This window comes from Scomber scombrus, chromosome 1, assembly GCF_963691925.1.
Source record: "Scomber scombrus chromosome 1, fScoSco1.1, whole genome shotgun sequence".
In the NCBI taxonomy this organism is placed as follows: domain Eukaryota; kingdom Metazoa; phylum Chordata; class Actinopteri; order Scombriformes; family Scombridae; genus Scomber; species Scomber scombrus.
This window is the reverse complement of record NC_084970.1, coordinates 10661733-10731369: the sequence shown is the minus strand read 5'-3', so window position 1 is coordinate 10731369 and position 69637 is coordinate 10661733. Positions and strand designations below refer to the sequence as shown.

At 41.6% G+C, this 69637-nt stretch overlaps 2 protein-coding genes across 2 annotated transcripts in view; one reads left to right on the top strand and one right to left on the bottom strand.

Moving 5' to 3' along the window:
- Positions 1–11342: 11342 nt before the first annotated feature.
- Positions 11343–14745, top strand: irx3a (iroquois homeobox 3a). Its single transcript, XM_062415725.1, has 2 exons — positions 11343–11801; positions 12431–14745. Exons 1-2 carry the CDS (start codon positions 11583–11585, stop codon positions 13490–13492), a joined length of 1281 nt encoding a protein of 426 aa, XP_062271709.1. The 5' UTR covers positions 11343–11582; the 3' UTR covers positions 13493–14745.
- A 44074-nt stretch (positions 14746–58819) lies between these two features.
- Positions 58820–69637, bottom strand: part of fto (FTO alpha-ketoglutarate dependent dioxygenase) — a 120053-nt gene continuing 109235 nt past the window's right edge. Inside the window, exon 9 of the mRNA XM_062420271.1 lies at positions 58820–58964. Within this exon, the coding sequence (XP_062276255.1) occupies positions 58820–58964 (145 nt within the window). The remainder of the gene's footprint in view (positions 58965–69637) is intronic.

Here is a 69637-nt window from a genome sequence, read left to right as displayed (position 1 = left end):
GTTATGAAGCAGGAATTGAGGAGCAGGGAGAGGGTAATCATTATTGGTTGTGACAGCGGTGACCTGACAGCTGGGTCCAGTCTTGCTCCAGTGCTTGTTGTACAACAGACAGGCTCAGACACACACACACACACACACACACACACACACACACTCGCATGCACACACATACACACGTCTGTAAGCACATGTCCGTGTGGTTGTGCATGCATGTGCTTTCACACATATAAAACCCAAACAGGACTAAAAGACTTGTTTGTTTGGAGTTGTTTGTCCTATGTGTTTGACATACCCCAAAGGATACATTGTTCAGTATACATTAAAATATGAAAGTGTTGGACTGTGTGAATAACATACTGACAATGTAGCCTTTCATAGAGTCTTAAGGCTGATTTATGCTTCTATGTTGCGTCGACGTCAAGCCAACGACATACCTACTCAGAGCTCTCTGCGTCGCCGTGAACCCCTAAGCCGTCCCCTGACGTGCACCCCCCCAGAAATGTAACTACGCTTCGAGGCAACGCAGACCGCAAGGGCTGTGATTGGTTTGCTTGGTAGCAAAAAATATACAGAGTAATAGAACACAGAAAATAAAGTGTGAAATTGTCTGTGTCATACCTGGGAAGGGCCTAGAGACACCAATAACCATTCAGGAAAGGAGCACATGCCCCTACCGATCTGGCGGTGAATTGCACCGCGACAAAACACAACACGATGGAGAGACGCAGAACTTCGAAAGGTGCACGACGCCGTCGGGGCACCGGTGTAGTAACGGCGTGGAGGTTACGTAGATGCATAAATCAGCCTTTAGAGCCAGTGGTGGCTAAAAATGAAGTTTGTCCCTAAGGTGGTGCTAAAAGAAAGGTTGTGGAATTATTAACATCAAAGGAGTTAATCCCCTAAGGAGCAAGAATGCACTTTTAAATTTAAAAAAATGTAAAGCCCACCTCCCTATTAAAATAAATAATATCTGTGACATCATGTGACTTTTTACCCTCACATTTTCTCCAACGGTAAAGAAAGGTTTAATTCTCAGGACAGCATGACTGTGTCCATTAGTTTTTGATAAAGTACAAATCTGGGCCTGGTAATGCTGTCATAGGACAACCAAAACATTTGGATTCATCTTCTTTGACTTAATTACTTTTTTTTTCTTCCACAATTACATCTTGGTGAACATCATGACCAAATGGTGACATGCATGATTCATCCTCTGGGAACCATGAATGGTCATTTTAATGTTCATTCCATGGCAGTTGAGTAGATGCTGGGATATTTTTCCCTAAACCAGCAGGTAAAGGGGCAAAAAATTCAGCAATCCACAAATATCTGCACACACAAAAAGAGAAACCATAGAAAAAACCCCACTATAGACTGAAAAAACACTTGGAGTTTCCTAACTAAAAACAATTACAGTTGGATGCAAATGAAAAGGAAGCAGAAGTGTTACTGAGGCTTTGTTTCCATATTTTTGATTGAACAGGTACAAGTTTGCTAACTCACCTTTGTTTATAGTGGTAACATGTATGCATTGTACATAGTCAGAGCAGTGGTTTGTAAGCATCATTAGTCATTAAAGCCAGTTTAACAATTAGTTAGTTTTGAGCACAATAAGCTAATAATAACATAATGTGTTTCAAGTGCCAAGACAACACCCATATGTGGGTGCATACACACACACACACACACACACACACACACACACACACACACACACACACACACACACACACACACACACACACACACACACACACACACACACACACACACACACACACAACACACAGACATATAAATGTACACACAGGTATTCATGGTGTCACTAACTGCTTGGCACTATCATTATTAATAAGTGCAGTGTTTAGGTGGGTAAATCCTTATCAAAGCCGCCCTGCTGAGGTTGAAGTGTTTGCTTGTAAAGTCTCTTCTGACCTCAGTCCATTGGCATGCTGGGCCACTCAATAGGGCTGATTATAAAAGCAAAGTCCACACCCACCGACTTCCACAACATACCATCGCACAGGATCTCCTCTGATAGCTTCATATGCCACTCATGAAACTGGAGTGCTAGATGAAAGTGAAATCCAAGTTGACAGTGATGTGAAAAGTGAAAAGGTGCAAGATATTCTCCCATGATGCCAGTATGAATGTTGCACATTTGTCACACAGTAGTAGTAGTTTCCAGGAAATATTTTTGCATTTTTTCCATCTGCCCCGACAGCTTTCTCTTTGCAATAATTACATAACTTCACCACAGAGACTTGCTGTTTTTGCTTGATGCAAAACAAAATATGTCACAACCTTACACATCTCCCAAGGTGATAAAATCCCATTTAAATCCTAAAAAGAACAAAGAGAAAAAAATCTGACACCTTTGGTTAATAATTAATAAGGAAATGCTCATAACAAAACGAAGACAGATGAGTTGATGATTTTCATTGGGGTAAAATCATTATAGAAATTGATAGACTCAAACCAAACTAAAATATGACACAACCACTTACTCCTGTTGGAGGCTTGCTGACATTTCTAACTTAAGTATGAGCAAGCAGTGTCAGATTTACTGCCAGGGTCATAATTTTGAATCTCAAAATAAACTAGTTACCAGACGAACCAACTCATTGATAGCAATTTTAACAGAACAAAGTGACTGGTTGGAAATGACTTAATATGGTACTATACAAGTCATTTGACCACACTGATAACTTTTAATAATGAAAAATGAATACATGGAACCACATTAAAAACTGCCGTAGATAATTAATGTGCTACAAACGAATGGCCAAAACACTTCATGCAACTCCAGTAATGCAATACTCTTTGAACCCTGAACGCTTTAATCTTTTATCATGGTTTGCTTATGTGAATGGTGGCATCACTCCAATGTCAGCATCGTTGATACTGGCTAGTCAACTTTTCCAGGCTTGTAATGCAACCAAATAATCACTTCAATGTCTTCAACGACTATCCATCTTTGATTATCCATGGTGACTGCAGCATCATGGAAGGGGTCAGTTTCATAGCGGCTGAAGTCCAGAGTTTGAATCCTTTGCTGGCTACATCACCGTGCCACCTACAATCTACCCTACACCCCCTGCAAAGTCCAGGCCACCACACAGATGAGGAGGCTCTGCTCTACCGTGTTAGTACAGCTGCCTCTTCTCCATGCTCAACCCAGCAGCAGCAACAGCTGGAAAGACTGAGGCTTTGTCTGGCTCAGTAGGCCAAAAGTGCTGGGAAACTGATATTTGTCTGGCCGCAGTGTCGAGCTTTGGGGCCACAGAAGGGCACGACTGGCTACCACTGGATCATGACACTCCATAATAGACAAACCATGTTATGATTCCATGAGGGAAACAGATAATCTGTTGCGCTTGGACTTTTGTTGGATGGTCGTGGTAAATAGTTGGTGTTGCCTTGAGGATGTTCTACTATGTGAATGGAAGGATGATGGTTTGGCTCCATAAACTGTAAGTGCAAATCTGTGTAGGGAGAGCAGAAGAGTAAAACTGGATGGATTCAGTCAGGAAATGTGTAACTGTACAGTTTATAGAGTAGACATGTTTTGTGTAACATACACTAAAATATAAAGTAAAAGGTAAAATAATCTAGAAAAAAACTTAAGTTAAGAGTTCATAGGGTCCATTTTAGAGTGAAACTAATACATTTTTTTATGCTGATCACTTAACATTGTCTGACAAATAAATACAACTTATCTTAATAAGTAATATCTTCATTTTTATTCCTTCATATAGAGGAAACAGAACATTTATACATGTCATCAACTAACTAAATTATGCATACAATAATGGCACAAGTCCACATAATATCAATTGGCAAGTTATTTCTTTCAAATATGTGCCGCTCTGTAGACAAACAGCTCTGCCAAATCATAGATCAGGACCTTTTATGTCATATGGAGTCATTTTTAAATCTTAAATAAACTAGTATTCGCTGACTAATGATGTATCTGTCCTTCTCAATTATTTTGAAACAGGACATTACAAGAAACAGTGTAAGCCTGGACAGGACATAGAGTATGTGTGTGCATTGATGTGATTATAAAATATTCAGATAAGTTCAACTGTTGTGTTGCAAGCTGAACTCAAAAATGGTTAAATACAAGAAAAATGAACATAAATTATATGAAATGTTATAAGTGATCTATAATATGAGTCACATAGCCATCATTTTCATCATCAGTGTTATTAACATCCTCAAAACATCCTCTTCATCACTGTATACACAATATAATTGTAGACATTGGAATAGGGAACTGTCTTTGGTCACCAGCTTGTAGTCTTTTACTCCCCCTCCCTCTCTTTCTCCCTCCCTCTTCTTCTTCTCTCTCCTGCTGTCACCTCTCACAGAGCCTGGCAGAATCAAGCCAGCTTGCATTTTAATTTGGCCCTGAAGTTACTTATTTCATTATCGATCATCCGTAATGCTGAATCAATGTTCATCTTGTTACGTGGGCCATACCCGTGTAATACAGTGATAGTGGGGCCCAGAGTTACTCATTCCCTTTACAAAGTGACTTTACCGTAAAATCAATGTCTTGTGTTACTGATACAGGGGAAACTGCAGCTGATGGAGTGAGAGTGAGTGGGAAGAGAGGAAACAAAAAAAAAACCTCACCTTCAATGCAGCATTGTTAAAAGCATCACAAAGCTTTGCAAATGTGTACAGTGTTAGCAGTTGAAGCTGCTGTCAGGGTTGAATTTAATGTGTCGGTTTATGGATCAATTCATGAATGTGTGGTGTTCACACTGTGTTGCGTGGACTTTCATCATTGATTGATGACATCATTTACTGAATATCATTAATATTTTGCATGTTCTTCACAGGCTTGGATTAGTTCATACTGATTATATCACTCAACCCAGCACAAGTGCATTATGTACTTAGTAAATGTTACATAAGTAAAGTAGGAAAACTAAATATAATTTAGTTTTGATAATCCAGATTCATGGAAAAACTGGAGACATGTTTGTTACCTAAACAATGACAGTGAAATCTAAAGTCACTCTATGTCACAAATAAAACATGTGAATCCTTCAGGCCAGTATTCTTAATTTCTATGTCAATATGAAAGCGGTATAGAAGTGAAATTATCCTCAGAAGGCCATTAGACACTATGCTATTATGACTTATCTACTCAATTTCAGTTTATAACAAAACCAGAGTACAGTATCAGATTTATTCTTTGTGTCTCAGTTTTTACCACCAGTGTCTTACTGCTAAATGAACTGGTATCCAAATATATTTTGGAGCAATATGAGATATTACTGTTAAAGATTAAACTATATATAATATCCTACAAGCACATTAAAATTATATTATATGTCAGGAAATTGAAGAGTATATTGCTATAACCTCAGTATTGAGTAAACCAGGAAGACAGAAACAATTACATTTGATGTAGACACTAATTAAAAGAATATATAGACAGCTGATAATCAGGGTTGTTCATAGAATAGTCAGTATGCCTAAGCAGATACAGTGTTTGAGTTAGTATGTCTCTGTACACTGCACATTGTAGAAAGTTAAAAGCTGTTGGCTGCTGGGCTAAAGCGTCTGTTTGAGGCCTGCGTCTAAAATGGATCTCACACTCAGCCTGTGCTTAGCCTACATGTCTGACTGTTTAAATTTAGTAGCCGCCTGCAACCTGAAGTTAACAAGTTAATGTAAAACATTTGCAAGGTAATGCATTAATTCATGCTTTGATCCGCTGTCATAACCCAGTTTAATAAGTTGCAGTCCATTGACTATTAATTTGTTTCCAAATGGTGTGAGCAGGAGGAACGGTTCTAAAATGCTTTACTTTGCTACTAATGCAAATCAAAGTTAGGCTATCTATTTAATATGCATGATTGGTTGGTGTAATGTAATTAAAATCATACTATTTAAATTATCCTAACAGCAAAAAAATTCAACTTTAAATGTATTTTCAAAGTACACTTGCTCCTGCTGCTAAGAACAATTAATTTTAGAAACTAATTCATTTATTGGATTAAGCTTCACTGTTCTTTAAACACTGCAAGATTTATTGGCCCTTTATTTCACTCTAATGGGACACAAGTTTGAAAGCATATTTGGAGATTGAATATGTTGCAGTTAGTTTTTTAGGTTACTTGCAGATTTAGGTTTGAACCCACTGAGGAACATTTCTGATTGACAACAACAGCTATGTATATCCCCAATAGCTGAGAATAATTGCTTTGTAATAAGATAGGGTAATGTTGAGAGTCATTTTTACGAATTACACTGACATGTTTTCATTATATTTTGTCATTTAGTTTCATCACTCTGACAAATGTCTAATATATTGTAGCTTCTATATTTGGCTTCATCTGACCAGCAGCTTTTTCTTGATTGAAAATAAGAATGTTATATTGAAATGGCTCTAAATCACAGCCACTGCACTCAGGTATAATACTTACAACAGCTTCTGCTCCATGTAAAATTCATGTTCATCTAACTGCAAGATGCCACATTTTGACCAGGATCTCCCATTAAGAAATGCTTAATAAAAACTTGAAAACTGAAAACTGGTTTATCTGGCAAGTCAAGAAATCTCAAATGTCTCTCTCACACACCCACCCACCCACCCACACACACACACACACACACACACACACACACACACACACACACACACTCCTCCAACCACCACAAGCTTTCAATGGTCATTAATTGAGTTTTCTTTTCAAATCCTCATTCGTCACAGTAATTAACCGATGTTGATCAATCAGCAAGGGCTCCCTTAAAATTGATTCCATGTGTGATAAGAGATGTGTTAGTTGTTTGTTTTTTTCTTCTTCTGTCTCTGGGACGTTATGGGAAAGATCCAAATGTGTAATTTGAAGAGCCTCTGTTTGAAGCCTTTGATCTCGCCTGTTTTGCAGAGCCTCGGTTCATCATTTGCGACGTGTCGCTGGTGCCCTGTGTATTGCATAAGGAACTACTGTTGAGCGATAGGCCGTGTATGTTTGCTTATGAGAATGTGAAATTGTGTCATCTGCATAATTACCGTCAAAGAGCTCTGTACAAAACAGCCCTCAAGTCACTCGTGTATGATTGCCCTCTTTTTACAGCACCTACAAATTAAATTGGCTCCAGTGCGCTCCCAGCATTCTTCTGCAAGAATTAAGAAAACAAATTTAAAGTAGATGTAAGAAATAATAATACAAAAAATGATAATTACAATAATACTAATAATAAAATGTGGTTCTTTTGGTGTTTGCAATGTCAAAATATTGAATTGTTGGCCTGTTCCGTGTGTGTGTGTGTGTGTGTGTGTGTGTGTGTGTGTGTGTGTGTGTGTGTGTGTGTGTGTGTGTGTGTGTGTGTGTGTGTGTGTGTGTGTGTGTGTCAACGGAAGTCAAGCAGAGGTTAGTTTACTGTTTACTGAGATTCTCTTTAGGAAAGAGGGGAGCGGCGTCTCTTAATGCTTTTATGGCTACGCCAGTTTCCCGGGTCGGTGTGAAAGTGTTAAGTTAGTGCGTGGTGCGTTTGATTGGAGGCAATAAATCAGACACAGTCCCTGGCGTGGGTGGAGTTGGTAGGGGGGACGTCCAAACAACGCGGTGCCGGGGATAAGACACGTGTCCATCCGGACTCGGGGCGCTGCTTAGCGGACAGCAGCAGCCAGGCACAACGCTGGACGCTCAGATTTATACCCTCACATCCAACGTTCATTGAGGCCTAGCCAGGCTCGCTCTCTCTCTCTCTCTCTCTCTCTCTCTCTCTCTCTCTCTCTCTCTCTCTCTCTCTCTCTCTCTCTCACACACACACACACACACACACACACACACACACACACACACACACACACACACACACACACACACACACACACACACACACACACACACACACACAAACTATTTCTCTTTACTCTTTCTCTCTCTCAATTCAATTTAATCCAATTCAAATGTACTGTATTGGCATAGGAAACATTGCCAAAGCCAGTGTGAAATAAAAACAACAACAAAAACGGTGATTTTGGTGTTAGTATATATATAACTTAAAATAAAGTAGAAAAATGTGGACTACTTCAAAAGTATAAATACAAATAAATGAAAACTATATAAAACCTGCAACATTTTGTTTTTTAATTAATGTTTTTACAAATAGTGTGTATATATGCATCAGCACGGTGCAATTAGTCATTGCAGGACTACACAGGTGATTGACAGTCTACATGGTGGTTGTATTCCATTGGACGCCCTTTTCCGCTCACAACAGGTCACAATTCTTGCTGCTGTGTTTGCACATTGCTGTATTTCACCCTGAAGACATTGACGTTTTTTTGTTATTAGCCATGTTTTGAGTCTTTTTGGGTGGTTGTAATCTGTGGGTAGTATATGTCTCTGATGTCTTACAGCTGGCAGGTGGTTAAAAAGTGCCGCTCGGTTTCCATCTCTTGCTGTGTGCAGTGGGTGCACACAGTGTTTCTTTTCTGAGGAGCCAGGTCTGCCTGTGGCGGCCTCTCTCTGCAGCGAGGCTGTACTCCCTGAGTCTGTACATGGTCAAGGATTTCCTTAGTTTTGGATTGCTCACAGTGGTCAGGTGATCTGCCACTGAGTATCCTCTGTTTAGGGCCAAACAGCATTCCAGTTTATTCTGTTTTATTGTTGATTCTTTCCAGTGTGTTGAATCGGTTTTTTTCCTTATCATTTGGTTTAATATGATGGGGTTTCTGTGTGGGGGCTCTGCGTGTGTTTGTGAACAGAGTCCCAGAACCAGCTGGCTGAGGGGGCTTCCCTCTAGGGTCTCTGTAGGTGACTGCTTTGTTATGGAGCGTGTCAGAGTCATTTTCTTTAGGTGATTATAAAATCTGAATACTTTCTTTTAATTGTTTAAAATGAGTGGCTATCATCCGAATTCTGATCTTCGTGTATTATTTGGAGTTCGGATTTGAAGAATTCTGCTTGCAGAGTCTAAACTTGGTGTTTAGTAAAATCTAAGCTGGCGAGTGGACCCCAGATCGCACCACCATAAAGGGGAATAGGTTCAATAACGGAGTCAAATATTTGAAGCCAAGTTGATGTTCAGTGCTCTCTCTCTCTCTCTCTCTCTCTCTCTCTCTCTCTCTCTCTCTTCTCTCTGACGTCCTTTTTCTTCTTTCTTCTTCTCTTTATTCTTTACACTTACTAGGCGGCTGTGTAGCCTATCTAAATGTCAAATACCATCCACTTATCTTTAACCACTCTTTACTTCACTGTCTGGACCGACTCAGTTTGCATGTGTGTGTGTGTGTGTGTGTGTGTGTGTGTGTGTGTGTGTGTGTGTGTGTGTGTGTGTGTGTGTGTGTGTGTGCGTTTGTGCATGTGTGTGTGTGTGTGTGCTCGCACGCGTGCGTAGGTGCTTGCGTGTGTGTGTGTGTGTGTGTGTGTGTATGTGCGCGCGCGCGCGCGCGTTCACGCATGTGTGTGTCAAGTGTGAGCGTGCTATTGACTGCTATGTAGTGATTACCATTCCGGTCGGATGGCACCAGCAAGCCGCTGTAATTAATAACCCCATAATCCGGGTTGGGGTGGATGTCGGCGAAGAACACACACAGATTCAGGACAGAGGTTTACAGAAATAAGGCGTATCCTTATGGTAGCTCTATATAAGAAATTATAGCTGCTATTATCCCTCCCAGACAATGATAACTATCTGCTTCAAAAGAAGATTAAAGGTTTATACAAGTTCAGAGTTCTTGGAAACCCGGATCGCATTATCAAAACTAAACTGAGATTGATGAGATTTCATCTCGCTGTCAGTATTGCATTGAGACTTACCCACATTCAAATAAAGTGCATGAAATAATAATTCAACCTCTGGTGTTGTTTTGCAAACGATTAACAAAACAGATGCTGGTACAAAGTCGGGTTGAAATGCGATTATGGTTGTCCTGTACACACTTTTCTATATTGATTCATGGAATTTCAATTCTGACTCCCTTGTTTTGTTTTAATCCGGTATTATTTACAAGAAACATCAGGTTGCATCAAAATTATCAAATGGATTTCCTGAAGGTGCGGTCTTTCCGGATTTGTTGTTTTAGTGGATTAAGATATTTTACTTAAAAACAGTAACCTAAATTATTCGTTGACTTACTTCGAACAATATGTTTATCCATGAATAATAATAATAATAATAATAATAATAATAATAATAATAATAATAATTATTATTATTATTATTATTATTATTATTATTATTATTATTATTATTATTATGGTTGTTTTGTTTATTCTATTTAATTTAAATGTATTTATTTGTTGTCTTTGCTTATTGGAATCCGTGTATTGTTTATTCTGTTTCACCAGAATAAACATCTCTCTCACTATAATGTTTATTACTTATCATTGCTGGTACTTTACACTTAGTCTTCATTAACAGTGTAATCCGTCTATCGTCAGCTCTCTCTTTGATGTCAAGTGGCTACATGGAGACCCGTTTGATGTCTTAAATTAAAGAATGAATTAAAAGCGATTCGCCTGCCACCAAGAGCCCATAACACCTCAGACCCGGTGTAAGAAAACACAGCTTGCACACAGTGATGTAGCGATAAATAGGTGTGTATAACCTGTGATAGAGGGTCATTACAAAACATGACCACCGGCAGTAGTTACAAACACATTACTTAGTATTTATTTTCAACATTTCTGCTTGTCATTTACAAGTGTGTGATATTGACTGTTAAGATTTTGGGGGGATTTAAATGTATATTAGTTTTTAAAAGTGTGTGTAAACTCTACTCCCTTCATAGAAAAGAAGATAAAACTGGCTTACACTCAGTTTTACTTTACAATTTGACTTTCTTTAACCAACAGTCTACCTTCTTTAAAGGTGGGTCTCCAAGTTTGGTTCGTCAACTTTCTGTCCGTATTTGTGTTTTTTTTTTTTTAAAAAGCGTCAGACAAAGAAAGTGAATCAGTCACTGACACCGCATATTTACAGTTGTTCAAATGGACAAAAAAAAGTGAATTAACACAAAAAAATTGTGGTAGGACAGACGAGAACAAGTAACGAATGAAATAGATTGGCGAGCCATAAAATGAGATTTGAAACCCCATTCAAATAAGAGCTCGCGAAGTCAGTGCACACTTATCCGAGAGAGAGAGAGAGAGAGAGAGAGAGAGAGAGAGAGAGAGAGAGAGAGAGAGAGAGAGAGAGAGAGAGAGAGAGAGAGAGAGAGGAGGGAGGGAGGGAGGGAGAAAGAGAGAGAGCGCTGTTTGGTGTGTGGCGTGTATGAGAGGGGTGAGATTTGAGAAATAGGAGGGGCTTCTAAACGACTAGAAATGTCAATCTGAGCAAGGGAGTCCCAATAATCTAAAGCAATCTGTAAGGACCTGACCTTAGTCCATCCAGATCAATAGGGAAGTGAGGGTGGAAAGAAGAAGAAGAAGAGGAAGAAATAAGGGGCGCAACCGGATCGTTTACACTGGCTGTTCCCGAGGAAATATAGACTTCCCTTGCTTGCACCTTTTGTTGCTCACATGCTCACACTGTAAAAGTGGATATCGAGGCAATTCCCTTGATTTGTGTGATTGCAGCAGACTTTTTCCCCCTTTCCTGCCACCATGTCTTTCCCTCAGCTGGGATATCAGTACATCCGACCGATATACCCGCAGGAGCGCCAGGGGATCGCCAGCAATGCCCGGGCCGGGACAGAGCTCAGTCCGTCAGGCGCACTCTCCAACGTCCTCTCCACTATGTATGGATCTCCTTTCGCCGCAGCAGCGCAAGGCTATGGAGCGTTTCTCCCGTACTCAAACGATATATCAATATTCAATCAATTGGTGAGTAACTCCGCGCTCTTTTAAATCTCTCATAAGTCAGTCTACATATTAACACCTGAAAAGAAAAGATGGAACTACGCAGGGCCTCGAAGAGAGGGTTATTGTCACTTTTTAAGTCTAAACTTTAGGAGCGCCGTGGTGAACTTTGTTGTTGAATTGTTTTGTGAAAATGTTGTTGAACGTGGTTAAAAATGAACACCTTAACAAACTGGGCTTTAGGTTTAAGGTTGACTAAAATAAATTAGAAAGTGATGGCAAAAGAGTGAATAAAATGTTGCAAAGTACTGTGGGTTTACTGGTTTAGGTGGGCTATAAGTTTCTAAAAGTAAAGTGTTGTCTTTCGAAGTATTTGATTTATTGACATTTTAAAAATATATTTCAAAATTTCGTTCAGTTTTGAGACCAGTGGGACATAATTAAGGATTAAATTGTGACAAAAATACATTAACCGTTTTGTTTGTTTACACTTCAAAGATATCCTCATTATTGTTTAATTACTGTAAATTCTAAAACCTTACTGTGGGAGCATGGTAATATTCCTCTTAAAGAAGAATTTCAGAACAAGTACTTGTTTATGGTATTCATTTTTTAAAGAATCCCTCTGACTCGTTGATTCTTTGTCTTTGCAGGGTGCTCAGTATGAACTGAAAGACAGTCCCGGCGTCCAGCACCCAGGGTTTGCCCACCATCACCCTGCTTTTTATCCATATGGCCAATATCAGTTTGGTGACCCGTCCAGACCCAAAAACGCCACGAGGGAGAGCACCAGCACCCTGAAGGCCTGGCTCAGTGAACACCGCAAGAACCCCTACCCAACCAAGGGCGAGAAGATCATGCTGGCCATCATCACCAAAATGACTCTCACCCAGGTGTCCACCTGGTTCGCCAACGCCAGGAGGAGGCTAAAGAAGGAGAACAAGATGACCTGGACCCCCCGGAACCGCACCGACGAAGAGGGAAATGTTTACCCCAGCGATCACGAAGGGGAGGAGGGGGACAAGAGGGAGGACGAGGAGGAGATCGACTTGGAGAACATCGACACGGAAAATATCGAGAACAAGGACGACTTGGACGACCAGGACGACCTGCATTCAGATATTAAACTAGACGGGAGGAGTGACTCTGAGATTTCTGACGGCTATGAGGATTTACAAGGGCCCGACCAGAGGTTTCTAAAGGCTGTGGGGAAAGAGGGCAAAGACGTGGAGAGAGGAGGAGAGCACTTCCACAGCCACCACCTCCACCATCACCACTCGTCTTTGGAAATCAAAACGTCCCAGCCAAACGGAGAACAGCTCAAACTGAACCCGGTGTCCGTTAACTCACCGCCCTCAGAAAACAACCCAGCCCCAGCCCAAAAGCCAAAGATTTGGTCTTTGGCAGAGACAGCCACGGCCCCTGACAATCCGCGCAAATCGCCACAAATGAACGGCAGCAACTCTGCAGGGCCGGTCGCCCAGACCATAATCGCCCCTCACAGACTCATCTCTTCTTGTCCCGTTGGGAAAATCCAGAACTGGACGAACCGAGCCTTCTCGGCGCACCAGCTGGCTTTACTGAACTCCAATCATTATCTGGGACTGGCAAACCAGGCCACTGCCACCAGCCTGGCCCTCTACAGCAGCAGGCAAACGGAGGACAAGAGTCATAGTTCAGAGACTCCAGTCACAGGTACATGTCCCCGACACTGAGACGCGCATGTATAAATAACTACAAAAACAAAGACACTAGTCCATTGCCCGTCATTCATTTCTATTATTTTAGACCTCCTTTTGCCTTCTTTGCCTGTTGATGGATTTCTTTCTCTATAGGCCACACAGATGAACAGTGTTACAATGTTACAGCTTACAGAATATAGTGTGTGTGTGTGTGTGTGTGTGTGTGTGTGTGTGTGTGTGTGTGTGTGTGTGTGTGTGTGTGTGTGTGTGCTTTGAAAAATGTCCGAGAGGTTTATTGAAGCAAATGCAGATGAGAAAGCATTTAACAAAAACACAAATGTTGAATTGGATGAAAACTGTTCTTGATTTGTATGCCCCCCTTTAAAAAAAATGGTATTGTTACATCCATGTGATATTAAGGCCTTTTTGCTTGTATTTAATTGTTTACATTACAGCCCATTAAACCAACCAACTTTCAACACTAAATTCACTGATGCCCAGCATGGGCTCTGATAATAGGCAGTTTAATGAATGCATTTTTAATTTTCATTGCCACTATTTCAGAGAGATCTTAGTGCCTTGGATGCAGAGAAAAAGTTGTTACAAACAGCTTCCCACCCAGTTCAAACATAGTGAGGATGTCACTTAATGACATTTGGGGATTTTCTATTAGATGTCATATCACATTTTCTATTTTAAACGCCATATTTACCCAAATTAGCTTTTATTCGAAGATTTTTTTCCCTGTGTGTGCGCTTGTGTTATTTCGTCAAGGCCTATGTTACACTTACTTGTTTGGTCATGCAAATGAGCTCAATGCAAATTCACGACAGGCTCGTTTTTGAAAGGCAATTGTCACTTTTATATCACTTTGTATTTTAGCTCTTCATGAGGCTATTATTAGTGGTTTTTTAGATCACTTTTTTTCATTCTGTTTTATCCCTGTGTATTTCAGACCTCAGAACCAACTAGAAGCAGCAGTGGTTCTTTCGGCTTTTTCCTCCCCATAACCCTTCACTCATCCTCTTTTTTTCTTTTAATTTGAATATGGAATGTAAAATAAGAATAATACATCTCTGTATACTTACATTGTAAGCATGTCCTGTGTAAAACTGCTAATGTAATAATGTATGAACCTGTAGTCTGTGAGTTTTTTTTTGTTTTGTTTTTTTTGTAAGTTCTGTGAGGATTTGATGTTCAAATGTTTTGTATATAAAGTTAAGAATATGTACATACTTGTGAACCAAATTGTACAAGAAAGTCTATATTTTGGCTAATAAATGAATTGCTGCAACTTTAAAAAAATATATATATTGTTGGTTTTTGGCCGAGGTATTTTGACAGCTGCTTTTGATGCTGGTTGTTATTGTGCATTGCAGCTGGAATTGCATTGCTTTGGTTTTGCATGTGTGATAGTGGACAGCCTGAGGCACAGACTTCATCCTCCGTGATAAGTAAATATTCGAGAGGGATTTATCATACTTTTATATTGGAGGGACTTAAGGCTAATTAGCCAGTATTGCGGCATACATTTGGATATTAATGTTGTGGGATTATCCTCATAGAGGCGTAGTGGTCGCATTAAAATGAATAATTCTTTCATTAATTTTCCTCTGAAATGGTACGGTCTATAAAGAGACTTTAGGTAATGAATGGCTGTTTGAGGATCGTTGCTGCTTGGTCACAGTGTTTCAGTTGATCCTAAAGATGGATTTTAGCTTTGCAGTGCGACTCCCACATCTCATCATGCTCAATTTGTAATGCTTTTGCTCTTCACATATATCATACATTTTCCTCCAACTAATGCTGCTCTTATAATTGTAATATATCGTCGCTGTAAAACTAATAATAACATCATTTATTTTGTTTGTCCGTGATGTGATCATTTGCATGTGTGAACCCTTAGCAGAGGAAGTTTATGTAAACTTAGTGTTGGAGCTCCCTCTACAGTCACTTGCAGTCGGCCATATTCTACTGCAAGCACACACATACACACACACTCACACACACATAGACACACACTCTTCAGAAGCAGCTTTGTTTTTTTTGTTTTTTTGGCTCACTCCTAATTTATCCATCAGATGTGATAAAAAAATCGACAGAAACATTTACTGTCACGATGTCTTTTTTTATTTCTTTTTATTTCTTTTAGAAACGTGTTTTCAAGCCTTAGTGTTGTGATTTCATTATTTTAAAACGCAGTGCATGTGTCCAAAGGAATCAATAGATCTGTTTTAATACTTTAAAAAAAATCATCCATGGATTTAAAAATGTTGAAGAAAAACAGACACATGCTATTCAGTTTAGGCCACAAGAAACTAAACTTTTAGTATGAAATGATTTAAAACGTACCAAAAATGTACCCAAAGGAACAATAAATAAACTGATTTAATATAGCATGCAAAAATATATCAAAAATGTTCAGGCCTATTGTCAACAGTCGCCAGTAGTAATTCTAAAACATGATGGCAGCCATGCTGGACTTTCAGATCACAGGACTTCTAAATCATCCATGAAAACGCACTCAGTCGTTTATCTCTAGTTATCTCTTTGAAATCAGGCATGCTGAAATAAAAGAAAGAAAATGGAAAATAGAAAAGGGAAGAAAGAAAAAAATCAATAAAGCAAAAAAAAAAAAAAAAAAAAAAAAATGCCGTCAATATTGAAATTATTCATATTTCTTCGAGATTATAAAACATCTCCAGCCTTTAAAAGACTCATAGGAGACATGGAAGTCTTAGTAATGCAAATTCTTATTTTTCTTTTTATCTAGCTCATTTGAAAGCAGTCAAAATATATTAACGATTAAGACGTTCAGAAACTTCATTTTAGGAGGCAAAATTAGATTTCCTTATTTATCGTCCTTCAAACGAAAACCAATCAACAGAATACGGTTTTCGTTGACACTGAAACGTTTTACTCATCTTCTCTTGATTTCATATTTTTATTTAAGTTGATTATTTAGATTTTGGTGGACTTGGATTCATTATGATGGTATTTTTATATTTTAAAATACACGCACGCACACAATCTGGCACACATTCCTCGACTAGAATCAGATGGTCAAAGAGAACAATCTCTCCTTTTTTTCTTCTTCTTTTTTTTGTTTTGTTTTAAATGTCTGCGATTCACAGCAGCAAAGCAGATGAAAAACGCTGATTCGTTGGAGCCGTATCCTCTCTGTGTTTAGGATATGCTTTAAACAAACCCCAACTCAGCCAAGGGAAAGACTCCGGAGCCTTTTGGAGCTCCTCTCACCATGTTGCCTTCCTGTCTAATCAATTATCTTCCTTGAGAGCCCCATCTAACCACGCGATGCATATTCATAAGTGGCATCAGCCAGCTGATTGATGTAATAGTCCCCCCCACCCCCTGCCTCCCCCACTCCCCCTTTGTTTTTTTTGTAGGCTCTTGTCCACTTCCTTTGGTTGAAGGAAGTTGCTTTGAATTACAAGCATTACACTAACGTTTATGATTCATAATTATACAGCATAAAAGAAAATGAGGGATGTTACATATGGCAACAAACAAAATAATCAAAACAGAAAAAATCAAAAGCTTTTAAAATGATTTTTTAAATGCATTTTATTTAAAAAAAAAAAATTATACCACTTACCATGATATATTATTATATGTATTATACATTAACATTTACCTTAAAATTAAGCATTTTATTAAAAAAAAAAAAAAAAAAAAAAAGGTGGACTATAAACTGAACTTCATCATAAATACTGATGCTTATTTCTTCAGTTGTACTGTCAGTATTTCTTCGGGATGTTTGCTCCTGAGGGGCCAAGAACAAGCCTCCTCTTGATCACAAGGATTCAATTGAAATGCTACTGAAGGGACAGTGATTGTGTCAGGAGCTCAGGGCCTCTCTTCTGATCAGTGCATGAAATTAGGGATTAAAATGCCTCGGCAGAAACAAAGTAATCATGTCTGCTTATGTCGCCATACGTGTCCAACCTGCTCCTGGTTACAGAGAGCAAATGGAATGCATTAGCTAACATTTTGCTCTGAGCTACACAGGGACCATTTCCAGTGGGGCATGGTGTGTCACTCATTTTCTCGCACGTTAAGTGGATGTTCTCCTGGCTAATGAGCAATAATCAACATTGACTCCTCTTCTTATTTCTGAGGTCCATGTTGTGTTAAATGCTCAGAGTCTGGGGGCACACTGTAGCACTTTAGTACCTAAAAAGCACAGAAAACCCACCTGACCAGGAGACTCTGAGAAAAGTAAAGGAGTTAAGGTAGAATTTAAAATACTTTGAGAGTATACAAAAAAACCTACTAGGTTATAAAGTAATATGACATCATAGATTTTTCAGATTTAAATTTACCACATTATAAAGAAATAGATTCTCAGTTATACTCACTGTCGTGTAATAATTTACAAATGAACCAGTAGTTCAGCAGTATTAAGAGTGTGGGGAATACAGATGATTTTGACACAGTGCTAATAAATTGTATTTCATCATCTAATAACATTGCATATGTTGTCCTGAGCGCTGTTGACTGCTGCTCCCTTTTGCCTTCAATACTCAGAAGACAGAACAGTTACAGGGGTGAAAAAAGTAATGTGGGGTTAAACAGCCATTTAGGAAGGGAAAAATCTGAGGAAGATGGAATCATTAAAAGGAAATCTAATCTTTCGAAACGTTCATTGATCTGGGAGAAGGTGGTCAGCGGTTCCAGGCAGCTGAAAGGGTTGGGCCAATGGAGCCATCAGAGGGCCTTGTGTGAATGGGGAGAAACCGTGGAGTAAATAAACACTATAGCAGCCCATTGGAGGGGGCCAGAGGTGCCCTGTGAAAGAGGAGGCTGCTCCAAATAAAGAGGGTCAGTCTTGTGTTTTCACCTCATCCACCCCTTCTGTCATTGTAGCCCCACCACCAGTGCCACCTCCTCCTGCCCCCAGCCTGGACCGCTCTGCCACACCCCCTCCTGCCACTGAGACAGACAAATGTCAACTCCTTTGTGGACCTAGTCAGGCTTAGAAGCGGCCCACTGTCTTTGTGCGGTGGACTAATCCTTTTATGAGCCACTGTCAACCGCGCCCCCACCCAGTGCCTGCACCGGCCAAAAGAGTTGCTGCCCTTTTGCAAGCATTCGGCCTGCGTGTTAGTTGACCGCAAGAGGAGTGGGGATCTGCTCTCGAGAACACATGTCCCACACACACCACATACCTCCATACACAGGCTTACAGGCCGCAGCACTCCGCGGCAGCTTGTTACAGCGGTCGTACTCGAGAGCCGAAAAAAGAGAAGGTGGCTAGCTCAATTTTACCCCTGCCAAAGATATGCGACTTCTGTGTCTCCTGCATGTTTCATGGCACATTCATTATTGAGAATGTAAGTGAAAGTGCAGCAGCAACATGTTAAAGAATAGCCAGGGAGCAGGGAGAGAGGGGTTGTTGTGTTTCCCCGGGCTGAGCAAAGGACAAAAGGCCCAGTAGGAATGACATTCTCTGGGGCCGAAGCGGGAGAGAGGGAGGGCACTGATTTCATGCCTTTTGTTGATGTAGGTTAGAGAGAGGAATTCTTTCACTGAATCCGAAAGGCAACAAGTGGGGAAGGGGGCGACAGGCCGACAGGCCAGAGGGAGAGGCGTTGGGGCTTTTGCCGTTCACCCAGCTGAAAGATTGTGCTTTTCTCAGCCCCCCTTCAGATCCTTCAGACAGGCCCGAGTTACAGGGCAATTATGGAAATGCTGCTTTGAAGCCGAGCATGGCCCTTTTTCAGTTCTTCCTCAGGACAAAGCAAAGGCAATAAGGGCTTTTTATGCACCCTCCTCTATAAAACATGTTTCAGCCCCAGCATGTGTATGTTCCTAACTTTTCCTCTCTAACTCACACTATATTGTAGTGAGTGTTGACACTTGTGAATATTCTTTTAAAAAAGAGTGTAAAAGAAAATTATAGGAACTTTGTTTTTGTTTTTTATGGGAATATTACATATAGGACAATTTAACACGTTTCTGAGGCAGAACGGCATTCTCTCATCTCTTTACTGTGTCAATCTCCCTATAAAGCGTTTACTGAGGAGATGAGCAGAGGGGTGGGTTTATAAAAAACGCCTGGCCTCATAGCTGCTTCAACAGCTGCACGATTTAACCAGCCTGATGTCCCCTCTCCGCACCCTCCCAGTTCACACGTCACTAACAGTGGCCCAGCAAACCATCAGCCCTGCGCTTTCTCAGCTTTGTACATTAGTCAGCGGTGTAGCACAGAATTTCGCCACCTCATGTGAACTAATAAGACACATTTTCTCCGGCTTTTGAGAGGATCGCAAGAGAGTGATGTCTCTACATCACCCGACACAGCAGAGGCCTTGTACAACAGTGCCTTTACACTCCGAGCATATCTGACAAATGCCAATACTCTAGCTTTCACTCATCACTGTTAATGAGAGGACATATTTTGGACGTTTCCAATATTTGTACAGACTTCATACATTATGAAGGCTCTTTTATTCACAGTACCAGGCGGAGGGGACAAGGGCAGGGTCGGGTGGGGGTGCAGTCATGACTCTTTAGGATTGGCTGACTCGTGAAGGGAACTTAATAAATTCTTCCTCCTTGGAACACTGTCAAACAAGTCCTTTCTTACATCTCCCATGAATACATTACCAGCCAGCTTGATTGATTAGAGACCCTCATGAGAGGGTGAACCGATGAACCGACTCCCCCGGTGTGATTAATAGACTTTATTAAGAGAGTCCTCTCCTTTTTAATAATGGTAATGTAAAGGAAGGCGTGGTGGGGGTAGGGGGGGGGGGGGGGGGGTGCAGGAAGTCTAACGATGATCACTGGTGCTGTCCCTCTCTTTGATCCACATCCCCTCTAGTTTGAGTTCATTTTCACAACCTCAAACTAGCTATATCCATCACCTCCATATCAGTGCCACACACTGCAGATATGAGGTTCCCTTTTATATACTGTTTTCACTTTTGCGCCTGCATACTGCCAATATTAAACTCTTTTAAAAAGTCTGATGTCTAATTCACTAAGTTCTCTCCTGGGTAATATGAGACGCTGGATTGATTTGGATTCCTGCTCACAGTTTACAGCTAAATGAAATTGACTCAGTATCCATGAAACATCTTTAATAGGCCTGATATTAAACTAAGTGATGACTGTATAACTCTGCACCTGATGCCTTTTTTGAGGTATGGTGGTGTGTGTTTGAGCGTAAGCATCTATTCATGCGTATCTCTACTTGTGGGCATTATTTTGTGTTCAAAGGGAATTCAAAAATAAACTGACAGATCTCATTATCCGCTTATTTTACTGTTAGCACTTCTCCACTTTACATAATTATTCTTCAGTCTAGGGGTACTATGACCCTTGACCTCCTCCTGCTTGGTTGCTTCATAAGTTATTGATTCAGGAATTTATAACAAAACATTTGACGTTATTGTGGATAATACTTTTACTCATGCTAAGATAGACTGCATAGATAGACTGTGTGCGTGCTTCACTGTTTAAATTAAGGCTTTCATTCAGTAGGTATGTGTATCCAAACAGCTCACGGGCTAATCATTGTTCATGAGAACTAGAATGGTGTTGGTAGGGGTAAACCATGTACAGGAAATTTTTTAGCCACCCAGAGCTGAGCCTGCTTATCAGCAAAACACAGGAACAACGGAGACTTTACGAGGACTGGGCAAAGCAGCTCCAACTTATCACCATGCTGTATTTTGCAATACACCACCGCAAGTGATTTATTCAAACATGGATACCACAGATAGGGCTATTCACATCCCACTGCATTACTCCATGACCCAGACAGGTTCAGTTTACGTTGCTGCTACATATCAGACGCACACAAACACAAGCATCTATGACATCACCAGACAAGCCAAGTGTTGCTCGCTGCTGCTGTAAACCTGAGAGGGAGGTCGATAACAGCAGGTGAGAGGGCTTCGCTGTGTAATGATGATGCCTACCAGTGTCTACGTTGTAAACCCTGCTATTGATTCTCTTCAGTTCAGCCAATAGTCTCCACAATCTTCCATGCCTGAAAGTATACAGTAATGTGTCTGCATAGAATCCAATATCCGCTGCTATTAATGAATACTGACAAGCAGCTCAACCTTTGTATTTTTATTTTGATTAACTGAGTTAGTCTGAGAGCACTCAGAGCACAGATCCTGTTTGCAAGGGAGACCTGGCCAAGACCACAGTAGCACATTTGGTTACAGTCATTTACAGAAAATGTAGTAAAAATAAACACATATCATAATGAGAAGTAAAGAAAATAGGAAGTGGAGAAACATGACTGAGAACGAGAGAAATAGAAGACAGACTAAGAAAGGCACAGTGCTAAAACAGTAACTATATGTTTATACAAAGTGTTTACCACAGGTTTTACTAGGGGTATAAATAATGGATTTGCCAGTCTATCATGCAGTATGAGGTTGGGTGACATGCTTCCTCGTACTCCATGGGGAGTTTAAAAGTATATATGCTAAAGCCAGAGGAAAAGAGGAGGCAGAGAAAGTACTCTATTCTTCTCAACTTTTCTTTGTGCTTAGATAAACTTGTTGTCAGGCACATTGTCAGCCACTCCAGCGTGACACCTCACAGCCAGATAATGGCATTGCCATGCAAATGAGAGATAGTGAAAGCTATCCCACTAGTGTGTGCGTGTGTGTGTGTATGTGCATGTGTGTGCATTCATGCATGCATCTGTTTTGTTAGTGTTTATTAGAGAATGAAAGGGTGGGCGACAGAGTGATTCAACAGTGGCATGAGGATAGATTGGTGCCTTGTCCATAATAAGCAAACTAAATGCATGCTGAAGGAAGATTGTTGAGCAAAATTCTGCTCTCAGTCTACTCATTCTCATCTTCTCCTGTGAAATTTACCTCATCTAGTCAAGACAAGTTGCCTTAAGACATTGTAGGCAAAAATTGGAAACTGAAGTTTAAACAGTTTATCAGAACCAAATTCACTTAAATTACCAAGTAGAATCCATTTACAGTAATGAGACTGCAGAAGTTAAGATTATAGAGTTACACAAGACGAGTCAAACCTTTACAAGACAATCAAACTTCATATACAGTGTGCAGGGACAGTGTCAAGCAGGCTGCTGACACTAAACAATATGTTGATCTGACCAGGATAAAGTACAACCTTCTACTCGTCTCTTGTCAAGAGACAAGCCAGGAAGTAGGACGTGAGATCTTGTGAGACACAGGGCAGAGAAGTGTCTGAACAAGCCAGGCACTGAGTATGAAAGCTCTCTGCCATCTCCAGCTGTGTAGGCTTTCTAGGTTCTGTCTCTTTGTGGCGATTGGGCACAATGAAGTGGCGATCGGACAAACAGAGAGGGGTGGGCACTGTGTCACTGTCTCCCCTTCCAGAAGGGCAAGTACAACCCGCCCTCTACTGTTGTCATGCTAAGACAGCAGCGTTCACAGGAACTGTACCCCTATTCACACATACCAACCTCAAACCAACCCTCACCCAAGGAAAGACGTGGCAACCTCATTCAGTTTCCTCCTACTTATATCCATGCTTCCTCTCCGAGACAAAAGCAATGAATTTCTTGAAAGAATTAACATTGCTCCCACCAATCTGTGAATACACTCAGTTAGCTGATGACTTAAGGGCAAGGAGTATGGACCTTGAGCTCCCCTGGGCCTCATCACTAAGAAGCACAGCCTTCATCTGTAAAAGACCCTGAGAACAGGCATATCTAATGTCATTTTACAGGTAGATAGAGCGAGAGATTGGGGAGTAATTGGAAGTAATAACAGATAGCTCTCTTTCAATCCCACAGGACTTCTCTCTTCCTACACCACCAAATTCCCAGAAGACTCTTAGGCATATTTGCCGTTGCGCAAAAGAAATATACAGCAGATGAACTGTGACCTTTGTTCCCCTTCCCTGAAGGTCACCGGTCCACTTTACATACACAGATGAGGTCTGCTTTTCCGGAAATGATAAGACAAACAGCAGAGAAGAGGTAAGGTCAGCGAGTTAAACCAACAGCTAGAATGACAGTTAATTGGCCGGAGGGTAGTGTAACTGTCATCCATTGTGTAACTGTCATCCATTTCCCCTGGGCTGACTTGGGAAGACCCCCCCCCCTGGCTGCCTCCACTCTTTCTCCAGAGACCTCCACTCCACACAAGAAAGCTCACTTATCAGCTGTCTCCCACAGGTTCAACCAGTGGACATTAGCGCGGAGGGAAAACAAAATGATTATATTGCCTCCGATTTGATTATTACTTCATCATTATTGTTTATATTGTGGTAATACACAATAAAGACTGTGACAAGTGAGGAGATGAAATGTCAAAGTGAATTACAGGCATATGCAGAAGCTGGCCGCAAATCAGCTGGCAGAGCTAAAAGGTCTTTCTTGCTAATTGCTCATATCCTACCAGCAGTGAGAAGCGTCCAGCCACTGTGCAATAGGCTGGCTGACTGAGAGTAGACAGATAAGACAATGTGTATGGATGATTCGACCCATGCTCTAATGACTTGTTTAGTCCTGTGTGTCAGAAGCAGTGACACATAGAGGATGGCATGGAAGCTCTTGGGCCTTCTGTGCATCTCTGTGTGTGTGTGTGTGTGTGTGTGTGTGTGTGTGTGTGTGTGTGTGTGTGTGTGTGTGTGTGTGTGTGTGTGTGTGTGTGTGTGTGTGTGTGTGTGTGTGTGTGTGTGTGTGTATGTGTGTGTGTGTGCAAAGACAGAGGCAGAGATGGGAAAATAACTCCCTACACAGCACTTAGAATAAGTGTGTGTGTGTGTTGATGTGAGTGGGTGTATGCAGGAGGAGACCACATGCATGTATAAGGGGGAGTGATGGTTTTAGCAGAATCTGTCTCCCTGATTTTGCAGGGCCAGGGATAGGGGTGTGAAAGGCGAGAGAGAGTGTGTGCGTGTGGGAGATAATAGGCCTTTCTCCACGCCACTCAGCATTTTGCTGGCACGCAGCTGGCACACAGCTGGCCATCCAACTAAACTGTCCCGGCCCCTTTTTCCCTTTCTGCACCCTCCTTCTGCGCCACCCCCCTACAGAATGCCAGACACGCAGGGTAAGGGAATACAGGGGAAGAGGGATAAGACAGAAAGAAAAACATTAGCGTTATTGGGGAATAGGAAGGAGGAAGTTATGATGGGGCCCACCGCTCCCAAGATCCATCTGGGGCTTGGCGGGAGGGGATCCGTCAGTGACAGACAGGTGTTCCTCAGCAGCCACACTAATCCTTATCCAGCCCCTCTGCTCCAAGGCCCGCAGGGACTATCTCCATGCTTCCACTGCTCCCCTTGATATCCTAGCTACTTGTTCTGTGCTTCACGGTCACTTTGACTTTGTCAGGTACAGTGTACACAGAAAAATTATTTAACCAATAGATTGATACACAGGGTAAACCAATTCCGGAACAGTTTAATTTTGAGCTAAAAAACATCAACAACTGGGAGTGAATTTGGGGATTAGAATTAGAGAGCATACATTTAACTTATTTAACTTTTTTATTTATTTGACTGTATGGGACATGTAATCCCTCTTTTACCATCCTTTGATACAAAAGTGCAATGTCACTTTGGTGGTTCAAAAAAGTTTAAGACTGGGGCCTTAAATAGAGAAGATTTTGTCTTGTCATTGCACACAAGTTATTTTTAAAAATCATAATAAGGCGATATATAAATGAAAACAGTACACATAAGAATTCCACAGTGTTGGCCAACTTGAGTTATAACCTCATATTTATGAGCTTTCATTGTAGATGAGAGTTGACAAACCAGGCCAAACTCAGTTACAACATAGCAGGAGGCAACTGTCCTGAATCTGCCTTTGTCAAAGAAATGACTCATGACATATTCACATTAATAACTGCCCATTTTGCAATTCTCTATTGCCAACTAATATATATTACATAACAATGATTCAACCTGTTGAATAATGAATCACAAGGCTTTTACATTTGCTTTTGTCAACACCTGGTGATGGGTGGATCCTTCCTGAGAAACATTCTCCTGAGTTGAGGATGCAATGTGTTTTAGGTTTCCAGCACTGGCAACAATAATCTGGCCAGTGGTGACCATGATTATCTAAATACACAGGCGTGACTACAGTAATGAAACCTTTCTTAACATTAAAATATCACTACACTGGACACATGGCTCAATTGTTGAAAAAAAAAGAAAATAGGAAAAGAAAGGAAAAAAGTGATGATTTATATTTAAACCTTAAGCTCATTTTTTACTCACACAGTTAAATTAATCACAGTAACTGACATCATTTTGGCATTTTAATATCAGTGAATATTTCTTAGTGAAGTTTATATTAAAAACAATATTTAAATAAAAGATTTTGTAAAATTATGGAAATGGCACTTAAAGATGAATCCGCTCACATACAGGTGGAGAAAGCCAAGAGGAATCAAGTGTAATAAACAGAAACTCAAAGAGATCATCCGGGCACGAATAACACAGATGTTTCTTCATCTCATGTCTAGAGCAATTGTAAAAAATTGCAGTGCAAAAATATTTGGTTGAATGTGTCACTGAACAAAAGCAAGTATAATACATTCCACAGTCATGATGATGAGTGTGTGCATGTGTTCAAATATTTGTACTGTATGTCTGTGCTAGTTGGTGCTTCGCTCTGCCACTCTGACACTGACTGATTACAGTTTAACAGACAACTGAGGAATCTAAGATATCATAGAGTTTTGCATGCATGTACTTCAACCTTGTGATATCAATAGCATGCAAAAGATAGGGAACTCCAAATTACATCTCAGCATTTGCATACAAATGGCCCACTTTGCTGTTTTTGTCATTGGGCAAAGTGGATGAACCGCATGATCGTGAGGTTGTGGGCTGGGAGTGATGCAGATAAGGAGTGTGCTCAGTTGAGGACAGCAAAGCACATCCAGATGACTGGGACACAACACTGTTACACAATATAACCCAATGACTGGAGCAACACAGTTTACACAGGGCTATAATCTAAAATGAGATGACTCCATGCAGAGCTACAAATTAAATAAAGCCAAAATCTGGATTCCATTATCATATCTCCCGATGCCTACATTTTTGTAACATTTAAATGACAAAATAAATATGAACGTTGCTGTATCAAACAAGGCTCTAACCATTATTTGTTTTGTGGGAAGGCTCTGAGAAATGAAAAGCTAGCGCGGTAAACACAGCCTTTTCTGCCTAAAATTTGTGAGTGGCACCAAATGTTTCTGGGTGTAGTAATTGCTGGCAGATTTGTAGATGTGTGTTTTAATTAGCCTCGACAGGCTGCTGATGGCCTTACACAAGTTGTTCCCGTCAAACAGGCCCCAGAGATAGGAAACCAACAGAGGTCGACCATGTGGACAAGCTGCAGTGATTCAGAATAAGCCCTTAGTTAATGCTAATGACCAACACCTATAGATAAATAGCCACTTATCAAAACAGCTGTCAAACGTATCTTAAAGGCTCTGCTTAAAACTTATTTGCTTTGGTGAGAGAAATCTCAGTTACGGTTCTTAAGGGGGGAAAAAAGTTGATCCAAAAGCAACAGTTCTTTAAATCTTTTCTTAAGTTTCAAGATCAAATGCACAACTTTTTTATTTTTTACCTTTTTTCATGAGAGGTGACTTGGAACTCACTTCTTCCCTGAAGTGATAACACATCATCTCCACATGCTTTTGAAATTACATATCATAATAGACATCTGTTATCTGAATGTAAATCTCAAGAGCTCCTTTTCTTGCACAGACACACATACGCACACACACACACACACACACACACACACACACACACACACACACACACACACACACACACACACACACACACACACACACACACACACACACACACACACACACACACACACACACAAACATTAGAGTTATCACTCCCTATAATCCACAAGCGCTTTTAGGCCTTGTATCCTCCCACTGACTCCCCTTGCACCTCATCTACCCCGCGCTAACACAAACCTTCTCTTATGTGGCTTCCCCTTTCCCCCAGCGCGGGATCCACATCACTGAGACTGCAGCTGCCATGAAGGGCCTTTTTCCACTTCTCCAGCCATGTTCGGCCAAGATTTATTAGACTCTTCAACCAAAATGTAATTTTCACCATGTTGGTTTTTGACAGTGAGGGGAATTGGGAAGGGTTTTTGGTGCTTTGAGAGTCATGTCTACTCAGCTGGGATGGTGGGACAGCTCGCTCCAACACCAATACCCCAAACCCACAGAGACAGCTAAGTGATTTATTGGCCTCTTTTTATTGAGAAGGCAAGATAGAGAATGAGAGAGAAACATAAGTAAGAATAACAGTGTAATTGAGCCTGTCTGTAATGTTGCACAGCACAAAGGTGCCACAGGTGGAGGCATTTAAATGGGTTTATGTTTTATGGCAAATTAAAGGTAAGAACTTTTGTTGTTTAACTGGATTTCCCGCAGCTTATCAAAACTTGTGCTTTAATTTTGTTTTCATATAATTATTTACTTGGTTGTAATGCCCCCATTAAACCACTTTTATTAGCGATTATAATAGCATGTCAGTCCATGATGAATGTGTCTGTAACTGTGTGCTACTGTACCAGATACCAGACTTAGTATATCTACCGGAAAAGTGAGTAAAATACTGTCTTATCGTGATATTATAATTCAAACAGCTCTTGGGAGGATTTGGACTTTTACATTAACCCGAGTTTCAAAATGTTACAGAAAAGCAAACTTTGTAGCCTAATCTTGGCACATTCCCACACCAGATAATGGTTTCCATGAACTGGGCCGTGGTGTAAGAGAAAGATACTCTGAACTCAGCTGTAGAAGAGAACAGTCTTCACCATTGTAGAGTGAGTAAATGTACCTTATAAAACCCAGGAAATTACATGTAATAGAAGTGATGTACCATTCTGTGGTTGCACTCAGGAGACACACAGACTTCAAGGAGACAGCTCACAGAGATCACAGTCAGTGAATCATAACATTTCAAAGACAGTCAGGATAGACAGATGCAGCAAGAAAGAACGAGATGGAAAGAGACAGAACGGGACAGACGGAGTGAATGACAAAGAGATAAAGGCAAATTAGATAGAGAGGGGATAAAGTGTGAGAGAAAGACACAGAGGGAATGCGAGAGGGCCAAGATAAAAATCACACACTGAATCCCATTCCCTTTGCCAAGACAGATGTCTATAGTGAATACATAATGAAGGGTAACAGTTTCACAACATCATGCTAGATTGCCAGGTCTAAACCGGGGTCTGAGTATTCCTGACTGTTCTCTGGCTATGACTCAGGCTGCCCTCTGCCCCAGGGGAACCTTCCAGACCCGTCACTTCACGTCTTCACGAAAATCAAGCCCAAAGGATAGGCCTGGCAAACACATGGGGATGTGTGACTCTTGGTGACTGAGTTACGTGTGTCACACCACGCTGAGAAGTTGTGTCCCTCCCTCATGACTGACCAGGCTAAATATGCACACTTCAGCAAGCACTTACACACTGTTTCCTCTCTCTTGGCAAGCATCAACTTTATGTTACTGGATCTGAGGTAAGTGTGAGCGCTGTAGTCTAGCACAGTTAAGCTCATCGTGGATTTAGAATGGCCATGTGTAGGGTAAATTAATATATAACCTTCTGGTGTCATTTAAAGTGAGGTTTGATAACTATTATACATCACACAAAGAAATATTTTCCCTTTTTACATGCTTTTCATTCAAAGTATTTAGTCATTATACATTGCTTTATATTTGCTGTACGTACATACATGTTAAAGATGATTCATTAACATTTTTGCAGTAAATTGCAGTTATATATTTATCTTTTTGATTTCCATAGCATTAAGAGGAATATAATGTTGGCTCTTAATTCTGGTGTTGACTATGTAATTTGACAATAATAAAATGAATTATGTCACACTGTAAATCTATATTATCTTTATTTTGCCATTGTCATTTACGACATGTAAACAAATCAGTTTTATGGAAAAGCCATGCCGTGGCTAATACGTATTCAGGGATACCATCATAACAAATAAAGGTAGATATAAAATCATTTACTATATTTTTGCCATTCATGAAAGAACATCCTAGGCACTTTCCAAAGAGAAATTAAATACAAAAGCTTTGGCCCAAAATTTCAGTTCTGCTGTCAACATCACTTCAGCAAAATTCAGTAGTGTTATTGTGAGGGGCAGCATTTAACTGTAATGGCACTGTACATCCTTTTAAACCACTGAGAAAAGTAGCTCCTGTGCACTATACCTTTACGAAAGGGTAAAACACTTACAAACATACACACTCAAATGCACATGCAAACACAATTACATTCAAACATACCACCACACAAACAGACATATACACTCCTACAGACTGCTCTCCATCTTCTTATTTGTGCAAACTCAATCAAATGATTTTCTGAATAGCAATAAAGCAAGTCTTTATTTTGCTTGGCTGGGCGTCTATCCCACACCCCCTCCCTCTCCACTCCCAGCCCTCCAACCGCACCACAGCAGGATCAGTTTTCCCCCCAGAATCCCACTGAAGCGCTGCCATGTAGGCTGGAGACAATCAGCTGAAATGCTCCTTAGATATTCCTGCTCCTTTTCAAAAGACCCAAATTCAATTTATGGACACATTTATTACCATGTCTGTCAGTAACTAAAAGGGAGTTTCATAATCAGGAGCACACATCTGATCTGGTCACAGCAGGCTGCCTCGCTTGGCCAATATGCGCTCTATTACACGGTCAGAGCCAGCCGATCCACAGAGGAAAAGGAAAACATGAGCAAACAAAAGACTAGGTAGTTAGACATGGGACGGGGGCCTTTAGATGTAGCATTTAAAAAAAGCTGATCTGATTTAGGAGTGGGGCCGTAGGGAGAAAATCCGTTAACTTCGAACCAGAGCAGGGGCCTTGACCATGTGATGAGGGATCACATAGCACCGTCCCAAAACTACACAGTATTCCCATAGCACACTTCCTCTTTCTGATGTTATTGAAAACATAAATGGGATGTTTTTGTTGTCTAATGATGTTTCTGTCAGTCTCTAAGTAGCAGAGGGCTTGAAAACCTAAAGAGCTCCTTTGAAAGATTGAACAAGTTTTCATCGTGTTGCGGTCTTGTCTTTTACACCAATAGTTTCCATTGTTTGTCATATTTTTTCAAAGTTGCCAAGAAGTACATGAAATCCACTTCTAAACTCCAATAAAGTAGACAGAGAGTGGCTTGTTAGAGCCAGCTATAACAACACTAAGGCCTGAACGATTTACTATCCCTGCTCTGCTTGTGAAACATAGATTCTAATGAGTGCTCTGCAGGCAGCGCGTCACTCAACTCTGGAACACGGGGGCACGGACTGGACCAAGACCCAGTGATTGAGGGCTTTGGTCTGCTGGTGTGTGTATGAGACACACACACCACAGACCGCAGACTCCAATCAGTGGTTCTTGGTCCAGTGGTTGGACAGAGTGTCAGTGATGTCTGAGAGCCACTGTTCACACACGCTTGTGTCCAGAAAGGCTGAATACCCCTGGAGAGATGCACACCTCAGGCCCCAGCCATAAATCAATACTTACTCACAAAGGCTCACCTAAACTCTTGCCAGTGCCCACTGCAGTAAAAACAAGAAAAAAGTGGGCTAAGCTCCCCCTAGAGGCCAAAACTAGAGGGTGATTCAGTTAAGGAAACGAAGCATGTCCTTCATTAGCCGAAAGATCACATTTTACCACAGGAGCAACACGTTTACTGGTGCAGAGGGCTCTGTGAAATCTCAACGAGAAGGATTCTCTGTTTGCCTTCCAGGGTAATTAGGGAGGCTATCACCTGACACTCATACAGGTAATGTCCTGGACTAGGGCCAGAACCAAATTTCATCATGGTCAGCCCGACTGCAGCACCCCTGGAAAATATGCGCAGAAACTGAAAACCGCATTTCGAAAATTGCTTGCTTGTCCCCTGTGTTGGTTTTGGATGAGGTCTCTGGGCTGGAGCTTAGGGGTTCCTGCAGCTTGTGCCAGGATCCTTAAAAGTAGTAACTGATATGTCCTTTTTTTCCCCCCACACAGCCTGAAATGTTCGGTTATTAAAATGGGAGCAAATCCCACCGGAATGTTTTACACGTTTACTAGGTGTACGTCAAGGTGAGAGACAACACTAGTGAATTATGGGTTGGATTTGGACCTAGGGAATTGGGGCTAGGGGCAGGCTGAAAGAAAGAGAGACGGGGGAGGTATTACTGCAGGTGACAGTTCTGACTGCTGGGATATAAATCTACCCCCCCTCACCCCCAGCATGTTGCACAGAAACCACAGTGCCCCCTACAGTTAAAATCCACACATGTCAAACTTTATTGGCCTTAATAGTAAATGCCAGAATGATAAATAAAACAGTATCAAGAGTCCTGCTGTGAGGAGTTTAGTATGAAAGATCAATGAGTGGCTGTCTACAGGGAGTAGGCTAAAAGCATCCTTGCCATCTGCGGAAGCAGTGGGTTGACATGGCATACTAATCTCCTCTGGTTTGTGTGTTTGGGGTCCAGGATGTCCAACAGGCTCAGTGACAGCTGCGCGTAGAAGCAGATCTGAACCATTGCTGTGAACAGAGCAACTGCAAACTGATGACAAACGCTTTGTTTGGGGGAAAGAGTTTTTTCTTCTCTTGCCTGTTTTAGTGGGATCACAAGTCTGGATGTACTAATGGGAGAAAAAGAGCACCAATTAGGGATGTAGACCACGCTGGCCTCAGTTATTTCCAAACCACTTAAAATGTGTAATAAATGATCAAATGAGACAACTCCTTTTTAAGCTCACAGTCAGATTTTGTTTTCCTCAAAAGCACATTGGCTCTAATAACAGAGTGGGTCTTTGATTTAACTCTCTGTAACAGGCAAGTGCGCTGCAGACACAAAACTTTCTGCTACATGTGGTGGTTAATCAGGGAGTTGGAGGCATGTGGGTGGATCCCTCTCCTGGACTTGAGGCTGCTGTTTGGTATGAGGTGGGAAGCTGGCAGACAGATCACCTTGATCCCTCAAATGGCTCATTTTTATGGTAAGTATCCCAAACTGTGACCACAGAATTTGCTCAACTTCTGACTGTGGGGTATAAAGATGAGGTCAAAGAATTGATGGTATAAAAAAGTGACTCATTCATCATTGCAGCATGTAGCTATGGTCAACTCCCAGAATCCAGTGCAACTACTGAGGGGGCCTCCTGTAGAAGTGCAGAGAGCCAAAGGGATAAGGAAATGTGTCAACCTATGTCAAGGCTTGAGCCAAATCTCTGCATATTAGGATCAAAACAGTGTCTTCTCCTGTCCCTATGTCTTTACATAATTTGGCACTTTGATCACAGCCAAACATGGAAAGTGGACCACTTTGATTATCCCATAGCATTATGACAGAAATAAATCCTTCCTGTGTCAACACTATGTTGGACTCTGATAGCAGCTCACGCAGCAGGACCTTCTCTCACCACTCCCATTCCCTCAAGAAATCACCATCAGTTCCACTCCTGACTTTCAAATGCTATAACCAAGTACAAACACTACAGCAACAGAGGGGCATTTGGAGGAGGGTCTGGACAGAAGACCCTTTTCCCGTTTTACCTGCATGGTAAAAAGAGATAAAAAGGGAAAAATGGAAAGGATGAAAATAATACATTTATACAAGAAAATCTTAGGTCTCTTACTGTAACTCTTATCCTATTTATTTTCCTTGAAATTGGCTTTCACACGATGGTACCATGGTGAAGTCCATTAAGGGCCTCTGCATGGTTATTGAACTTCTTTATCTGTATGATGTAAAACAAACACCAAGTTGTATTTAAACTGTGGTCTTATTGTTCCATGCCATGCTGTCAATACACGCGTAGCAAAAATAAAGAACCCAGGTTTTTTTCTTTTGATTGAAATGGCACCACATGATCAGCATTGTACAAAGGAAAAGAGGTTACACCCAGTTTTACATCAACCATCTGTGTGGCTTTCCGGTTTGCTTGTTGTAGATTTGTCCACAAATTTGTCCACAAATCTACTCACAAATCCGCCTCCTCCACTGTGCAAGAGAAAATGGCGTGCGGATTGGCGTGAAAACCAAGTTGAGACAGTGTTCTCCACAACTGAATCAAGCATGGCAATAATGTTGCAAGGATAAATATTCCAACCAGAAAAAAATATATGTGTTAATGGTGCTTTTAGGATTTTTGGAATGATAGCATTCACCAAAGGACATAGGTGAATTTCTTTTCATGGTCCCAGTGAGGCACCTTCCATTCTTCAGACACAGCCCTCTCAACTCCGCCCTCCAAGCACCACACCCCCACTTCTCTCTCCTTCCTGAGGGCAAGCACATGGTTCTACTTTCTCCCATCTAGATTAGCCATTTCATGTATGTGTTCCCAAACAGAAGACGTCACCACCGCAGATCACTTTACAGGGATCACAGGGACATCTGTTAGGAAAATGGAATAACAAAACTGAACCAGGTTTTTACATGTTAGCTGGAATTCAATTAAAATGTGATTAGTGAGAGTATTAGGGGAACAGCTTGGTCCACCATTGCCCGTTTAGTTGCCACTATCCCTTGGCCTGGTCAGGTTACTGTGGGGATTACTCCTAACAGGATGACCTCTGACCTCTAGACAGGTGCCTGTGGGAAGGATGGGAGGGCGTTCCTGTCACCATACCAAGTGGGATTCACGGGGCCTGCGGCTGACAGGGGTCTCCTCATGCCATTCCAGAGGACATTTCCACTTTGTAATGATGCATGCAAACATGCATGTACTACAAATACTCATAATGGATAGCATGAACCAGGATCACACTATCTTGATTTGAAATATCAGTCTAACAAATCTAATATAAAAATGTAATCATATCTGTCACAGTTTGAAAATACTAATACATTTAAAACAAATGTTTAAAAATATGTTATAACTTTTTGGTTTGCTGGAAAACATAACTCTAAATGAAAAAAGGGTTATAAGATTGTAAATCCGAATTTATTGAGCAGATTTTGTTGAACTTTTTGTTTTTTTGTTTCACTAAGCACTGTTTTTTACTGCATTATTAGCACATTCAAAAACATTACAGTTTTGTTTTACTCCACTAAGTGCAATGATACAAAAATGAAGTATCAAGAAACTTAAACTTTAACAACCAAATTATGTTACAGATTTCAATTGCATGCATTTAAACACTAATCAGCAACAAATTATAGTAGCTTGCAACATTTCCATCTTGTATGCCGTTTAGGACATATGAGGTGCAGACAACACATGCATGTTCTAATTCTGTGTAAAAAAAAAAGGGAAAAAAAGAAGAAAACCAAAAAAAATAATAATTTAATATTTTAATGACCCATAACATGTTGTAGTCATCACTCTTTCAAACTTGTGCATAGTAACTGTATCCATTTACAAAATGGCCTTCCCTCAAAGCAGAGGCCAACAGAGTTTAAACATGTGGTAAAGCTCGAGATCAAACTGCAATTCTGTCATTATATGTTGTGGTGAACACAAAACAGTAAGTGTGGATAGCAGTTCAAAAAAAAAAAAGTATTTTGATTTTAATATTCTCCACACCAGAATAAAAAGAGCCTGGTCTGCTCTTTTTCGTACAAAATATGAAAAAAAATCTGTTATATTTCCCAACCTAGAGTGATAGTATAGAAACAGGAGCATTTAATTAAAAAAACAAAAAAAACAACATAAAACAAAAATCCCCAGCTGCTTCCATTCTGCACTGTTTACCACGGTTTTCCCCACCAGACTAAATAGGCCTGTGTTTGTCTTCACCATGCGCTACACAGCCGCTCCAACCCCAAGACCTCTACTTAGGCAGCATGTGGAATAAACAGCTTTCCTCTGAGGGCCTAAGAGTGGAACTGGTGGTGGATTCCTGAGACAGTGGGAGAGGTGAGTGGAGGTCTTATTGGATGAGCTGTTATCACAGTCCAACACAGCACAGATGCTGGAACACTTCTTGTTTTTATATATTTATATTTTTATGTCTTCTGTTACAACATTATTGGATAATCAGTGGTCTACTTTTCATGCCTGGCTGCGCTCACATTACCAAATTATGTAAAGACATAGGGAAAGAAGTAGACAGTGTTTTTGATCCTAATACACAGAGATTTGGTTCAAGCCTTGAGGTAGGACATATGTGGAAGCGTTTCCAAACAGCATCAGCACCACCAGCTTTTAGCTTGGGCCATTTGCTGCGGAGCGTAGCTTCTCTGGAAAATACGTGGTGAGACAGGGAGTTGCAGAGAAATGTAGAAAAATAAAGTCAATCTGTACTTTCCAGCAGTTTGGAAATGCTTCTGAAGGACGGTAAATACGCCGTGCCAAATACACTGGAGTGAAATTCCCTCATTTAGGGATCATGACCTGTTCTCACAAGTGCATTATCTCTTAAAGAAAGCCTCTGTGCTACAGAATCAATTAAAAACAACGAGACAGAATGGAAGGATTAAAAAAAAACACACAACTGCTAGTGCACAGCAGATAAGAGTGTTTGAAATCCTCATTTATCAGATAAAATGATTATCCTCAAAAGTAGTTGATGTGGCCATTAAAAACAACAGAGTCAGATTATGGGTGTCTTATAAAGTTTACAGTTAAATGCCAAACCTCTTCGATTGCTGCAGCTGAAGCCCACACATTCCCTATGCTAAATTAAAACTGACTGAGAAGTATGTTAATGCTCAGTGGAGTTCAGTTTTTGTTTTTTAAGAAATGTAACATTTGTGTGTGTGTTTTTTCTTGTTCCTTTTGTTCCATGCAATGATGGCTCAAAGCTGAGTATCAAGGACAATTGTAGACCAGATTATTCAGATGAGTGAAAAAAACAAACAAACTGTGAAGCAATCATCCACAGTCCTCTTCAAGGAAGTGAAATATCCATATAATAAGAGGCAGATTATGTGTTAATCTTTATCAACACAAACAGACACACTCAGGCTTAGCAGAAAATCTATATACTCTGTACAGTTTGATATCCCAGCCATCATGTTCTTTTGAATCCATTAATCACTTACTGACAAGGCAGCAAATGTAACTCTACTCCGAAAGAGGCATCGCAGATAAAGTCTCTCAGTCAGACTATTGCTGTGTGACAGCAGATCACAGCTGAGAAGCATCACACTTACAAAGTGTTGACGCATGAGCAGGTTCTGTAATGTGTTGTGGAGATCAACGTGTCACATTATGCTTTCATTTTGGCAACGCATTGTATCATCATTGTTCAGTGAGAGAATAAAGTCCCGTTGGATGATATTCCTCAGCCATGCAGCTTCACAGTGACCCTCAGCTTGTATTGAAAAAACAGGCAGACTAATAGGAGTGTGTTTTCCAGCTGTGATCTGCCAACAGGAGGATGGCTGGAAGCTAGTAAATTTCACTACAAATCTTGTGATTTCGGTCCAGTTTAACAGAACTCTGACCAGAAACAGATACATCAACATTCATGGCACACATTATGCTAACCAGAATCTCATTCAACAAATAACTCTAATAAAAAGAGTCATTTCAAACATGTCAAACAGATACACTACTTTTCATTCTGAAAGATGTGATACCTGCATAATAATGATAATCATTATAATCATTCACAGGCAACAGCTTCAGTTGTAATCAGCCATGAAAGCAAAGCACATTTCCAGTTCCTGTCAAAGGAGTGGAAACAAGCTGTATTCCAACACAGCCAGTTTTGAACATTATGTGGTTCCAGAGTTATTTCTAAAATATGCCACTGCAAAAAAAAAAAATCTGAATGGACAAAAACTCTTTCTTCCATTCCCACAGTGAAGGCATGTCACTCTATTGTATTATTTCAATTCATTCAATCCAGTCTGGATAAAATCCAATAAGGACATGTGACCATCTGACTTAACAATGGTGTGTGACTTGCAACCCTCCAGGTACACCACTGACCGGATCCCTCTTTCACAGCAGGCCCTTTGCTTAAATGGTAGAAACTGGGTGGGAACAGAAAAACAGCATGAATGCACACCATTACAACTGAGAAGTTCCAAGTGAAAAGGGTCAATTCAGTCAAATCACAAAACGCCTAAGCAGATTCAGTTTTATTTGCTCAGGTTTTGCATTATCTGCCTCTGGAATATGTGTTGCCGCCCTAGTACAATAGTATTAAATTGAATTTGTGCTACTCAAAGTATCAAAAAATGACATTTGAAAAACTGAACACCAAAGTGTCTTATCAGTAACAATGAGACCTCAATGTCAACAGTTTTCATTGGAGCTATTTCTTATGTAGAAAGTGGTTCAAATAAAAACTGTTTACAGCAACATGTGTGGATTATGGGTAGCTTGTTAGTCACAAAAAAATGTATTCCTGTGTTTGATTTTTTTTCAAAGTCTTTACTTTTAGTAGTACTGATCCTCTGCACTACATATACCCATTTTGTAAAAGAACTTGAAACATCAGCTACATTGATGTTTTACCCCTGAGAAACGATGGCATTTAAGTGTCTCTCCAAACACACATTTGCAACATGTGTGATTTAAGAGTTGTTGGCACATGTACACAAAATCAACAACTTTCTTCTGAACTTGAAACCTTTGGACAGCCACCAGACAACCTGCACAGACTGGCTGCATCAAGAGGCCGTTATACATGCACATTTGGAGAGAGATAGCTATAGTGATAGCAACATCAAGAGCCTGTTTCTGACTTGAACTGCTGATGTAGAAAATTCAGAAGTTCAGTTGAGTTCAGCTATCTTTTGACATTTACTCACAGCAATAAGAACATTTCTTAAATAAAAAATAAGGTTGCTAATACATCTAATAACATAACAGTCAGATCACTTCTTATTAATTGCTCTGTTTCTAATTTCACAATTAGCAACATCTTTCCAAAACAGATATACATCACTTTGAAATAAACCCTTTATTTGACTATATTTTTTTTATAATGGTGAATGTTGACATTGTGATCATCTTTTGACGTTCATCTTAGTTTACCCACCTTATAATTTACCACTGCATCGCTGGCCGTCAGGGAGCTGCTATGGGCCAGAGAGGTGAGAAGCTGCTTTGTTCTGAGGCGAGGCTGACAGTCTCTTTATCTCCTCCTGTCAGACAGAATACTGTTTGATCTGCAGCTTCTCCATGTCTCATATCTCTGGTCAAATGACCTCAGCCCCCTACCAGAGGCTGTTTTAGCAGAACTACCACTCCTGGGCTTGCTGAAAGTGTGAGGAAAGGCAGTGTTCATGTCCATGTGAATGTATTGGAATTTAAGAATATCTTTCATGTGTGTGTTTCCATTACTTTAGAGGACATTAAATTGACTTACATTTATTTGCTGGAGACTAACCCTAACCCTAAGCACTTACCTAGAATAAACTTAATCTTGCTTTATCCTTAAACTAATCCTAACCATAACCTTCATTTCTTCATCCTAAAATTGAATGATTTACGTTATGGGGACTTGCCTCCACATGTGACTGTGTAAACAAATGTCCCCACAACATGAGGGATACCTGGTAAACACATGCACACACATGCTTTTTTGCATCATTTATGTTCACACACACAGAAACACATCTAAGACACATCTAAGCTTTAAAAGGTGTGTTTCTGTACACAGTATATACTGTATATACAAGTACTGCGCATGTGCATGCTACACATATGTTACACACAATGTACATTATATTCACAGTGCTCTTGAAGTTCGGCCTTGGCCCTGCAACCTAGCTAGTGCTGAAGTGAATATATTTCACTGCCTGTGTCTTCGTCTCTTGCTCTTTTACAGGACGGGTGTCTTTTAGCAGCTCACATCACAGAGCCCTACAAACGGCAATTAAAATGGATGTGCTACACTAGCTCTGTATAGGGAGAGAGAGTTGAGAGAGAAAGAAAAGAGAAATGATAGGGGACATGAGTGTGGGAGAGAGAAAGAAAGAAATAAAGAGAGGAAGTATGCAAGGGAAAATGTACAGCACCACCTCTCCTTCAAAACCACGACTGATACCATGTCTATTGATCTTTATTACAATAGCAGCAAGCTGTAAAATGTTTGATGGTTTTGTACAGATCTTAGTCCCCCTCATTCATAATTACTGCTACACATGTAGAACCAAGGGCAACTTCAGAAGGGGCGCTGTTTGAAAAGCTGCTGCCAGACTGTAGGGATGATGGGAAATCTCAGCGGGGCCTCACGGTAGCTCCAAGCCCTAAGGCTATCATTCCTCCTGCCGAACACCTGCAGCAACTTAAGTTTTACAAAGATCAAATTATGGAGCTGATTTTAAATAAGAAATGAAACCAAGTCTGCTCCTTTACCCACAAGGTAACTCTGCTTAATGTTGATTTCCAACTTTGGTGGCAAGGGTTTGAGAACAAAGTCAGCAATGTTCATTTTGCAGAAATTCAGCACTTCATATTCTGTATAAAGTGACCTCAAATACTTCAAGTTTAAGTTAGGCTTTAGCATGAAACAAATATGTACTGTATATGTGGACACTCTCTACCTCTTTTTTGTGATTGTGTAACTACTGCAAGTAAGTTTGAGTTGAATATTACAGCAATAAGTACTCCAACTCGAAATGTTCTAGGCCTGGAGAAACAGTTTCAATCTAGCCTAAACAAACAAGCTGCCCAGAGTCTTCACAACTTGTCATCCTATTCTCTTTTTTTCTGGGACAAAAGTGTGCAGCAGTACACCAGGACCCCCAGGCCGGGCCTGGCTCTCCATCTCCCCTCTCTGCTCAAATTTTAATGTCTCCCTCATTGGGAGCCAGGAGAGATACAAAACAGAGAGTGTGGAGACAACAGGCCCAGGATACAAGCAAATGTATTTGGATCTCATCCTCCATTCCAGTGACAGTTCACATCAACAAGAAACAAAAGCGGAGAGGCAAAATTACAGGAGAGCCTTTTGAGTTGAAAGAGATGAAAAGAGAGAGACGTGTGTATGCAAAGAGGTAGACAGACACAACAATGCAAAATGGTTGCCAAGGTCAACATCAGTACAAACTTTTTTTCTCAACAGAAGTAAAGTATCAGAGATCAAACAGATTGCTTTTTTGGCTACATATAGCCTACATCAGTTGTTCGTTTTTTTTTTTACACAAGTGCAGGATATTAGATCAATGTGTACCTTGCAACACAGTGTTTTCTGAAATGTTGCAAAGGAAATACAAAGGGAGAGATAGATTGAATTGTGTAAGTATGTATTGTATAAGACAGAAAAATGGAGAGAGTGATTCCACATGGCATTTGGTTAAACATCAAGGACGAACAAATAATGTGATGCAACAAAGTTTACGAGGGACAGAGACAGAGACAGAAAAAGGAGAGGACAGTGAGTTACAGTGTCCTAGTGAGATGATTGTTGCTTCCAGCAGGGGAGAACAGGGAGAAAAGTCTTTAGCCTGGCACACCCTGAATAATGCATCAACCTCTCTGGGCAGATATATGGGCGAGGGGAACACTGATTTTTGCCCCCTGGCATTGTTGGAGATATGAATAATGGATAGGTTAAATGCTTGTGTTAAGAATGAATTAGTAGAGTCTGTTCAGTGTCTGTGTTTATGTAATGATTTGGTTTGGGCTCTTCAAAGGGAACAAAGATGGTGCCATATTAAAATGCAGGGTGCATTTTAGTTTGCACTGATCTCACTGCAGCCCATGTGCATCTACAGCAGCCCAGCATCATCCCAGGCAAGATCCGTCTGAACTGCAGTATCCCACCAGAAGCTGGAGCCTCTTGTGTCACCCTGCTGCCGCCATTGATTAACATTTAACAACCAGGGAATACTTTGTCACTGAAAAGAAAAGCAAACTTTGAGCTCTTGAAAGCAATGGTAGAGAGAGAGGGAGGGAGGGAGGGTGAGGGGAAAAAAAGAAAAGAGCATGATACACACAGTTCACAGGAAGCGTTTTCACATAGCACGTCATGTATAACTCATGAAGTCCTGACAGAGCAGCGTGCACATTCCCCATTCCCTTTGGCTGTCTCCGGCTGGCAGTCCACACAAGCCAGGATGAACAAGTTGTTCCGGCCTTCCTCTCTGTCCTTCTCTCTCTTTCTCCATCTCTGTCTCTCCAGGCTCTGGCACCGCTCTCCAGGGCCAGAGGTTATGACGATGGAAACGGGAAGCTGGAGAGAAGGCCTGGATTGCAGCCACGGCTAGTGCTGGAGCTAGGCCGCCCTCCTGGTTGTGCTGGTGAAGCTGGCTGTCTGCTCGGTGCCCACTGCCCCAGAGCAGTGAATTACAGTGGGCCCTGTGTTTAGACAGTCTGACAGATCTCAACCTGAACACCCCGAGAACCCGGGGAATCAGCACTCGCGCATATATCACCCCCAGCCAACATCTACATCCTCTCTCTCTCTCTACTTGTCTGTTTTGCGAAGCTATCTTGGTTGTGTCTCCCCGCTTAGAATCTCTTTCCTGACTTTTCCCTCTGTTTCACTCGCTCTCTCCCTCTCTTCCCTCTTTCTCTCCCTGTCCCCCTTCAGCTCTGCTCTCTCTTATTCTCTCATGTTTCTCTCTCTGTCTCTCCCTCCCTCTCCTTTTGAGATTCAATAAGAGCCCTGGAGGCAGGAGAGAGAAAACAGGGGGTGTAAAAACATCTATGGCTTTATTTACAAAGGGCCCAGGTATTGCCCAGCGTTAAATCCGGGGGAAATGATTTATTTTCCGCTCATGTGTGGTACTGATCCCCGAGGCGTAACTCAACAGTGGACCGGCTTCGTGCTTGCAATTTACGGTGGCTGCAGAGGCTCATAAAGGAAGAATGGATTAATCTGGAACATGACATAAACAATATGACTCTGACAGCCCTATTAAAACCTGTGCTACTCAGCATCAATTCTCTTTCATGCTCACTCTCTATCTTTCTCTCTCTGGGTCTCCGCAGCAAGTGCCTGTTGGTGGGAGGCCGACTGGTAGCTCTGGAAAACTGACCAGAGCTCACAGCCTTCATATTGTGATTCCCAGAGTATCGTATTCAGAATAGGGGGGTGCTGCGCATCTACATATAGCAACCGGACCTTTTAACTGTTTAGCCTTTGGACATCATCAGGGGTATCGGATGTACCGGGTCCAGAGTGGAGACTCCCACAGTGCTCGTTAGGGCCGGTCCGAGAAGGCTTCCTGTCCCCGTGTCGGTGGCCTCTCATTTTCCATGGACTGTGCTTCTTTTGGGAATGTGCTGCGCTCACTTCTGTTGGCATGGGCCTCCGTCTTTGGATGTGTGCACAAATTTGTAGGGAAAACATGTTGTGCATGTGATACATGATATGGATTAGTAGTGGATGTGCATGTACTCACAGACACACATATTATGCGCACACAGATATACTATACATAAACAGTCTTCAGCTGCTCCCTGACCCCCTTGGGAAGAGGTCACTCAGTATCTTCAATGACCCCCAGTGACCGATGACACACGCACACGCACACGCACACGCACACGCACACGCACACGCACACGCACACACGCACGCACACACACACACACACACACAGCGTGTCATTTTGTTAGCTCCATCTCTGTCAGGGACAGGTGTATGCTAAGCCACACAAAAAACACCCACACAGAGACAGCATCCATCTAACCACAGAAGCTTTTAACACATTTAAAAACAGCATTTCCAAGATAGCAACCTGTCTCAGAGAGTCAGAGCGAGAAAGAGATGAATAAAAAAAATAAAAAAATCCCCGAACAAGAGGCAGAGTTACTAATTTATGTCAAGCAATGGATGAAAGCTGCAGAAGCGTCAGGCAGGGAGAGAACAGCCCTGAAATTGAAATCAATAAGTTCATTAGACTGCAGAGCCTGTTCGTGCTGCACACGCCACTTCCCCTGCAGACAAACACAACAACACATGAAAAAAACGGGGTGAAACAAGGCTTGACCTATGTCCACTAGCCAAGCATTCCATTTATTTAGCCCCTTATCGCAGGCCTGATCTGAAGAGGCAGCTACACACTGATAACACCCCAGGATAATAGCAAGACCAGACAGGGTCTGACCAAAGAAAGACAGCCAAAAGAAAAGAGAAAGCGAAATAAAGAAAAATGCATTTGGGATCTTCTTGACATTCGTTCTCTTTTTTCTTCGTGTACACAGACAATGCTGAAATATAAAGGGCTCTTAGGAAACTTTTACAAGGGTTGTTTTTTGCTGCTGCCTCTCTTGTTTGAGCCTGTAATTTAGTGGATCCCCATCAATAAGTGAGAGAATAGCTTTGTGGATGCTTGGCCTGACAGCTAACAAGACCCAGGCCCTATCTGCAACAAACAGACAGAATAACAAACGCTGTTGTCTGTGTGTGCACATTGAACAAATACAGCTCATCATTCATGCAGCGGTACAGTATTGTCAAGGATTTGACAGAGCGCACTGTACAGAAGTGTGTATGGTACATGCATGCTGAAGAAAAGTTTTTACCATCTGAGTGACCTGAATAGTGTTTCTTCGTGTACAGTAGTAATCTCCAGAGCCCTGTGGGGTAGTAAAGATCACTGCAGCTGATGTCTTTCTCCACCTGAAACAGGGCCCATTATAGCTCCAATCCATATCAGCAGGGCCCTTCAGCCTGTGTCACACCACTTCCTATTGCTGATTTATAGCTACAAAGCTCATGGGTGTTAGCATACTGCATATTCTCTCAGTTACACATGCACACACACACATTCAGACACACACAAAATGAATGAGGCACAAATTGTTCATGACCTGAGCTCAACTTGCCGCATCAGAGGTAGCCAAACCTCTCTTCAAGGGCGCCTTTATCAAACTCAGTCCCCCTTTTCACCTGCAGATTAGCGCACAAGGCTAAATGGCCTGGCTAGGCCAAGACCATATCTCCGTTCACACAAATGAAATACAAATGGACTTATATATATCTACAAAACCAAATCTTTTATTCAATCCCTCTTATCCTAATACCTTTGCAAGTCTGTAAGACATTTCTCTTCCTATTTTTTTCCAGTCAATGAGAGAAACTGTTTGCCCTCCATCCGGAAGTTCAGGGAGTCACCATCCCAGGGGGTTTCTGGGAATGCAAACACACTGCTGCAGTTGGCAAGCCACCATTCACTAAAGAGTTCAACAGGAGCCAAAACATTTGTTACGGACTCATTTCATTTCCTGGTAGAAATGTCCAACACTGCAAGGCAAATGTGAGAACACACGTTTACATAGGAAAGCTCAAAGGAAACCAAGCGTCAAACATTTCCCTTAACAGAAATAAGAGCGGAGTTGGAGCTTTCAGGGAAAAAGGTGGTGGGTTTTGAAAAAAATGGAAGGGAGAAATAGTCAGCTAATATTGTTGCAATGCAAAGTACAAGATAGTATATGTTGGCAAAGTTAATTAGCAGATAGATTAAGTGCCTTGAAAGTGTTCACAGGTGCGATTCTCTCAACAAGTCAATATATCAATTAATGGAATCCAGTGTCATTTAAATGGAAGAAGGTGACCACTGGACAGTGACTCTGTGCCTGCTTGTTATGAATACAAGTATAAAATGTGAATGTAAAGCACATCTAACCTAATATTCCTTGTTGCACACCTACTTTTCAACTAACAGCCTTGCATTTCCCAAAATGGCATAAAGATTTTACATTTTCTATTCTAGCTCTACTGCCGTGTGCACAGCTGAGCTTTATTCAACATTATACTGACTACATAGGAGTGTGTCCAGAGGCATTTCACAGCTTATCCATATTTAAGGTCTGGAACTTACTGGCAGGGCTTAGCCCCAGGCACACGAACAACTCAGCCATATATATACAGGAGACAGGGCAGTCGAAGAGGCCACTGTTGACCATTTATTTATGAAGTCAAAGCTCTGTGGCAACAAGCTATCCACTCTGAAACAACTTAAAGCGCTTATATCCGAGCTGAATATTTCATCTCTGGATCGCTACTGCTTTAGAGTCTTTGTCAAGGTAAAAAGTGAGAAGAATGACAGAAGGCAAGCAAGAAAATAGAAAGTAAGAGAGGACACTGCAGGTGATGCAAGACCACTCTCTAACCCAGTCAAAGTAAACAGGTGAGGCTGGGAAAGCAGGAGGAGGAGGAAAGGATTGGGAGGGAGAGTGGGTGGGTGCTGCCTACAGGCCTCTTCAAGGTCAGAGGAAGGAGAAGCTTAGTATTCTCTCACTTTCTTTCTCTGTCTTGTCTTGAGCTTGCGCCGGCTCAGTCTTTTGTCTCTTGCTTTTTCTCTGTCTACTTCCTTTCCCAGCAAAACCTTGTTGGAAACTAAACCAGAACCTTTTATGTGCCGAGCGGAGAAAAAAAAATGCTTAGGGCGAGAGAAAAAAAAGGGCCTCAGAAAACAAAACGTTGTTGGGCACAGATTTGACATCATCCAGGGAATCTTTCCATCTTTAGAAAGGACTCAGTCTGTTATAAAGTCAGGATTCAGAGCAGAGAGCCCCAGCTCACTGAAAATGTAAATGCACAATAGGCAGTAAGAGCAGATTCCTTTCCCTTCCTCTCATTCCACCTCCTCCTCCTCCTCCTCCTCCGCCTTCACTTTGCTCTCTTTTATTTTGATCTGTCTATCCATGGTTTGTGTGTGAGAGGAGAGGCGGCTGGCAGGTGGCTGTGTGCAAAGGTATTGAGGCCTATGAAATATTTACCAAAGCAATAATGACTCCCTGGACAGAGAAAGTGGAGGAAGAAGGCGAGGGGGAGATAGGGGAAAAGAAAGCAAGAAGAGAGAAATAGGAGAGTGAAGAGTGCCTGTCTTTTTTTCTTTTTTTTTTGTCAGAAGCAAGGATGAACAAAGATGAAGGAGGCAGATCTGAGTCTTTCAAACTTTAGTTATTGTCTGAATAGAGAAAGATTATAGGTGCCACATGATGGTGCTGAAAACATCAAAGTGCAGACAGAAATGATAAAATAAACAGCAACAGTACATTTGTTCCATTTTCACGGCCTAGGACACAAAATAAAATAAAAACAATTGAATTTTGGAAGTCAAATACAAAAAATGCCCTGCAGCAATTTGCTTCAAAACAGTAATTTCTTGGTTAAAATATGCATACTTAACAATTCATCAAATTCATATAATGCAAAGTTCTTTTTCATAAACACAAATGCTTAATAAATAAATGTTGTGGTGTTGGGCTTTTCTCAAAGACCTGTTAATGAAAACATGTGTCAAATGCTGTGACATCTTTTTCCAAGATTATTTTTGTTCATGAAGCTTGACTTTCTACGCAGGCACTGTTTGGTCAACTGCCTGATTCTTTTTCTACACTTTTGGTGGAAACAAGGACAAGATTTCATCCATTTCAGAGGATCTTCCAGGAAACACCCAGTGCCACCCAGCAGTGTGATGAGAAAAGTGTTTTATTGACTTGGGTTTAAGTTGAGTTGTTAATATTTGTTATATCAGCTTTAGATGAAGAATAATAAGTTGGACGTAGAAGTTAATTTAAAAAAGCTCTCTGTAAAGTCAATTAGAAAAAAACTTTTGTGAACTTACACAGCCAGACAGACAGACAGACACACACACATACAAACTCTACTTGTAATATTTACTCTCTCCAGGGTAGCTGAATAGCAAAACTTCTCAGACGGCTGCCCCCGTGGTGAGTCTTTAATGCACGGGCCTTCTCTTGTTTGCAGACAGGACTCGGCATCACACTGCGGACCAGTTTGATCCGGACAACCAGCAGAGCCTGCTTCAGATGAGACATGGGAAGGAAACTCCACTGCAGTGCTGCTGTTTTCCCTTCATAGCACTACCAGGATGCTGGGGTGGCTCAGAGCAACAGTGAGCTCTCTAACCTAAGACTCTGGGTTAAGGATGGGAGGAAGGACTGCCTCAGTGCAGCAGAGGTAGGGGTCTGTTTGGATGTGTCTACAGTGGGAGTGAGCCACAGATAGAGAGCAAGGGTTGGGACAAACAAACATGAACCTTTGCACTGTTTGACTCTGTATGAGATCGCCACAGATGGGAGAAAAAGTACTGGAACACTGTTATTGGGTTCAGTGAGTTTTCTGTCAAGAGAATTAAACATATATTCAAACTAAATCAAATTTCACAAAAGAAAGTAGAAGAGTATTTGGTAGAAAATGTGAACTAATCTTTTCATTTTAATTTAATTTGCTTAGATCATATCAGTTGTTTTAAGGTACTCTGACAAGTTAAATATCTGCCTGTTAATATGGATAATTTGTAAGTATTTCCACTAGCGCATTTTCAGTTGTCTCTGGCAATCAACCCGTTAAACCTCCCAGTAATAATATGATCTGCCCTCAGAGCTACAGACACCAATCAGTAAAGTAAAGGCCAATAATCAGTTAGAGAGTAGTTGATACTGGCATCCTCCCACCACTTTTCCTTCCATGCACTGACTTAGCAGGGAGCTCCACTGCATGTAAGCACGGAAGATTTATGTCAGAGTGCGAGTATGTGTCCACAACATGACATTCCCTGTGTACTCCCTGAAGCGAGAGGCTACACTTCCTGATCAGCAAGCCTGACACACTGGACAGCTGACCTTTGACCCCTCATTTCACCTGAGTCGCAAAGCGACCCCGCAGCCCATTCTCTGGCTTCTGCAGGGTTGCTGGGGTCACAGTTGACACAGCAGTACTGTGTTATGCTGAGCTATGAGAGCCTCCACACATCAGCACCACCCCTTCACTCAGGAAATCAGTGTCAAACCAAATGGACTATAGAGACGTGTGTGTGAATGTTTGTTTGAGTGTGTGAAGACTTCTTTACCTTTTTCTTTTTGCAATTCTTGCTATAATAGTAAGTAAGTATAATAATGATTATGTTATTGTTATTGTGCATTTGTGTATGAGTCATTGTGTGTTGACGTTTATTGATTTTCCAGAGGAATTCCCTTCATTCTGAATATTGATTTTTTTTTCTTCTTCCACAAACATTATCTTAGTTAATACAAACATTAATTTCTTCCTATGTAGATATTGCTAAACTAAGAGGAATGAGAGGGGGGAGGTAGATAGAAAAGATCAAGCACCTTTTAGAACAAATGCATCATGGGGGCTGTTCCAAACAAGCCCATCTGTATGATATGTAATTGATCAGGATGACAGAGTGTGATGTGGCAGCGCTCATGGGCCACATCTGACAAACGACTAGACACGACCTTAAGAGCTGACCTACACAAAACTAGAAGAGGTGAAAAAAGAACAACAACGACAGAACGAACATACAGGAAAGCCTGGAAGAAAAATCTATGCAGCTGAAGTGAACCGCATTTTGTCTGATGAGCGATGTTAAACAACAACTGAACCGGCGGCCAATTACCATGATTGGAGTGGTGTGCCTTGTGAGAGCCATCGAGAAGGAGACAGAGTTAGTGGGGGGGTGGGGGTGGGGGGGGTATCACCACCTTCTCCTCCATTGGCCACAGGGGCCCAGAGCTCATTAGCATGCATGCTTTTACAGGCCTGGCCAAAGCAGTCAATGCTCTCCACTTTATTTATTAGTAAATAGAGACAGATGGCGATGAGGAGGTTGTATCGACTACCCATAGCCTTTTAAACAGGAATCAATGGTAGGGGTGGAGCACTGCGACTGGGGGCATTAACTCGCTAATATAGCCTTATGAGATGAGCCACGGTCATATTATAGCTTCTGAAATGCACTATATTTTCTCAGTCTGTACGTAGTATAATCAGCTTTTTTTTTTGCTGTAGCAGGGGTAAGAAGATGGCTTTACTGGTGACTTATAGGATTTGACAGCTGTCAACATATTTATATGTGGATGCAATGCAACATTGATCTCATTGATTAGCTGAGCAGGCATGTTACAGGTTTTATTTTAGTGACAGAAAAGCAGTAGAGTGTAGCGAGGCGCGGCCAAGCAGTAGCTTGGATCTCAAATCGAAGTGGGCATGTGTTGCAGTTGTATGTGACAAGATGGGAGGGTCTCGCAGCCTAATGTACACACTTATACTGATGCATATCCACACACATAGTGCAGTTTACGGGTATGGGTGAGTCAGAACAACCCACAGATGCTGTTCACATTAACATTAACAGCATGCGCCTTCTAAATTCATCCTACTAGTGGGTATTGATTGTGGGGGCGTGCCTGGGGTCAGTGTATGTGCAGTAAATGTATCCATGTATTAAGGAATGGAGTGAGAAAATGGAGGAGAGGGAAGGCAAAATAAGTGATGAGGAAGTGTATTTGTGTTGGAGGTAGAGCGAATGGGTAACGCTTTACTTTAACCTCCCCAATTTAGAATTTATACCCAGTAAACATTTAATGAATGGTTTGAATGAGACTATAATGTTACTGTGAGCAGATATGAGTGTTTATCAGTGGAGGCTAGTGTATAAACAGATATTGAATGGCAATATGATCAAATACAATTGTAAGAATATAAAATATGTCTTTGTAGAAGATGTTATCATTTAACTAAAACAAATCACTCCTGTCCTATATCCTATAACTACTTAAAACTATATTTTAGCTAGTTATAAACCCTTTCTTTAATTGTTATGTAATGCTAATGATAGATAGATAGATAGATAGATAGATAGATAGATAGATAGATAGATAGATAGATAGATAGATAGATAGATAGATAGATAGATAGATAGATAGATAGATAGATAGATAGATAGATAGATAGATAGATAGATAGATAGATAGATAGATAGATAGATAGATAGATAGATAGATAGATAGATAGATAGATAGTGGAAATGTGGAGCACACAGAGATCATGTCTCGCCTCCAACGTGCAATGAAGGCTAGCTGTAGGGCTTCTGTCAGAGGTCATCTCCATCATCTATATTAATAAGTCTTTATCATCTCCCAGCACTGTCTGCCAGCATGCACCAACCACAGTCCAACACAGAACAACTCACCCCCCCAATAACCCCGCAGCCCCCTGGACAGGGACCGGCTGAGCTGCAGTGAGCCAGCGCCTTAAACCACCCACTGCCGAGGCAATTAAGAGTTTAACCTGGATGCAGCCCGGGGAATCCAGAGAGAGACTCCAGTCAAATAGAGCAAGGCTTTGCAGAAAGAGAGGCAGGCAGGAGGAGGAGAGGGAGAAAGGGAGGTGGAGGAAAAGAAAAGTCAGGTGAGGGATGTACAGTATGAGGAAGAGGAAATAAGATGAGAGAAGAGAACAGAAAAAAGATCCTGTGAAGAAAAAGGAAGAGAAAGGAAAGAATGGATTCAAAGTGACAGGAGAGCAGGAGTATAGAGTGAAAGAAACATGTCTGAGTACACAGACCAAGAATGGCAGAGGATGGAGAGCGAGAGAAGCTGGCAGAGGCAGAGAGAATGAATCTCTGCACAGTGTACACAGCACTCTCCTCCATGAGAAGAAGGTCACCAGTTCTCTCTGAGGACTCCCTTAAATAAAGTCCCCTATCCTGCACTTTTCTGGGCAAACAACCTCCTCTGCTCTTTATTAACTAAATATGAGGGGACTTTGACCGGGGGACAAAAATTCAATATTTTTCCCCCACCAAATATTTAAACCAAGTAAATAAACAGACAAATAAATAGATCTCCTCTGCCAGGGGAGAGAGGGCCAGCCAGTCCCATGGATGTAATTTGACGGCCCACTTACTTGGAGGGCCAGAGCCCAGTGCTACTCAGACACTCATTTAAAGAGCTGTCAATCAAGGGACAGAAGCGTTGGGGAATATGTGTGTGTGTGTGTGTGTGTGTGTGTGTGTGTGTGTGTGTGTGTGTGTGTGTGTGTGTGTGTGTGTGTGTGTGTGTGTGTGTGTGTGTGTGTGTGTGTGTGTAGGTGTGTGTCTCTGTGTTTAGGAGAGAGCTGGCCAGCAATTCATCTTCAAGGTTGGAGCAGATATTATGATCGTCTCTCCTTATGAATGCATCACACCTGACTACATTCTTCCCACCATTCCTCCACCCCACCAAAACAAAATCAAACTGTCTTAACTTTGGACCAATATTCAGACCTTTATTTTGTCTCTCTTCTGGAGATGCATTAAACATGAGGTTTCTTGTTTCTGCTAATCTGTAACAGATCAAGATTTTAACAGCATTATGTGAAGGCCAGTGTTCCTCTACCTTACATTTTTTAACACCCTCTATCTTTCTGTGTACCACCTTTGTCTTTCTGTTCAGGTTATACAACACTTTTCCTTGTATCATGTTGATCTACAGCTTTGTATCCACTTCTGAAATGAGGTAAATCCAAAATATCCATCTCTTGTCTTTATGTTTGTGCTTTTGTCTGTTTGTCACATGCAATATTTTAAAAGGATTTTGACAAAAACTCAGAGAAAAGTGCATGTCACCATATATCTTTGGTGTTTGGAATTACACTGATTGGAAGAACAGTTAAAAGACAAGGTGACATATTTGTCACTAGCTGCCTCAAGGTGGAATGCATCTTTTATGTGAGGTATTTACTGTTGCTTTGTTCCCCTTCTTCTCATCTTGTGCTACCATATAAAAGAAACTGTCCACTCCAGAAAAACAACAGCATTGTTAATGGTTGTTAACGTTAATGGTCAATGCCAAAGCAGGAAGCAGTGTGATGTTCTTTGTAGCCCCGAGTGGAGTTTCAGTGAGGAGTTTGTGGAGGTAGATTGGCACACACAGTGCCTGACTTCAAAACAATCGCTCCATAATGTTTCCTCAACCACATTACTCAAGTTGCTCCAACCAAAATATCAATACTGATCTTTTCTTTTCCATTTATTCCTTCAGGTTCCGCACTTTCTATAATATTGTCATTCCACAAGTAGTGATTGGCTCCTTCCTTTCGTCTTTCTTCTCGTGTTCTACTCTTCTAAAGAAGAAGTGATGCTAGCCTAAGCCTTTTCTGTCTGCTGCTGGGTATGGGTGGATGTGGTGGGGGATGGAGGGATGGAGAGGATGGAGAGGATGCTGGCAATATCAAAAATTCCTTTCATCCATTTTAGATGAGATGCAGATGACTCAATTATGCTTGGCCTGACATCAAGACCACTTGGCGGAGAAGCTGCTAACACTGGAAAATGATCCATTTAATCCAACTGATATGAATGGCAGGGCGCTAACTGGGCTTGCAACGGTAAGAGGGCGAGACAGGTATGAGCAGAGATACTTCATTGCCACTCTGGAGAAACAGGAGCTCAGTGTTTGTGAAGGGTGAGAAAGTGAGGAGGGGTATGAGGCAGTAGCAGCAGAGGAGGAGAGCGGATTTAAAGATGCCATGTGCAGTTAAAGGTTATAAGTTAGTCACTTAAAATGTAGAAAGAGTCACTCATAACAGAAACTATGCCTGAGAATTGGAAGTGACATGAAGTGCATGCATGTTATCTGACAGGGAACACTGGCTTCTGTTTGGTGTTGTTAAGCAGTCAGCAGATTTCAAAATGACACAATGCAACATGTAAAGCCAAGAAAGACTCAAATCATTTGTTCACTGTCCTTAAGTCAATGTAGTGATGATTCATATTTTCATACATGCATGCAAATTTCTACAAAAAAGCACTTAAAGGAGCTCCTTTAGATTGGACTCTAACTGAAGTTATGGTGGAAAGCTGGACTTGAAGTGTACAAAAAGCCTCAAATGGAGATAAGGAGTGAATGAGAGAAATGGGTCAGCCACTTCAGATTGGAAATGAGAGACAGAGTGAGAGAGGGAGATATAAAGAGAGCGAGGTCCTGCAGGACAGATGATATCAGGGCTGCTGGTCACTAGAGCCAGGGCCACAGCAACGACCCACAAACATGTTCTACATTTGATCAGACTGCTGTTTGATCTGCAATGCCTCTCTCCCTCAAGACACACACACACACACACACACACACACACACACACACACACACACACACACACACACACACACACACACACACACACACACACACACACACACACACACACACACACACACACACACGCCATACCCTCTGCTCATCAGAGCAGCTCAACTGCCAGGATCCTGACAGCAGCAACATCAGCATCAAGAGCATCAGCATTGCTTCACTTTCACTCTACCAAGTCCACTAGCCTACTGAGTTAACTGGGGGCCAGTGAGCATGTCAGTGGATCATCCTGCTAACAGACACAACAGTTGGTTTGCAGGATAAAAAAAACTATAGTTTATTTGAAACCAGGGTGAGAGGAGAGGAATGGAGAGGAGAGGGGAAAAGAAGTGAGGAGAGGTGAGGAGAGATGAGGAGAGGAGAGGAGAGGAGATTTGGTCAAGGAAAAATTACTATAGTAAATAGGTAAAGAAAAAAGGGGTGTTTAAGTACATTTAAGGATTTAAGCATTTGGTCAATTTTCTGCTGAAAGTGAACATTTTGTTGAAAAAGTAATGAAAGATTTGGGAGTATGTCTTGAACAGATATAAACACCTTTTTAAAATGTCTGTATAAAGACAGAAATACAATCCTAATTATAACTTTTCAAGGTTACTATACTGAATTACATTTCATTTAAGACACCATATCGTCAAGATGCCTTCACCGGTAAATCTACATTAAACATGACTTCATAAGGAAGATAAGGAAAAGGTAAAGATGCAGATAAAGATAAAGGTATGATTTAATAAATGTTATTGAAAAATACTATTTTTATATTTTATATTTATAAGTCAGATAGAAGGACACTGTTTTAACATGAAAGAAAAATCTTATCTGCTATTGCTGTCTATTTTCTGTGACCTTAATGTCTGTGTGACCTTTAATGTCATTTACAGTGACAGAACAGCCACCCTGCCTTGTATTTACACGGCAGTAAAATCTTGACTTTTTTATGACCTTTAGTGCAATTAACAGTTGCAAAACATTAGTGCAGGTGTTGCTTCACATGAAGTCAATCAAGTCAGTGTTTTGTCGGTGCTGAGTGGTGTTTGTCTGCGGTGGTGACAAATGAGCGCAGCCCGTCCCACTGCTGACAGCCGCCCCAAAGCTGCGATGCTATCTTCAGCTCTTCAGCCTGCTTCTACAATTACTACTGCCTCTCTGGCCCCGGGGCCTCCAACACCAGCTTGCACTCTGGAACCTGAGACACACTACATTACACACATCGATTCATTTGTACAACAACATTCTCACAGACATCTCTGTAATCATTTTTAGACACAAATACAGTGGAATGTATTCTACACGAACAGAAGAATGCACCTAAGCTGACCCAAAAATGACTACAATATACACAACCTTCATTCTAAAACATGCTAAATATACTACGCTTCATCAATTCTAATTGTAAAATAAAGTTATTCTTTACTGACATGGATATAATCATTATTCATAAAAATAACATAATAAATATGAATAATAATATTAAATAGATAATACATTGTATATAAAAACATTTTGACATTTGGATGGAAATCCATTTTCAGATTTCATTTTGCTGCACAACATCAACCCCAACCTTATAGCCATACACCGAAACATTTGACTGGGATATGACCCCAAACCGATACCTTTCTCCACCACACACCTGGTTATTTTATCTCTCCCTGCGCCTATTGTTGGCCTAATTGAAGTGGCTTGGCTGGTTGGCTGGCGGCTGACCCCGGTCAGAACAATGCATACCTGTGGCTCTCACCAGCTCTGTGTAATTGTCTCTGCAAGTGAGGCCCTTTTCCAGTTGGCCCCTGAGGGGGAGAGCCCTCCACACTCATCCATCACTCAGTCACTCAGCCACTACAGGAAGTAGTTAACATGAACCACCTCTGGGATGGAGCTCCAGTGTGGGGAGGAGGGACAGGGTGGTGGCTTGAGGTTTTGAGGAGAGACATACAGAGCATTAACCATCACTTCATCACTGGGAGTGACATCACTCAATCAATCCATCAATCAGTCTGTCATGGCAGTTGTTTGCTCTGCTAATCCAGCCGGTTCCTTTGAACTTTTGAGAAACACAGAAAGCAAGAAGCAGGTAGTTAAAAAAACAAGAGCTGACACAAAGGCGTGTTGAATGAGAGCAGATGTAGAGAAACTACAAGGTTTAATGCCCATTATGTCTCATAAATGGAAGCCGCTTGAGCAAATCCTCAGTCCACGCCTCTTTGTTTCCATGCAGAAATGAACATTGTCCCTAGAGGCCAACTGACAGAACAAGCCCAAACTCATTCAATAAAAAGCCTTGAATGATGAAGTATTGGTGTTAAGTGGTAGTGACTACATTTTTGTGATGTGAAATCAAACATATTCTTTTCATTAAAACTGGATGTAAATTTAATGAAACTACAAACAACATAACTTCAGTGAGTAGTTTTAGGTCAGTTATGATGTTTGTCTACTTTTGAGGAATTTACAGGTTATGGAAAGTATCCGTATCATGATATCATGCTATTGATGGGTCAAAAAGGGTAATTTGTTATCTCTGGGATCATGTGTTTGGCCGTGTGTGTGTCCATGTATTCATCAGTCAGCAGCTAATCTTGCATACTACTGGACCCATTAGTCTAATATTTTTGTGCACATCTTGACTGTACACACCTGGAAGAGATCTGCACTATACTGAATGCACGCTTGTATCTGTTATCTGCTTTGTTTCAATTAAGTAGAAAAAACAATCTTAACTCCATTTTGACAGCTGTGTATGTATTTCTGTAACAGTGTGACAGTGGCACATTAAATTGTGCTGATGCAGCAAACCTGGCCATTCAGGCACTTTCATCAACTTAAATATTATGAATTATTTGTAGTCCTACTGTACACACAAGCACTATTTGACCTAGGCTTGGTGTGGATATACAGTATTTGAGGTCATTTTCCTTCCACTGAGCCAAAAGACATCTGGTTGAGAAAGGTCCATTCCTGTTCTTATTTATCTTGGTCAAGAGTACAATTCTGTAGAAATAGTTCTCCAGAGCACAGTAACTCACCTCCATCTCCTCTCACAGTGAGAGAGTAAAGAGACACATGCATGCTTGCATGGGTAGCATAGGTTTAGAGCCAGATGAGATAAATGAGGAGAAATACAACCAATTAACATTTACCTACTTTAACACTTACACATTCATGCATTGAGAAACTATTACATGTGGTGCATTTTATTCACCAGATATTAAGCAAGTGATGGACACAAGCACACAGAGAACAGAGGGACACAGGTCGTTGGATAAAACACTGTTTTTTATTTACTGCCATTCCTATTGCTTCAGACAGACAAGCTGTGGTGCAGGGAGCACAGAGTGATTCAAACAAGTCAATGCTACTGCCGATCTACAAACAAATCTCTCTGACAACAACAAACAACAGAGGCGCAGCAAAAAAAGAAGCAAGAAGAACAGCTTTTGGCAACCATTAACATCTTGGAAAAAACTTCAGAAGTAAAAAAACGAGTGCATTCTGCATTTTTAATAGTAAACAGCATCTCTACTTCATCATGAACTAGATAGAGAAAGAAATCAAACGAGGAGGGCTGCTACACTGCTTTGACGTCGGCCCCCTTTTCCACCCTTTTTAGCTTTTTTGAAAGTGGATTTTGTCAGAAGCGCCGGATCTTTCTCTCGCTCTCTCGGATGGCCCGCAGCATTACAGGGGAATGTGGTGCTCTACACACTTTAAGAGTAATTAAAAGCGATTGAACAGCTGTTTATGAGAAACGGCGGTTGTGTTCCGGGTCATTCTATCAGAGCTGCCTTTCATCAGAGCAGAGGCAGAGGGGCCCCGCTGCTAGTCTCTGTTTCTCCATATGCACATCTTCAAGAACAAACAACTGGCAGGCTGCCTACAGGCTCACACACACTATCACATTCATACACACTCGCCTTCATGTAGACACGTGGGAGAGTGAACACGCACAAACTCACAGGCCAACGACTGATCACACGTATATTCACATGGCTAACTGTACACATACGAACGCACACTTACACGCTGTCACACATCAATATGGCACAAGCACACCATCACATCGTAAACACTGAACGACTTCAAATCTTCATGTTCTCCAATGGGTGACATTCATAACTTTCTTATCATTATCTTTCTTTGGTCTCTTCAGGCTCATTCCACTTCTGAACACAATAAAAGGGATTACACTATACACAAGTGAAGAATTCAATATCATGAGAGCAAAGTGAGGATTTCTAACCATTCTATACAGTACTATAACACTGTGACAAGTAGAAAGCATATATGTATGTACTGTACTGTGACTACTGAGAATGAGTCAATCCATTGATAAAAGCATGTCTGGGTTACATGAGATTAAGTAACAGAGTACACTGAAATAATAAATAGCTACACAATGTATGCTAACACTGAAATGCAGGTTCCACTTATGTTTCGTTAGACCGTTGTGACACTAGTAGCTTGTTGCTAAGCTTGCGTTGTTAGCATGTTACTGAAGCACTATTCTGGTTTGCTATTGTGGTCGTCTGGTTTTTTCCTTCCAGCCAAATCCAAGCTAGGGTGGCTCAGATGCCGGAGGGGGGGGGTCAACTTGGAGGGGTGAAGGGTGGAAAGGGTGGAGTAGGGGGAATGTAGATGCCCCAATCAAAAGGAAATCAATCTTGGTGTGATCAAAATGGAACTGTCTTCGATGGTCTGTCCTCGTCAACTAATGTGGGGCCATTCAGAAAAGCTGGTGGGTTTTCTTTCCTTGTTTTGCTTTCACACTCCCTCTATCCATCCTTCACATCCTGTTCAAGAGAATAACAAAAAGAAACAGCCAATGATCAAAATGCATCATGGCATCCATTCACAGACCTGCTACAGACAAGTGTTGAAATGCCATAAGTAATTCATATATCAACACTGAATTATTATATATCATATAGGGTGTACATGTTATTAATCTGAGGAAGGCCTTGCTGAATGGTTTGGCAGAGTTTGTGTGTATGTGTGACAGCAGGTGTGTGTTTTCTGTGTGAAAATTCAGGACCAACCAAAGTTTTTTTTTAGTCCTAAGCAGAGTTTGATTACCCCCTCAAAGCTGAAAGTGATACTGAAATTAAATATAACTTTTGGATTAAGTGAAGTTCTCCACAATTGTTAATTTCATTTTTTTCATGCTCCATTTGTCCCTAAGTGGCCATTTAGTTTGCTTGTACACCTTGGGGCCAGCTACTGCACACGTGAAGCCTGGCATACACAATATGCAAAATACTGTCTACATTTCTTATTTAACTAAATTAGAGTTAAGGGAATTATACAGACATGTATACATGCATGTGTATGAAAGACTAATGTAAAAACATGCTACAGTATGGATATATTTTGTGTATCATGCTTATAAAATGACCATTAAACTTCAGAAAGTCACTACCAACACACCACCTGTGAATTAAGGCAAGCAAAAGTATACATATATTTAGCATCTTTTCTCTTTTTTGAGATTAATAGTTTTTTTTTGTACATGGTCCCTGACATAAATTCATTTAATTTAAAAAAATAAATAAATAATAAGAATAATTCTGACATCTTTAGCCATCTTGGGCCTACCTCCATAGAAGTGACTCCACTCTGTTGATGATGTCAGCCAGATCAAAGGGCAGTGGCATGCTGGGGTCATCCACACCCCAGAAGGGCCGGTCGACAGGGGCCTCCTCAGGGGGTAATGTCTGGGCCAGACTCGAATGGCACCTGAGGCGACAAGACACAGGAAACAAACGCACCCATTAACTCCTCCCTCTCATCAAAACCAAGTGGTAGACTCTCTTCAGCATCAGGACACGTGTTTAAAAGGAAGGTCTCTGGTCACTCACAAAACTTGCTACCAGAGACATTGACAATACCATCCTGGTAAACTACACACAATAGGAAGCCTCTGGGCTAATACTTCAGGCACACTTGCACCTAGTCAGGGTTGTAGTTAAAATGCCTTTTTTTCGGTAAGACACATTAAAGTTAAAAAAAATATATATATATCCCCAAAATATCCCCAAAGAGATCCTCAGAGAGGAATGTTGTGATTCTTTATAGACAATTAGTGGCCAAGATTGCACCAGCATATCACACAATAAATATGCCATAAGTAGGCTATGTGGAAAAGAAGTTAATATTCACTGTAATAATCATAACAATAAAAATAACTCAAAAATAACTAATACCAACAACAATGAAAAACAATAATCCAATTTACAAAAAAAGTTCTGAAACCTATTTCCTCATTAAGACCTGGATACACCAAATAGGGCAGCTGTACTAATATTGTTATGATTATAATGGTGACTATTAACTTCTTTTCCACATAGCATACTTGTGGTATATTTATTGTGTGATATGTAATCCTGGACACTTACTGTGTTTAAATTTGATATGCTCTAACTGATAAAGGCATTTTAACTACATCCTTGGCTCGGTATGAGGGTGCCTGAAGTAAGCCCAGAGGCTTCTCTTTGTTTATAGTTGACCTGTTTAACTTCTAGACAACTTTGTATTCACCTGGAGTTTACTACTTTATAACTGTGAGCACCCAGTATTAATGTTGCTTTTGGGAACCATCCTGGTAGAATTTGGTCATTCTAGCAATGCAAATGAATATACAGAAAAGCTTAAAGTCAGTGTCCTTTGTGTCTCTCTATCATTGAGAGAACAAAATTCAGTTGAAAACCAGCATCGTGAGGACATTTCCCTGTGGACATTTTGCCAGTCGTCACAACTTCAAATGACAAATCAAGGTTCAAAATTTGGTTTTAAGGTGAAGGTTAGAATTGGGATTAGGTTCAGTTTGGGATAAGGGTTGAGTTTAGGCGTTTAGTTGTGATGTTAAGGTTAGGGTTAGGGGTTTGACAATACAGTATGTAAATGAGTGTGTGTGTGTGTATGTGTGTGTGTGTGTCGTCTCTAAACACACAGTGGGTGTTGTGTGTTTGACCAGGAGGTAGTCAGCCTGTGTTTCCTCTTGTTTTTATGACTCCTAATAATACTGAACCCAATTAGACCTTCCAGGATGTGGGAGAGTAAGTGTGTCTGTGTAATCTGTTTGCACACATGTGGTTTGTGGAAAATTGGCAAAGGTGACAATGAGAGATTTCTTAAAAAAAAAGAAAAAGAATTCCTCCACATTTTTGTTAAATATTATCATATTTTATTGATACCAACATTGATATCATTGATATTTATCTGCAGTGGACTTCTTTGCTTTGTCAATACTTTCCTCAATAAACTGAATTAACTGTATATGAGAGAGAGAGAGGGGAGAGAGTGATGAGTCAGGGAAGTGTTTCTAATGTAATAAATAGCTGCAGGAGTGTCAAGCTGATGAGGCGCCATGATATAAAGTATTATGATTAATGCCTCATTCATCTTACACACATACAGACTCACCAAGCAGGATGCTTTCACAAGAACATCACTCACTGTTGTTTCAATCCTGACAAAGCAGTGAGAAATCCAGCCTTCTCATGTCACTGCATGATTTGTATATGATTAATAATCTGACATTAGTTGTAATTTCTACAGTGTTTGGAACCCCCACAGACCTTAGCCCCATCTTTTGTCACACAGTGTAAATATTTACTGCGGTGACTCTGCGTTTCGCTCCACTGCCTGTCATTGTAAATCTGCCCTCCCTCTGCCTCTTGACAGACGAGAGTGACCCCTTGACCTGGAGGTGCAAGAGGGAGAGGTGGAGGGTGGCATTTGTATGTTGTGTGTGTACTGTGTTTGTGTGTGTGTGTGTGTGTGTGTGCATGTGTGTGTGAGTGGTGGCCGAAGAATTTCCTTCTAGAGCCACAATGCCAGTGATACTCCCAACTCAGTCATTATGCCAGGCTCTGTCCTGTCATATCCTTTTACCCCACCCACAGCCTAAAAACCTCAAACAAACCCTTCACACAAAAAACATGACCACCACCATCTTGTGGCTAGTGACTGAAGGAGGGGATGGAGAGGACAGAGAGACAAAGAGAGGGTTATGGGGGTCGGTTATGGATGGGATGAAGGGATGTTAAAGTTGTCAGGGGACAGCCAGGGGCTGCCACAATTTGTGGTTATATATATTCGTCGGAGCCACTTAATGTTCGACTGGCTCTCGGCCTAAGTGCTGCATTTTGGTGCGGTTAGCCCTTTAAAGAGCTGCTGCATTACGGTGGTGAGGAGCAGCATTAACATCCACTGTTCTAATATATCTTCTGCGCTCTGGATCAGGGCCTGATAATAGCATCTGTTAACATGCACTAAGTACCATTATGTAGCACATCACTTCATAAATAATACGATTAGGCGACCTTGGGGCTTTGCGACGAGCCGTGTGTTTAAATGTTCTCATCATTTATTTAGGGTGCGAATTAAAGGAAGCGCCACTTCAGAGGAGGAGGAGGAGGAGGACACGGCTGGCATACATATCTACAGAGTGAACAAGAGAGAGAGAGAAAGTGCTAACTGACCCAGACAGCACACACAGTGTGGTTCTGCTGACATCAGCTTGAGGACACCATAGGCCAAGGGAACCCAGGCCTTTGATTTGGCTTGATTAAGTATTCATGCAGCAGGGCTATGAGAGAAAACACTCGCCTCTTTTCTGCTGCCCAGACTCATAATGAAAGGCTACATACCGTAAAAACCTGATCAGCCACCTTCAACAGAGATGCTGAATTTATCTGACAAGGGATCTTGCAACATTAGCTTGAAAATAGAAGGCTCCAGGTTTACCAGAGATATAAAAGATATCAAGACTGGAAGACTATCAAAGATAATATAGTGTAGGTAATTCAGCACACACTTTTACACAATCTACCACTGTTCACAGAGTGCCGTCCCTTGACTGCTAAAATGGAACCAAACAAAAAGTCAATATCAACCGAGGTGCCTTAAGCTCTCCAGGGCTCTTGTTAGAAATTCAGCGTAAGCCACAGTGGCGTACAAACAAGGCTCACCAAAAGACTTTCCCATGGCAAAACAGCCCACCTTAAAGTTAAGGTCAAAGACAAAGAGGTGTGTGTGGAGGGGATGAGGAGGGAGAGTATGTGTTTGTGAGTCCGGGCTGTTCCAATGGATTAACCCCAGACAGATATGGGCCTAACTATCCCATCTGGCACTCGGTCAAGAGAGATTGGCAATACAATCACTCATTTCAATTTGCCCTGAAACCTTATAGCCTGGCAGGCCCCCACTCAAATGGTATGCTAATGTGAAAGGTATCTAGGATTCTATTGCCTCTATTCCACAGAGGCATTTCCCTCCATGCAGCACAGTGCACTTGAACTGCGGCTGGGACGGGAGCTCCACGGCCCTTGCTGCAATAAGGGCCGGAGCCCCCTTTGCGCTCAAACTAACCACTTTAGCTAAAGTGAGTGTTAATTATGGACAGGCAAAGCAGTCAATAAAAGGTTAATGTAAAAGTCAGAGGATAAATTCCTTTAAGCATTGCATCATTCCACCATCTCTGCGACCAACACGCTGCTCGCAGGTCTCCTAATCAATACGTTTTACTGTAATGCGCTCCCCATCGATTTCCTCCCCCATGGTCCACAGTCCAGGCTCCATCACTTGGTTAAAGAAAGGAAAGAGAGAGGGAGAGAGAGGTAGGGTGAAGAGAGAGGGAGAAAAACAGGTAAATAAAATGATTAACCTCGGTTTCACTTTGTTGTTTCACTCTTAGTCTCTCTCTGAAAGGCTTGTTAGAAGAGTGCGGGGTGGTCCAATATCATCACTGCCATCACCATCCCCGACCATCACAATCACCAGCATCATCAACCCACTCAATCTCTGGCTGGTGTGTAATTGTGTAGCAGTACACTCAAGCAGGGCCATACATTAAAAGGCCCTCTGCTCTTAACAGGATGGAAATCCGCCTAATAGACAACATCAGTGCTTCCGACTCATGCAATTACACTGATAAATGCACAATTGTGTCAAGCCAAGTGAAAAAGAACCCAGAGAACGCAGATAGGAGACAACACTTATTGCATTATTGCTACAGGAGGTCATTTGTAACCTCATGGGACGAGACAGCTCGGGCAGCTTGACATCATCTTAGGACAGGGGTGGAGTCGTGGCGCATTGATGCAAAGCTTTTTGGAAGGGATTTAAAGACGCTCCGATATCTTTTCTAAACTTGATGTGGTTCAACTGTTTTACGGGAGAGCCATGCAAATGACGTTTTTGTTTGTGCATCAGTGCAGAAAATGTGTCTTTTGAATGTACTCTATGAAATATCAGAATCTTAGATATTAGTCCAATCCACTGGATACACCCCATATAAATCTGTTTATTCTGTTCATATGGATATACAGAAAGAACTTAAAGACTGAAACTTATGCTTGATAGGTTATGTGTTTGTGGTTTCAGCTGCTTGAATATTTTGTCCATTGTTGTATGGTAATGAATAACTGAAGGACAGGAGATACAAGTTTCATTAGATGGTTCTTGTTTATACATTGAATCATCTTCAAAGTATGTGCCATGCCCTAAGCATTAGCTACACTGGACTGGACAAAAAAAAAAAAAAAAATGCTTAAAAGAGCAATGACTCAGAACACCAATCAATCATCTGTGTCAATTTTGGGCTGTATTATATGTCTGTGCTGATCATGGAAGCGAAATACCTCACATCACCTGCTTTCTCATACTCTTGCCTGTGCTTCATCTGACTCTCAATCCTGTGCAGGTGTGAATTTTTATGGTCTTGGCAACCCCAGTGCCCTGATAGCTGAGAATGCAATCAAACAAGTCATGAAAAAACAGGCATGTGTCTCATAAATCAGCCTAACCCCTGAAGGTAAGGCATGCAATCCCATCCCAAGGAGAGAGCGAAAGAGAGAAGTATATTATCCATGTACAATCTATGTCTATGCAATGTTGTGTAAGAAATGAGCGATTGAGCACATTTGTCTTTGTATATCAGTCAGTTATATAACAGGTGTGAGAGAGAGAGAGACAGACAGGTAGCATTTATCCACATGCTTAACTTTCTACTGCGTTGTGTAAGATATTATTGATGTCATGAAGAGGGCAGTATGACAGAACAAGACCCAGCCTGTGAGGTGTGAAGCTTGGGATCTCAGCCTACACCACCCAGGACTCCAAAGGTCCTGTGAACTCTGAGGGCTATCCTCATTAGAGCCCAAAAGAGCGCCTCAGATCCCCACCCACCATCCCCAACTCCCATTATCCCAATCACTGCCACATTCAGCATTTAATATAAAGTGGTGCAGAATGTGAGCCAGCCAGCCAGCCAGCCAGAAAGCGTGGGCAGGGCTGCGTCTTAACCGTTTCCTCAGGATCAATCAAATGCTATTGTGTCTGCAGACAGCTGCTGACTGTACACTTTGTGAGTGTGTGAGGTGGGCAATTGTGGAGGGAGAAACAGAAAGAGAAGGAGGGGGGCGTCATCAAATACATGACATATGTTCCTTTCATTTTGATTCCCTCTAAGGAGCCTGGGCTAATAAAACTAACATCTGATGCACTCTTTTTTCCCTTTAATTAATGGTTGTGGAAACCACGCAAAAATGCATTAGCAAGGAGGGGTGGGAGACGAGGTGGGTGCCGCTTGGTGAGTTCAACACTCCCCCCCACGTGCCACCGCAGCTCTGTTGGTGCTGCTGCTGGGAACAATGATTCTGCCAGGGAACATGGGTACCTTTGGGTGGGGCAACCCCTTCCTCAGACTCTGTGAGGTCTCCCTCTTGCCAGCTGCAGTCTGGGCTGCTCATTGAACCACATGAAACAAATAAGGCTCATAATTGTGATCTCCAGCCTGTCGGGAATGCAGGCACCTAAGTTTGCATTGGGCCCATGTACTGTATGTAGGGTTAGTCGGAGTTTATGGTAGACACAGAGAAGGATCGTCATACCTGCACAGCCGTGGCATGCTTCACACCCCGAGTGTTTGATGTGGCTTGGCAGGCTGCCCCTTCTAGAGCACGGTGAAACAGATGTAACCGAAAAACACACACAAAGCTAGGTAGCCTCTAAACGCCATCATAATTGGAGGCAATAAAACACTTTTGCAGTCTGGAAGTGCAAAGGAGGCAGGCCCCTGAACTACAGCTACCGCTCTCAAAAAACCAGGTGGACGTCCATTAGGTGCTTAACAGCGTAACAAATTACCGAACACCCCGGCCTGCTCCTTCTCCTCCTCAGGCTATGAGATGGAATGTGGCCTAATGTCAACACAGGCGCAAAATTTACGAGCAGACAACTATTGTTCAAATGCAATCAGGTTCTAATAAAAAAAGAGGCAGGAAAAGGACAAACAGATAGGGCCCTCCTGGCCGTTTACTCTTCCGACAAGGGGCGAAGAGACAGATCACCCCCTTAGGCTCTGGATCTGTATAAGTGTGTGTGTAAGCTTGAAAAAAGGAAAAAGAGTTCGTAAGTGTGTGTTTGTGTGTATTTGAGAGAGAAAGAGTTTATGTGCGGTGTGCTCCAGGCCGAGTGGCCTACTAGCCACCTGTGCCAGCTACAGGCTAGCTCAACACAAGCAGCTGGCTTGACGGAAAAGTTAAAAAAACAACAACACAAACAACAAAACAAATGTTTACTTTAGGGCCTGCCAGTCACACCCCTAATCAGTGATGGATGCCTGGCTCAACACAAGAACCCTCTTCATCATCGTCCCACACAAGCCACATGTGGCAAAATACCAGAGTGAAACATTTTGATATATACAGACAAAACTAATTAGAGTTGGTTTTAAAGAGATGGTGGCATTTTTCCTGATGACGCTGTTTATTTATAAAGCCAAAGAGAGAAAAGGGAGCAATACGAGTACTTGATGACGAGGGTAAAGAGGTTACGAGCTTGCAAGTGACTGCACTTCTTCACAGCTCAGCGTTGGAAGGCTGTAAATCTCCTGTTAGGGAATCAGGAAGAAGGTTACTGTGTTATTGGGAGCACTAACTCTTAGTTTTCCAGGGCAAAGGCACGCCGTTGCTGTGAAAACTTGTTGTTCTGAGACTGTTCCTGTAAAACGATCATTTTTAACCCTCATCCCTCCCCGCCGCAGCATGCCCCCTCCCGCTTGGCCAAGCGTCATTGCCTTGTGGGCATCATCTGAATGGTGCAATAATGCTAGTGATGGATGAGGCTTGCCTCGACAGCTATACAGCCGAGCCATTGGACGACACCTGACCCCAGTCACACGATAAGGTCGATCCAACATGGGCACAATTCCCACCTGTCTTCAGGTGACAATGGCAGGGTCAAGCTGGCCCAGCTAATTATAGTCTATTGTAACTTCAATTGCCTAGTTACAAGTCATCCCTCTTGCTCCAGGGGACGTGGTATTAAGTTCTGAAGCTTTTGTGTAAAGCTAAACTGTGAGATAGAAGCTTTAAACTGTTGCACAACAGATATTGGGTTTCAGAAATATGTATGTTAAACAGTTTTACAAGAGAAGAAGAGAAACATTGAATTTGCTGTTCCCTTAAGCAAAGCACGGAAACAAACAAGCAGGGACAATCTACTGTTCTGATATCCTTTCAATAAGCTTGAGATTTTGTTCAAACTGCGGATGAAAGTCACCTCATTGCCTCTCATGATGAGATCACATGATAGGCTCAAAAAAACAGTGATTGTAAACACACCCTACAGCACCATCATAAATCTTGAACCTCATAAATTGGACAGGTCCAGGCGTAGTCTATAATATGGCCATCAACACAGACAAGACGTTCTTGTAAAAACAAAGAGCTAACAGGACATTTGATCACATACAGTATTAATTATTATTTGTCATTTTAATCATGTAAATGAATGATGTAAGTAGAAAATAAAAAGTCATTTAGAAATGTGTTTTTCAAAAAATCACCCATGTGTACTTTAGACAAAAGTTGAAGCACGCGCCACTAAATTGACTCTGTCACACTTGTAATAATAATGATCTGATAGATATCTTTGCTTGCACTGTTGGAGAGGCATTGTGTACTTTGTTGACAAGTCCCCAAAATATTCACTACACACAAATTTTGGTGAACCCTTTGACCTCTCCTATAGTGCCACCATCAGGCACAATTTTGCACTTTTAGAAAGAAACCTGAAAGTAAATTCCAAAGTGCAAATTGTGATTATCCTTTCATCTAATTTCAGTTGGTGTTTTTTTCCTTTTTAGTTAACCTTTAAATGGATAAACAAAGGAGTGTCAGAGAGGGTAAGATGTTCACATTCCCATGAGCATGAGCATTTATAATAAGTCAACAACTAAAACTATCATGACTCATTCTATTTACAGTACAGGATGAACTCATTCTGAAAATGTCAGGTTGAGTATACAGTAACTTATGAGTCGCACTTTCCCAGATGCATTTGTTTTGCTGCTTTATTTTTTTCGAATAAACAAACAAGAAAAAGTCCCAAACTGAGCAAAGTTTTTTAATGTGAGCCTGAGAGAGGCCGACTGCAAAGTATTTGTAACATGCTATGTGTGTGTGCATTCATGCGTACACATGTGTATGCTGTGCATCCATGCCAGAGGAGTGCTTTCCGCCAGGTGTTTGAACTTCTGCATCACCTGGTGCTCCTGCTGCGTGAACACGAGTTTTGTTTCACCCTATTAAGTAAATAGTGTAATTAAAGGGCCTCAGCATTTAAAACGCTGTGAACAGCCAGCAATTTGTTTGGAAGAGCAGCCAGGCTAGGCCCTGAGGCGCAGCTACGAACAGGATGCAAAGAGTGCACGCAGTGAGCCAGAGAATGCAGTATAATGGTGTGTGTGTGTGGGCGTGTGTGTCAGTACATACGTACCTGCCTGTGAAGAGGAGTTGGCACGTGTGTTTGTGTAGGTGTGTGTGTAAATCACTCATTCAAAGTTGTTCTGGGTGTTGAGAGAAAGCTGTTTGTGGTCTAACTGGTGCCTATTAATGTTCTGTTGGTAGTGATAATATCACTTGATGCAATAACTGTACCTGCATAACTGAGGAGTGTGTTTCAAAGAACCCAACCCATTGTCTGTGGTGACATGAGCATTGTTCACATTGTTCTGGTGTGAGAAAAGTACAGGGTGTCTTTTAATTGTTTAGTCGTGTAAAAAAAAAAAAAGGCAAAAAAAGTTGAAGTAAAAGGTGGCACAGGCTAAGCTAGCTTGCCACAAAGGACAACAATAAATCAAAAGCCAAAGCAGAGCTCAGCATAGTAAAAGCAGAGGGATTACAACTGAAGTGGTAACAGAGATCAACTCTGCTCGTTAGTTTCCTCTCTTAATGATTTTTCCACTCTGCAAACATCCTTGCTCTGCACTACCTATCCCAGTGAGAATGCTCCTCTCTACATTCTCTGCAGTTACTGCTGATCCAGGGTCAGCTGTGAGGAGTAAGAAAGGGATAACCTCTTTCTGAGCCCCATAGAAGCCCAGATGGCTGTGTGGAAGGTCTGATCCAAAAACTAGCTTAAAACTCAGTCGCTGTGGCCACATCTCCAAGTTCACAGTTTAACCCGCTCTGATGTCAGCCAAGGTCACAGATGCTCACTTGAGAGGCATAAAGAGCTAGGAGTGAAGTGCTGCTAGAGTCGAAGGAATTAGATCCGGGCTGAGTGGCCCTCATCTGGCTAAGCCTGGTAAGTAGCAAGACTAACAGGCTGAGGCACGGTGGTTTGGGTTCACAGACACTCGCGTACACACACACCGGTGCTTGTTAGCTTGCACACAAACAGACACACACATAAATGAGGTAAACACAGTCTCGCACACACACACACACACACACACACACGGAAGGACTCAGAGGGCTACAGATGGTGTGCCCTGGGCCTGGTGACTGGGGCTCTGAATGAGCTCGTTTTAGAGCCAGTGTGGAAGCTGCCACGATGCACAGGGCTCAGGGGTTGGGGGCGGAAGACAAAGAGCAGCGGAAGGAGTGCATGAGGAGAAGACAGGAGCGGGTGGAGCCTAACTCCATCCCCTGCATGGGAAGGGGGGGGGGGGGGGGTCCTAACATTTTAAGCACAAAAATCAACATGTCCCTGTCCATCTGTCCTCTTTCCCTACTGCCCACGTCCTACATTCCTGTGTCTCCCCACACCAACACACCTAACAGGGCAAGCGCGCATACACACCACACAAATACACAAACACAAGCATACACACACCCTGGAAGCCAGTGGCCACTTCAGCTGTAATTCCGCCTGACTTCCGCTGTCTGACTGGCAGGAGACAGGGAGGGTGAGGACAACAAGCTGCGAATAGGGGAAGAGACAGAAAATCATTGAGAACCTTGCCTTTATGAATCTTTGATGAGAGATAGTGGGGGCAGGCGGGGGCTTTGCCTCTGGTTAAATCAGAGCATAGCGCGTGTGGTGTGTGTATGACTGCCAACAGAGGTTGAGATAAACAGGGCCTGGACCAGGCCCAGACAACTGCAAACCCCACAGTC

Bases quoted from the DNA above. Each gene is read 5' to 3' on its own strand.
- irx3a (XM_062415725.1), top strand. From the start codon at position 11,583: ATGTCTTTCCCTCAGCTGGGATATCAGTACATCCGACCGATATACCCG. The intron at 11,802-12,430 runs GTGAGTAACTCC...TTGTCTTTGCAG, and splicing joins TATCAATATTCAATCAATTG to GGTGCTCAGTATGAACTGAA.